The sequence below is a fragment of the Glycine max genome, chromosome 16 (assembly GCF_000004515.6).
Source record: "Glycine max cultivar Williams 82 chromosome 16, Glycine_max_v4.0, whole genome shotgun sequence".
Taxonomy (NCBI): Eukaryota; Viridiplantae; Streptophyta; class Magnoliopsida; order Fabales; family Fabaceae; genus Glycine; species Glycine max.
In genome coordinates, this window is record NC_038252.2 from 37653089 (window position 1) to 37706297 (window position 53209).

Genomic DNA, 53209 nt, shown 5'->3' on the forward strand with positions numbered 1-53209 from the left:
AAATTACCAAAATCTCCAAAAACCAAACCCCAAACAAAAAAAAAAATCCCTAAGAGAAAAAACAACATGCGATCTGAAACCCAAGCAAAGCTTAGACACCAGAAACACCAAAGAGAAAACAAAACAGAAATCGTAAAAATCTAAACTAAAAACAGATCACACCAACACCCACCACGCACTCCACAGACACTAGATCTAGGCAAGTGAAACACGAAAAGGAAAAATTCTGAAGAGCACCCACTAAACGAAACGGAAAAATAAACAGGCTCATCAAACAAAACACTGAGAAAACCGGGAGAGGAAAAAAAAAGCATGAGCATCAAAAACCCTTAAAAAGGCAGAGCAAAACAGAGGAAAACAGAGCATGAACATCGATTTATACCTCAGGGAGAAAGAGAAACGTATTGCAGCTGCTGCAACGGTGGACAGTGGAGGGAAGAAGGGAAGAAGAAAGAGAGTGTCTGTAAGAGAGAGAAAAGAAGAGTGGATTTTCTCTGAGAGAGAATGAGAGAGAGAGAGAGAAAGAGGAAAACACATGAAAGCTGGGAATTGGACATGTTATAAAGATGGGGTAGGTCTTTGAAAATGACCACTCCGTCCCTACAAGTTCCCTTGGGTCTTCTCTCTGTGGATGTCTCTGCATGTTTGGATTTCAGTTGCAAACAGACTTTTCCAGCAAAACAATTCTTCTTCTTCCTTTTCTAAAATGAGTTTTCTAAATTCGTATTCAAAATCAAACATAGATTTATTCGATTTTGTTTCTCCTTCTCCACCAACCAGTTACTCCTTCCTTCTCCTCAAGGACTCCTTTTATTTTGTTTATTGCTAAAAATGGATTTTATAACAACTTATCACCCCTTCAATCATTTAAGTTCAACTCTAAACTCTTATTATCTTTTTCTTGGTTTTTTAACAAAATTTGTTTATAGATTCTTAATCATCATTCAAATAAATTCTATTTATTTTCATAAAATTAAAATAATGTGAATAAAATTTTTAAAAAATACCTTTCAATATTTTTTGTTTAATTTGTTGAGATGCTTTCATTTTAATATAAATAAACTAAAATTGGATGAGGAAATATTAACTGCCACAAGAAAGTGAATAAGGTAGTGAAAATCTTTACTCTCTTATTCAATTTCTTCTTTTTTTTAATATACTCTTCTTTAATTCAAACATGAATAAGGTGGATTAAATTTCAAAATATTTTACCTTAATTTATTTAACTTTTGCTATATTAACTTGTTTTACTTTTATGATATTGAAATCTTTAGGTTTTAATATAAATTAAAATTCAATAAGCAAGTTTTACTATATATTTCATTTCTACACTTATATTAAATTTAATTTTTAATATAAATTATTTTCATAAATCTAAAATATTTGATTAATGAATTAATCAGCCATGGTTGTTAAATTACATTTATATATGCCGCAAAAAAATACATTTATATACGATTTGGCGTCATTCCTCCCTCGTAATTTTACTCTACCACTAAAACAATAATTATAAATTTACTTAATAGGTAGATTAAAATATTAATATATATAATTAATGTATTACGTTTATATATGGTTTGGGGCGTCATTCCTCCCTCATAATAGATATAATTATACTCTATTAAATAAATTATAATTATTGCTTTAAAAATAATACGTTAATATATTATTATATATTATTTATTAAAAATATAATATATTTTTCAAAATGTAATAAATGCAACACATTCATAAAATATATTTTTAAATATAGCATTTAACGAATAATGTATGTTATATTTATTAAATAACACAAATATCATATGTCTTAGATGTAATATATATTTTGTTAGTACCGTAATAATTTTCGTATAAGAAGAAATAAATTATTTAAAATAATTAGTTTTTTTGTTTTATCTCATAATTGTTATTTTATTTTTTTAATATACCATAAATTTATGTTTGATAAATTATTTTAGCTAATTTTGAATATTTTTTATCAACTAAAAAATTTATTTGATTGTTCGATAAATAATTTTTTAAAGTAACTTATAATATTTTTTAAAACGTTCCTTCAAGTTATATTTTTTAAAAAAAAAAGTTATCTTATAACTTATAACTTTTTGTCTTTTTTGAAACAATTGTTTTAAAATTATTTATTAGATTTTCTTTTTTTAAATAAATCAAGATTTCTATTTTTATTTATTTTCTTTTTCACTCATTCACACATTTAAACTATTATCCCTATTGCCCACTAACATTTCTTCTCAAACATTCTTTCTCACTCCCATTTTGCTTTCTCCCGATAATTTTTATGAATTAATTTTTTATTCTTTATTATATGTATGAAATTGATATTTAAAAACAAGTTTATACTAGACAATTTATTTTAACAAGGGTTTAAAATTAATTAGAAAAACTAAAATTATAATACTTCAAGATATATATTTATCCATCAAATAAATTTTAAATTTATATAAATATGTCCACTTTTATCATTTTATATTTTCAGGCACTTTAATTTACGATTTTATCACATACTTACCATTTAGGACCAGTTTGTTTAAATTTAAAACAACTAATTTTAAAATAAGCATTTTTAAAAATATATTTTTTAATAAGTAGATTGGATTTGCTTTTAAAAAAACAGAAAACTATTTCTTTTTACCATAGGTCATTTAAACAAACAAGCTAAGAAAACATAAAACTACATATTTTTTTAAAATAAGTATTTTTAACAACTAAATTTAAACAAACTGACCTAATAAGCTAGCTTAAAAAGTTTTCAATTATTAGCTTACACCTAGCTTAAAAGTTTCCAATTAGTTTCCAATTAGTTTAAAATATATATATAACCTCTCTCACTTTAGAGTAACTTAATCCTATTGTAGTCTCAACAATAAATTTTTACTTTGTCCAATTTCAACCTATTTTATCGTCTTGACATTAGACTTTGGTCATTGAAAAAACCAAAAAGAAAAGAAAAGAAAAGAAAAAAGAAGGAGAGGGGCTACACCTAAAAAGAGCATAGTGGGGGTGTGATGTGAGTAAGTGTGGGTGATGGATCAATGTGACGCTGACAACTAACGGTTACAAAATCCAATGGTGCCTGTGCTTTCACACTTTGACCCAATTGACCAAACTTGGGGCCTTTGAGAGACAGATACATCTTACTATTAAACTATTAAAATATTTTTGTTTATTTCTCATTAGTCAGATTTGCATACTAATGAAAACATATTAAAAAATGTGGCATCAAACATTTTTAAAAAATAAACACTAGCAAATGCTTTTAAAGTATTAATTAAATAAATAAATACAAAATGCATCTAATAAATTTTTTAGTATATATCTTAAATATTTTTTACCTACGATAATTTTATTTAAGTCGAATAAAATTATTATAACAATAAAATGTATATTCAAAACTCAAACTTAAAATTTATGGTTAAACTTTAAAAAATTGTCACATAAACTGATTCACAATACTTAAGAGATTATTATTTATAAGATTGACATAGTGATAAAAAAAATGAAAAGAAAAAAAGATTATAGATTCATATCTTTATTATAAAAATCTATTGATCAATAAAATAAAACTATTCCATAATCCACTTGCTTAATTATATCAAAGAATATAATTTAACTGGTTGAATATAATATGCGATTTGTTATAAATTCTCATAGATAAAAAATGTTCAATTATAAAAAAAAAAATTATACAGATAATATTATTGTTAGAGTTATATAAAATGATCACACACGTTGATGGTAAAAAAAAACATTTAATGCCTACAAAAAAAAAGTAAATAAACATTTAATAGTAACTTTATGATATGAAAGTTGCAATATAATTATTTAATGTAGTTTAACTAACCATATTTAAGAATAAGCTTTGAGAAATAATGGTTGAGGCAAGAGGTGTGGTAAAAAATGGGAAGTGGGTGGGTCCCAAAAGTAGGGTAGAAGTGAGTGGATGAACGTATATTCATGTTTGGCTTTGGCATTGCCAGCCTTTCAGTTGGTCCTTTTATCTTCCTCGAAACCCACACCCAACTCATTCATTTTCATCTACCTCACCTCACTATCACTATATCTTCCTTTCCTACATTTTTTTTCTTTTTTCTTAAGATGATATCTCTCATATTTTTGCTTAAGATTTTATGTATGCCAACTTAATAATACATTGTTTGTTAATGATTTTATAATGTCCATTTGATAAATACTAATAAAAATTATTTCCTTTCACTATTAACATATGTTTCACTCTAAAATTGATAATGTAAAAAAGATAATCTAAAATCGGTAAATGAAATTAATTTAAAGATATAACTTAACTGTATTTAATAAATTCAAAACTATTTTTTTTATCAAACATATTTATTTTATATTACTTAAATTAAAATTATATATCTAACATATTTATTTTAAAATATATAAGTAAATTAAAATTATATAAAAAAGATGTGACAGTTGAAACACAATAAAATCCAGAGATGGAGTTGAAATTAAAAAAATTAAACTTACATCTTTTAAATCTGAACCTATCCTGCTTTTTGTGAGGCAAGAACAAGAATGAAAAAGTCTCTCACCATCTCCTCATCATGCCCAATTGAATCAGGTAGGATGAATTAAGTGCATGTTTGGAAAAATAAGTTTGAAAAAAACAATCCAAATATGTCACCAAAATAAATTTATTCTCCAAACTGAGGTTGGGAGTTCCCAAATAGAAAACCAAACATAACCTAACCTAAGTTCTCTCTCTCTCTCTCCCCTACGCCACTTGCCTTTTTAGTTCCAACCAGGATCCATCATCTCTCCATCTCATTCCCCCTCTTTTATGGCATCACTTAATTTTCTTTTTCACTCTTTACTTTATTGTTTATATAAAGGTTATTTTGTTAATTTGTTTTTCTCCAATAAATTTTAGCATGCCAAATGTTACCTGGCCTCATGGGTCCATTTGGTTCCAAAATAAGCAAAGAAAACCCAGAAAAGTTTAAATGTATATAAATAGCTGGAAGAAGCAAACCTAATCCTTAAATTGAAGAACATTAATTCTTGATTCATTTTGTCTAGCTCTTTCATTCACTTTGCACATAAATTTTTAGACAGATCAAATTTATTTGTAGATATAGTCAGTGTTGTTGAATCGGCTATTTGATTCCTTTTGCTGCGATTGTCCTATAGCATATTTAAATTTTAAAAAACAGTACGCGTTTATTTTTATTTGTTTTATAATATAATATTTTGGAAAGTAAAGAAGGTTGAGTGGAAAGTAAGAATATTTTATAAATTACCATTTTAGCCTGTCTGTTGCATAGAAATAAATACTCATTTTATACAACTAAAGTTCATAATTTATAATAAATAAATATTTATAAATATATAAATTATATTTTAAATTTATGACGAATAATTTATATTGTGATATATTGATATTTTTAAAATATATATATTTAAATTCAAGTTAGAAATAAATTAAAAATGTTGAAAATAATAAACTGAAAGAGCTAGTAAGTTAAATTAAATCATTTAGTAATTCGGTTGATATTAAAAGTAATATATCATATTCAAGTAAGTAACATATTTGAATTTTTAAATATATATATTGAAAGTGATTGATGTATGATATTTAGTTATAACTTGTTAAATCATTTAGTTATTAAAAGCATAAAAGGATATAATATATGTGTGGTAGAGTAGGAGAGTGTAGTTTATCACTTTTTTTATATATGAAACTTATCATTCCATGAGAAATGGGAGGAAGGTTCTAAAATTTGGTATGAGTTTTAAATTTCAAATTTTCATTTCAATTTTCATTTCTCTCCACCCAAAAGATTCCGAAAAATCAAGAGAGAACATGTAAGTGAGAAATTATATAAAATGTTTATCAATAACTACAATAAATTTTCGTAGTCTTCTAAAACTTTTGGCTAAACTATAATTTCTGTTTTCTTTAATTTAAACTTTAGATACGTGGTTTTAGTCATTCATATTTTTTGTTTGCAATTTCATTTTCTGCATTTTAAAATATTTACAATTTTAATCTAATTCTCAATTTTGTATACATTTATTTTTTAATTGTTTAATGTAAATTTTCACCCTATCACAATACTTACAAAAATTATAGAATTTTTAAAATATGTGGACTAAAATGTGAAAATAATAATAAAAGGATCAAAATAGTAGATCCGGGATTAAAAAATACCAAAATTATAATTTGAGAAAAATAAATTATAGTGTTTACACTGGGTTACAAAGAATGTTCATTTCAAGTAATTGAAAGTAAACATGTGCATAAAGTCTATATATCCTTGTGAACTCTGAACGATATAGAAGCACTACAAGAAATAGTATTGGTAAAGACTTTATTAGACGAATGACTAATAGCATGTATCAATTGTTCTTTCTCATTCAATGAAGTAGCCAATCAATCTTGTATTTGCATACTTGTTGTGCAAATGTTAGTTTCAATATAACAATATTTTGTTATGTCGTGTTTATTATATATCGTTAAAATATTGGATTATGTCGTCTTAGACCTAACAATGCGAGTATCCTTTTATCGTTAAAACATTTTCCCTACATATTAATGTACGTATCTCAATTACTCTACAATGCTTATCAAAATAAAAATATATGATCGATATACTCTGTAAATAATTCCAAAAGGAACACAATCAATCAACTTCATAACTAATTATTGCAAAACTTGAATTCTAAGCTATCATCACTAGTTGCTTTTGGACAAACACAGAATCCAGTTCATCCTTGAACAAATCTAGATACATTTTGAGATCAAATTTCCCCCTCTGCCATTTTACTTTCATTTTCTTAATTTCTTCATAATTTACCAAATATTAGTGGAAAACATGACATTCTGAATTACGCCAATGGGACAAGGCCACTGAGGAGCTTATCAACGAGTCTTTGTCAGCACTAAAAGAAACACAAACGATACAAGCATTATTAATTAGTACTCTTTGAATGAAATATATATTTGAGCTCCTCCTTCAATTTATTGGTTGATCCTCAACTTGATTGATTGGGTGGTCCAATCAGTCTCACAATTCCTAGAAGAATTCCCTTATGTGTACCCAACAGAAATTGTTAGCCAAAACTTCTAGATTATACAACAAAGCACCATGGAGAGAGAAATCAAGCACACAAGATTAAAAAAAAAAAAAAGTATACTAAGAAATCCCAAGAGCAATAAGTCATCATGCCTTAAGATTTCTCATATCTCATGATTGCTATTTGCCATCTAACTAGGAAGATATCTATGATCTATCAGAATATAATTTGGACAGATACACTAATTGAAATTGTTGAGTACGGGTCATCCAACCTAAAATATTCGAATAAAATATCTCTAGGTTCCCAAGAGTCAAATTTTGGAGATGCATATATAAGTAAAAGACTCCAGTACTTAAGTCAATGTTTGCATGATATAAATAGAAGGTAAAAACTAAATATAAATACCTTAAGCTTTATTTGTCCTATTTATATGTTCTCGATTCGGTTATCTTGATGTTCTTATGTGAGGTGACGTGAGAAATGTCTATCTAAGCAAGTTCAGTAAAAATTTAACAGATTTTAGGTTATGGTTTATTGCTTCATATTTGTAATGAGGTTTATTCTTAGCTGGAAGCCTGTAATTAAGGTTCTCAATATATATGTTTTAGAACTTTGTTATAAATTTTCAGTTAATGCATCAGCGGTTTGATTTAATTTGTCAGGTTGGCTCAGATTTTAAAAAATTACTCTAAAAAAACACTAATTAATTAATATAAAGACTTAAATATATTTTTTAATCTTTACGTTTGGGGTATTTTTTATTTTTCATATTTAATTTTTTCCCTTAATTTCAAAAATTATTTTTTTAGTTCCTTCTAATGAATTTTGATGGTTTGAATGTATAATTTATGGTAATTTTTTTTATCATAAGAGAGACTAAAATAATATATTTTTTTTAAATTAAGATACTAAAATAAACAAATTTAAATTTGGAAAAAGTAACAACCTAAATTTGAGAGATAAAAGCATACCCAACTCTTAATAATATTATACTTTTGGAGGAACTACTGTTAGGAGATATTTGTTGAGTTTTTTTCAATATGCATCTCTTGGAGGCCAGTGTGAATGTTTAATACTTGCACAGGTATCAATTTCACAAAATTGTAAGAACATCTCCTTATCTTGAAAAAGAAAAAAGAGAGAGTTGTTAGTGCTAGAATCGTTATGGTTTAGTCTTAAAGTGCTAGTACTCTTCACTCTAATTTGGTACCCAATTACAAAAGTGTTCCTCTCCAATCCTTTTATTTGGAGATGCTACGCAGGAAATAAATTCTCTTCTCTGAACTACTTGTCTCCATCTTCCTTTCTAGGCCCACTTTTCTACATTGACAATTCAACATGAATATACCCTTTGTCCCATTTGGCACCCTGATAGGGAAAAACATGTCGATGAATAATTATATATATAAGTTACAACAACCCTAATGAGAAATTTAGAATGGGAGAATAAAATTGATAAGCTAGCTAGATTTTTGCCTTATATATTATTCTAAATTCGTTCACATTAGGCGATTTTTGTTTTCTTTGGTATAACTCTGCGAATTTACCTCCTAAGTGGACGAACAAGAATATTTGGCAAGTGACGAGTGAGCAGGACTTGAGCACCAAAATAGCATTTGGTAATTATTTTTTCTCTGTGCCATATACGCATTCTATATATTTTGTGATCATATTATTTTGTTTGATGCAAATTATTGATTAATTGTTTTGAAAAATAATTTTAGACAAAATTATTCATGCAATATCATCCACAATCAATTTACGAATCATTACTCATACAGTTTAACATGATAATTAATTATATATACACAAGCAACGTCATTTATTGTCCCATACTAAAATAATCAACCATAAAATTTATGACTTGCATGAAAATATGTATTATATAATAACAAAAGAAATTGTGTAGAAAATGATATTATGATTTTTTTTCCCCAACAATTCACAAAGGAAATAAATAATGGTGTTAGATGGATTTATTTACTTACATAATAGCTCAAATTAAAAACTTATCTGTGTGTGAAGGGGACAAAAATAAATGCTCAATCTACCAACCGTAAGTAATCTCTAATCTTTATATTCTATATGTCACGAACCTACCTCTGGTCATCACCACTTCTAGCTGCTGCGGTGACAAAATGCGAATAGTTTCTTTTTCAATTAATAAGTGCATGGTTGGTTATCCCTTGCTGATAAAAAAAAAATTGCAAAAGTATTTCATCTTTTTGTGTGTGTGTGCTCAGTTTTTGGTGGTCTATTAGATTTGATATCAAAATTTATGCAAATTAAACAAGATGACTGTAAACCAAATATGTTTTAAATTACTTCAATTCATTTTATATTCTATTTTATAATATTTTTCAACTGTGTCGACATATATATAATATAAAATATGCAAGATAACGATAATTAATGAATTGAAATAAATGGTCTTGGTTTATTAGGACAAATGTCCCATGTTGAGCTTGTTCTGTGACCTAAAGAAGCCCCCATCCTTATCATCCCACTTAAGCATATTAATTTAACGGGAAGTAACAGTGAATGAGAACGAATGGAGGAAAATTATCCCATTTGTGAGAGTAGTCTAGTTGAGTTGTAAGCACACCAATGGCTGTGAATCAAGATGGCACCCACACACGCACTCTTTGTGTTGGTACCATTTATCTCTTTATCAAGATGGCACCTAATGGTGCTAATTCTACTTCTAAAAGGTGGACTGGTACCATTTCAAAAAGTGGTATTGGGGCCAAATCATGTAACCTAGTGATGTGTGTCTATTTATATATTATATATATCATTCAGGTGATAAGACTCATTTATTATGAAAATAAGAAAAATAAATATATATGAATAGATTTTATCTCTTTTTCCTTCCTTTTCCCTTCATTCTTTTTCAATTGACTACTAAGTCAATTTTATTGATGAGTTTGTTTAAATTTATTTATTAACACAAGTATTTATTTTAATAAAATAAATAACTTTATGTTCTTTTAATATATTTGTTTAAATTGTTTCTGCTTAAAAAAATAATTTTATCTTATTTTAAGAAGCAAATCCTACATGTTTTTTTTTAAAATATTTATTTTAAAGTTTTTTTTTCAAACAAACTCACTTATATCTCCTAATAAGAGAGTATAGTTGCTTGACCTTTTCTTGAATTTGTAGTTAATTAGTGATACTTTTTTTAATAGATTGTTAAATGGATGATAGTTTTTTGGTAGATAAAATTTAGGAGGAGGGAAGGTACTCCAACCCAAGGTAGGGGGAGCCTTCTCGTTAAAAAAAAAAAATGCTTACAAAAGAACATATATTTACCTCATTCTAAGGAGATGAAAGAGAGAATCCAACATGTGATCTATCAAATCTAAAATTCTGTCTTACTTTACTCAACTAACTTCTTCGGATTGATAGTTTCTTAATTTATTAAAATGTCATGTCATTTCTTACTATATTAGAATGTCAAACATTAACTAACATCTAGGATCTTAATATATGATAAACTCTCTTTTAATTTAAGTCTTTATCAAAAATGAAAAATAAAAATTAAAAACTTCATAGAACAATTAATAAGCGAATTTAGAAATGGTACAAGCCTCACAATTTTCATGTTCATACTAAATTAAAAATGGACACTTAAACTTTAATTTTAATATCGTGTAATGTCCTTTGGATCTTTATAATATATGTGAAACATCGTATTGAATTGTTAAACCACTTTCTCCTAAAATGCTATTGAGACTATAGTAAGTGAGATATAATAACACTTAATCAACAAACTTTAGCATAAATTACTTGAAAATACAAGACCTTTTCTCTACCTTTAAGGTTGTGGAAAGTACATTATTTAAAGGATATGAGAGGTTTTGTACTACAATTTAAAAGTAGTTTCCCAGAAGAAATCAGAAGCAACTTAATTATTTAGATGAACTATTTTTTATCCAACCATGCCATTATATTTCCCCCCATCATTTACTTCCATAATAAATCAGGAAATATTCACCGATCAATAAACACAGAAGCATACTCTGTCCATTTTAATTACATTCATATTTGAATATTCTTTTCTGTTATGTATATTTATACTCAATTATTTTCAAAGGGAGACAAAAGAACTTGAACGATATAATATCTGGTAATGCCGGATACAATATATGCCATGTAGTCTCCCTGTAACAAAAGAAGGCTAATCACTCGTTGATACATCAAGGTTAATTATAAATATTTGATGAATGATCATCAATGGTTTCCAATCACAAAATTAAACACAAGTGCGCTATGTGTTGGTTGGAGTTTTTGGAGGGGTATATGTAAGACTTGGAAATACACCCACGAGCACCTGTCTTGGAGGATTGGAAAAAGAAGAAATGTCCTTTTTTTTGAAAGATTAATGGATACCTAATGCTGGCATAATTATAGCTAGAACTTGTCAATAATGATGTGCTAGGACTTAATATTTACTCCATGCAGGCTGATTTGCCCATTTTAGACAAGTTTTATCATAAATATTTGCAAAAGAAGAAAATAGGAAGGACAAATGAATAATTTCTTTTTTCAAGCTAAAAATAACTTATATGTAGATTAAAATCAGTTTTTAGCGAAACTAAATTATTTTAACTTATTGAATTGTTCCAAACAAAACCTTTATATTTTTAGCTTTGCTGGGGGATTTTTCCCAAATTGTATTCGGTCGTGGCTTTTGAGTTTGTTTTAGTCCCTTCTCTGAAAAAAATAGATGTTTTACTTTAAGTTGGAATATTTCTTTATAAAACATAAGTTTGCAAATCGTTTGCAAACTTTTGAGTTTTTTTTAGTTAGGTAGACATAACTTGATATTAGAGTATTATCGGCCGGTTATGATTTAGAATCGTTTGCAAATCTTTAGTGTTGCAAACATCATACTTTAGCTGCTCAGCCTTGGACATGTAGAGTTCTTTTAAGGTGTCCCATATCTATATATTAATTAGGAATAGCTTCTTGTAAGACTTAAATATTCCTTTTTCTTTTAGGCCAACTATTAACAATTCTAACTTCATATATTATTTAAGAATTAATTCATGTATGTTTGATTTTCTTTGATGTCGTTAAAATTTTGATTGTTAGACAATTCTTCTTGAAGATGATCCTGATGATAGTTCCAATATATTCTTATAAGGAGGTAAAACAAAACTGAATTTATTTAATTACTAATTGGTAATTATTACCATTTTATAGCTCTACGCTTGTAACCTACCCTGAAGCAAACAAGCAGTGGTTGGCTTCTCAAGCAACGAAAATTGCGAGTGCCTTACCAATAGATTGGTTCTTTAGTGGATTAAGACCTTGGATTATACCCATACCATTGATATAATGCTTCATCTCCATTGGCGAGCAAAAAGATTAGCCATGCTTAATGACCTGGTCCATATCATATTCTCTTCTCTCTCTTTTTTAACACATCAAAGGTTCTCTTCTAATCATTAATATATTTTATAGGAAAAATACAAATTTCTCACCATTATATATATTCCTTGATAAATATTCAGGTCAATACTGATCAATGGCCTAAAATTCCAAGTAAAATACCACACCAACGTTATCTAATGTGCATAATGTGAGTGGTTAGGTGACCATAGTATTTGTAACCCTATTATTTTATTGTTCAATGCCACTTGATAAGCCAATAAGGTCATGTCACGTTATCAATTGTCCGCACCTATTTAATATGCATATCTTAGCCATTTAAAGTCCAGTGTGCCTTCTGAGCTAGGGGTACTCTCTTACTTTTTTCTTCTTTCTCATGACACTGATTTTAACCACAACAAAGGACAGTGGTGAAGTGAACCATCAGATTCAGATCCCTCAAATCTTTGTAAGGAGTCTGAAGGAAACAGTAGCAGAAATGGCACAAGAAAGCATAGACCAACCCTCCCAAACATGACCTTAAATAAATCAGGAACCTCAATGTTGCCTTCTAGCAAGTCCCATTTACCCATTGGACAGACAGGGCCAGAAAATATATCCCTTTGAGGAAAAAAAATGATCCAAGGCTTTGATGTAGAAGATGCCTGTCACTCACCATATTATTACACTTTCACTAGTAGTAGTATCTCCATCATCCATAGGATGCGAAACAAGTTTATCAAACATAAATTAGAGGTTCAATTTCTGACTACATAAATAGAATAAAAAATATGAAGAGGAGAGTTTCTTCTTAATTGATATTTTAATTTCTCGAAGAATTAGTATCAGGATTTTTAACCGTTGGAATATCTTGTTATTAGAAAAAAGAAAAGTGGTATCTCATCTTATCAAGCCAGACATTTATATTTATTTGATTATTTTATATTAGATAGTGACTCAAAAACAGTGTGCGCAAAAATAATAATGCACCACTTGTTCCAAGCGTCCAATTATTTGCAATTAGAACAAACTTAAAGAGTTTATTATTGTGAAACCGCATTATTAAATTAATTCCAGCTATCATTGATTCGATTGCTTACAATTTCCCCTTAGAGTAGAGTGGTCCCTCTTTTTCTGTGTTGATAAAGTGCCATATGGAAAATCCAAAATCAAATGCAATTTCGGGTGTAGGTCGTTGGAACTTTGTTCTAATGCATAGATAATGATGTTATGCGATCGTGGTAGTTTTGTTGTAATCTTTTTGATGCTATAAGAAATTGCAGTGACTGATTCAAATTCAGTTACAATTTTTTTAAATATATTTTCCCGTTTTCTTGTGATTTTCTGTATAATTTAAAGATCAACATCAGAGCCTGACAGGGCCTTGGCATTATTGAAACAGCCATCTCTAGGGAATGCAACTGAACTTGCTTTCAATTCCATATCCAAACATAAATTTGCATAGATTGGTTCACTCTGAGCTGTATTTTTTCTGATCTGTGCTATGCATGAGCATGAATTCCAAGGTGAGGTTACTCTGAATATTTAGAGTGCAAAGTGCAATTTCAACTAGAGATTTAGAGAGAGAGAGAGTGAAAATATATAGACACCTGTATATATCAAACACTCCATTAACATTTTTTTTCTTCTTTTCTTATCATATCCATCGTATCACCTAAAATATAATATATATACAAAGTGATGAATAGTGTTTGGTGCATGTCCACCAAACTTCACCCTTCCAATTATTGATTTCATTTCAGTTTTATCACAAGTACATCGTACAAATTAATATTTCTCAGGCCAACTTTAAGGGAGTTCCTTCCAAAGTTGCTATTAAAGAAATTAAATTTCACGTGTAGTTATTTACAATCAATAATGCAAACGAGAAGATATAAGCCCCGGTAATGCTTTGTACTCTTTTTACATTTTTCCCATACCAGCATCAAAGTAGGCCCTGTGGAAAAAAATGCATAAGATTAGTCAGCGAAACATTTTTTGGTCTTTGATTGAAAATCTCACTGGTAAAGCTGACATTAGATCTATGTTTTTTTTTTATATATATATAGAAAAAAATTTGCTTTGGTTGAGAACAGTGATTATGTAAAACATTCTCTAAAATAGGGACCTAAATTGCTTGCAGTTAAATTTCTAGCAAATTGACCCTGCAGTCATGATCCAAAGGCTGAACTTTTTATTCTCCTTATATTATATATTATAAGGGTTGGAAAATTAAATTAGGGATAGATTAGAGATTCAACTTCCCTTCTTTCTTTGAATGTAAGCAATTCACTATCCAAGGTGACTCTAGATTTGAACCCTTAACAGGTAAAATTATGGTTTACTTCTATTGTAAAAACCACTTTTGGATAGTTATATCACGAACAAAGTCAAGGCAACGAAATTTTTTTTTTGGGGAATCCATATAGTGCAATGTTCCAAATTTAGTCAAATTAAGATTGAAGGAAAACTATTCAAGTAATTTAAATATGTGTTTGGATTACCTTATTTTAAAGCTGAATTTTTTTCAACAACTTCAATAAAAATAAAAAATAAAAAAATGTTTGTTACTATTTGTCTATCCCCCAACATGGACTCATAAGATGAATTTAGTGCAAATCCTACATCTTCACAAAGGGGGCCTTATATTACACAATGATCACTCTAGAATATTTGTGGATCAGTCAAATCTCCACTTGTCCTCTTAGTTAGCAACAAGAATCAAAAGAAGTCAGAAGTCAGAGTCCTTCTTCATAATCAAACATCAAGGAAAAGGCTGAGGTGGAAGGAGGTAGTCAGTTGGCTGCTTGCTTATCATGCCCCCCAACTTATATATAGTTCTCAAATGAAAAAAAAATAATGTACACCTTTAGCCATTGTATCTACAGGAGCAAGGTACATTTGTTTTTATTTATACCAGATCACTTAATTTTGACAGTGAAACAATTCTGTTAAGTCAAGTAGAATTATTGTAAGCAATAAAGTTTTCTTTTCTAATACAATTGCATAATTGGGTTTGAAACTCTAAATGTCTGGTTAAATTGTACCAATCTCATGTCATATGCCCGTTGATCCATGCACTAAGAGGTATGTATCATTTGGGGGTTTTTTTATTTTGAAAGAATTTACTCCCAAAAGGCCAAAAAAATCTATTAATTAATTACTGACTTTCTTTCATTTTTTCGGCATGAGAAAATATATATTTTTGGAATTATATGAGAGAATATTAATAATTAACAAGATCGCTTGGGCCTAAAGTAAGGACTTTAGAGGCCTTATCCTTGAGTTGTCCTTGTCTAGTTGTCTATCATGAATTCATAATAATAATGATAAAGTGATCAATTGTCTTAATTTGTATCCTTCCACTCAGATACTATAAGAATGCTGTTACCACATGTGTTGCTCACAAACAAACAAAAAAAATAGTAGAAAAAGTAATAAAAAAGGAATTTTTTTATTTTCAAAATTACTATTTAAACAAAGTTGGCAAAACTAAATTTTATAAACCATTTCCATATTTATTTTCATTACGATTAAATCTTATTAAGGATATTGATAGAACCTACATAACTATCTCGTTTAATTGCAAGAAATTAAAAGATATAAGTACAAATAATAAGGGAAGAAACGTTTGAAAGTTACATTTACAAACCTCACATTTTTGGTAAAAAGATTTTCACTGGCTCGCGAGTCAAGTTGCTTGTAAAGTAGCAGTGTGTGATACAATATCTATCATTCTATCTTATATATTAATAAAACATAACAGTGATTACATTTAGACAATGTCTTGTCTAGTATTGGTTTGGTAGTTACAAAATTAAATATATAGATCAAATAAATATATTACTAAGATTAAAATTAAGTATGTAACAAAACTAGATTTGACACACAATCTTATGGTCTACCTGACTGGAGGGAATGTAACTGAGGTATCTTTTAAGGCAAATCATTCTATTCTAATAATATTTTGTCCCATGATATGTGTAGTTCAATTGATTGAATATTATAATAAATTATTGTAAATTTCTTGATATCTGAATTTGATTTCTAAGAATAAAAATATATATTTTAGATCTAGTAAAGTTTAAATCATTGTTATCTAAAACAAGAGTTTAAATCATGGTGGGTGAATAAGGCTCACTCACCATTTGTTCCTGAATGTATTTAATAATTATTGAAACATCCAGTTCTGCATTTATAATCTTGTTTACTAGCTAGAGTGGATCGTGTGGTAATTTTATGGTTTTAATTTAGTGGTCTTTGGGTTTGGTGCATAGGCTATATATAAAGTGTGACTTACACGGTGTGGTAAGAACTAAGAATGACTAGTAGTTCGAATTTTTTTAAATATACAATAGAGGTTTGATCTTTGATTATGTAATAGAAGATTGCTTGTAGGTAGAGGAGTTTTTAAAAAAATGAACAATCTACCCTGCCTTGTTTATTTTAACGGGTTAGCTATGCAAGAGAATAAGTTAATCATATGAGAAATTATTAAGTGGTTTTGTACTATCTATCTCGATCAATTTTTATATGACATATAATTAATTTTTTTAATTTATAAGAAAACAATTAATAATAATTAATTATGTGTCATATAAAAATTGATTGAAATTATATACTAAGTGAGTAAATGGTGTTTTAGAATCATCTATTAATTTTTCCTGAACCGTGAATACTTCTGTCAGAACTACAACTACAATAGTATTTTTATACGAAGCATGGTTTTGAAAGTAAAAACCACTCCAACATGTGCCAGAAGCCCATTCATTATCTTCTAAAATACTCACGCGTTCAGCCCACGAGGCACTGCAGCAAAGGCTATGAGGAAGAACATTTTCTAATCACAGTTCAAACCCATTAACTCAGGGTTGGGTGGGGGGAAGATTTTTGAGTTTGTAGTCCATTGAAAAGTGCCAAACACCAACTTTTTCAAAGATATTGTTTCATACAACTTTTTTAAATAAAAATGTTTTTTTTAAATAAAAATGTTTTTTTTAAATACCACTTTTTAAAGTTTTCCATGCATTTGTTTTAATTTTTCAAAATAATTAGAACTTGAAAAGAATAAAAAATTTGATTAAAATCACAAACCATTTTGAATAGCTTCTTATAAAAATTAGTTTTTTAAAATAATTTTATGATTGTAAACAAACATAAATTAGTTTCTGTTTTTTTAAATTCTCAAAAAATAATTATAAATCCAAATCATTTTTTCAATCTTAAACAAATGAACTCATTTGCTATATGTATAGGTTTAGTATGTTTGGATTATTGTTAATCCCTTCTAAAAGTACTTTCAGATTAAAATATATAAAACGTGAAACCGCAGTATGAAATCATGATAACTTTGAAGTTACTCTCTGGTGTGATGACACCATGATTTTTGAGTCCTTACCTTCAATTAAAACACACTAGTACAACATATTTGAGAAATCTATCTTGGATGTCAAACATAGGTTGCTAAAAGTAACAAAGGTGTTATTTTTGTTTCAAATGTACTTATGGAGAAAGCTCATTAATTTTCAAACATGTACATATTCTTTTTCAAAAGTATGTTTAGCACTCAAAAATAATTTTAAAATAGTTATCCAAAGCATGAACTATATCTTCTCTTACATGCCAAAACATTATTTTTTTAGGTTTGAAGCGACTACAGTGCATTGGCTCATTTTAATTTTGTTCTAAAATTCAAATTTCATTTTTGAAAAATAGATATAATGAGGACCAAATCCCATTCACTAAATCACAAAAGGATTTGATGATTGATGTTCTCAAAAGCTTAAATTGTTAGGTACGAATGAATTTCTTAGTTATTACATGTCCAATAGAAAGTAAGACATGCACTATTAAATTAAAGGAGAAAGAAAAGAGAGAAAAAGATGTGCCCTAAAAACCACTAGTTAAAGCCTATAATGCTGTAAGTTGTGAAACTTGAGCATGCAGTCACATGAATGGGATGGGTCCAAGATCCACGTGAGTGAGTATCTGAGTTTTTCCCAAGCTTAATATGCTAATAGTATTGCTCTCATTTGAATTTTTTTTTAAAGCAAATTATTTTATCTTGCTTAATGTTTTTTTGGATGAATTCCTAAAATATTATTGCTATAGGTAGTTGTTGAGTGTTGATCTTCACTCCCATGCACAATACATACCTGAAATGCGCTTCAAACAAGAATGATATAACTTCATTAGAAGGAAAATCGAGCCTTTGGGTTGGTAGTTGAATTAAGCAAAGTAATAATCGATTATTTCATAATGACAATTGAGTGAAATAACTCATTTTCTGGTTGGAGTAGGACCGGGAGTTGAATTAAAGCAACATGTCAACCTTCTGATGATCATTAAAAATGTTCCCACGTATGCATCGATCGGATTAAATATTACAAAAATTTTATATTTGCATAATTATAATAAGAGTTAATAGTCTTACCTTACGTTTGAATTTGGATTTTGATCAAAAAGGAAAAAACCTGCACATGGATCCGGACTATCTTTATTAAATTCATATCAAACATGCAATGTATTTAAGTGTCAATATGAGGTCAAGTATGCAGAAAATTAATCATTTGAAAACTAAACAGGTTTAAGGTTATTGGGATCAAAGGAAATAATTTTGGAATCTTGAATATCGTTCCTTGATCATTGAAAATTATGGGGAATCCATTCTAATATTTGATAAATCAAATATTTGTTAAACTACTTTCTCTTTGACCTTGTTCTTGAAGCTTAGAGAGCAAGTTCTTATTTGACATGACAACAAGCAATAATAACTAAAGTTTTGGATTTATATAGACCAACTAAACAAGTCTAAAGAATATGATCGAGTACATTCTTCTTTTGTAACATTGCAAAATCTGAAAAAGTTAAGATGTAATAAGAAAGACATAATAGGCTATAGCTAGAGATCTTGATCAAAGACAACATTAAAGCAATGAGAAAACACAAAAGAAGGGTTAGAATCACCCAAATAAAAAAGGGGACACTAGGAGTGACAAAAGTAAACTCCTAGAAGATATATGGGGATTATTGCTGAGTAATAATTACGTAGAAAGTTAGGTTATAAAGCAAAAGCTCACTGATTCAAGGTGAAAATTTAAAATAAAAAAACGCAGATGAAGGGTAAAAAAAAGAGAAAAGAAAAGAGGGAAGCAAAAGAAAAGTTACTGAAACAACTGAATGGATAAATAGTTCTGCCGCTTGACTTGATCTTCTACAATATTTTCCCTTTTACCATCAAATCTCATTTCAAAGAGTTCTTGTGGCCAGACTTTGTTATATTTCAAACCGGTTAAATTATCACTGTATAAATTCATAATCCATCACTGTAGTATGCAACATTGTTTTTACATTTTAGTGTTTGAAATAATATTATATTTTAATTCCTAGAAGAATAAATTATAAATTAATCTTGACTATTTTTCAAACTTATAATGAAGTCAAATTTTGTGGAATGGTCATTTCCGTAAATATATATATATATATATATATATATATATATATATATATATATATATATATATATATATATATATATATATATATATATATATTTGTCTGGAAAGGTATGAATTTTTGTTTAGCTAAAATATAATTTTTGTCTCTTTTATCTAACTGTAATTTTAATTTTTTTATTTAAAATAATAACATTTAATTATTCTTACTTTAATATAGTAACATTTAATCATCCATTTTTTGAAAATTTGTAATTTTGGTCTAATTTTGATTTTGACTACATTTATTTTTTTCTTTTATTTTAATTAATTTTTTTATATTACCTTTGAATTAATATTTAGGGCTAGAGTAAAATAAATAAAACATATATAAAATTAAAAATTAGACAAAAATTATTCATTTTTTAAAAGTTAGAGAATTAAATATCTTTATTTTAAATTGGGAGATCAAAATTCACAAAATAGACGATAAAAGTTGTACTTTAGCATTTCTTTCTATTATTCGGTTAATGCTTATTCATTCAAGGTTAAATCAAATGATGATATGATTAAAAAATGTTAAATTTTACTTTACTTGCTATTTTTAATTTTATTAAATGATGATTCATTTATAGAAAAAATTGTTTATCAAGTTTGTGTTTCTCATTTAGTTCTTTTAATTATGAACTTTTCTTTTTATTCCTTTAAATATTACGAGTTCCACATTTGATATCTTTCTAAATATTACAAGCTTTTCATTTGATCCTCCCATTTAAAAAAAAAACTAAATGAAAAAAAAATTATGACCTTAATTAGAGAAATCAAATAAGAAGAAAACAGAAAAATAAATTAAAAAGGAAACTCATAAAAAAATATAATGATTTTTTAAAAAACCGAAAACTTAATCAAGCCTCAATTTAATGATATTTAGATTCTATTTTATGATTATTAGTATAAACGAATCGTCATAGAAATCAACTGAAGACACTAATTTGTGACTATAAATAAAGTAATGTGGTTATTATAAATGAAAGGCTAAAATAAATAATATAGCTCTTTAAAATTAAATTAAATTAAAAATACACAGGCAATAAAAATACTTATAAGAGCGTGTTTGGATCTGTATTAATTTTAGTAAATCACATTGATCCTGAATCAATTCTAGAAGCGCACATCAAAACATGCAATAAGTTTAATAATATCCGGTTGATTTAGAAATTAGAGAAAAGGAAAGGAAATGCAGTAATTTCCCTTTTTATGTTCGTGTTACGTGAAAAAGGAAAACATTTGCGTACCGAATCACATTGTGGTCCTAAAAACATGTCTTTTGCTAAACATGGAAATTTATATCCTCAAATTCTACTTCCGATAGATTGGTGTGGATCACTTAATGTTTGGAATCTCTCGATCTGCCAAGTTTCATAAATGATCCCACGTGAATAAAGACTAAAGTGTACTCTACAGTTTACCATAAGAGGGTACCTTGTCATTATTATTAAATATTATGGGGTGGAGTTTTTTCTTTTTTAAACAATCTTTGCAATGGGGTTTAATTTGAAGTTGCATGTGGCTTGTGACCTCCATCAAAACAATAAAAAAAAAGGTATATATGAAGATTTATTGCTATAAAAAATGGGAAGAAGTAACTCCGCTGTCAAACAGGATCTGACCCATTCCACCGAACACAAATGATAAATAATATTAACAATTGGTTTCATAGTTAATAACTCAACTCATTTTACTGGAGTTGAATCCTATTCTTTATTTACATGTACAACATTACAATTAAGATATTGAGATTTGAAAGTGTTGGAAATCTTAGGTTGTAACGGTACCAACATTATCTTTGATGTGGTTGTATATTCTCAGGACATGTAACTGTTAATAAGTGTGGAAAAATAGTCATTACTAGATATTCTTCTGAGACAGCCAAACAGGTTCTAGATACTTCGATGTGCCGCATGACTTATGTAGAGTTTCTATTCCTCTCCCTACACAGTACACACTTTCAAGGTAAATTTTATGACTAAGATTAATTTACACAATCCTAATTACTGCATTCAATGATTCAAAATTATTTCTATTATAATCAATTTTACTTAACTTCTAAACAAATGGACCCTACCAGTAGCTAGAGTGTGGTATTAGTAGACAGATAAATGATAATCATGCCATGTAAGTGTATAATTAAGAATTCGATCATTAAATTTGCGTGTATGAAAAAAATATTTATTGGAAGAAGTTAACCACTTAAATATAGATATCTGTATTCCAACAAATTAGTATCTAACTCAAAGTTGCAAGATACTTGAAGTAAAAAACAATAAATGAACCCTTAACATCTAGCATATATAGCATCCCGGAAGTTTAAGCTCAAACAAAATTTCATTTCATAGAACAAAGAAGCATGTTAAATGTTAAAAGAGAAAGATACATGCATCAGCATACGGATCATCTACGGAAAACTAACAATTTCAATAAACTGCAGCTTTTAATTAGCATCATAGATATCAAAATTAATTTAATTGTTTCAATCATTATCACACAACTGTCTTAAGGCTTATTATTCAATAATTAAATAAACAATGACCAAGACAGAGGGTCATATACTAAGCTAGTTAGCTTAGTAGTATTATTTAAATTGCTACATTATTTAAATTATATATCAACTTATCTTCTGCTTCTAAAAAGTGTGCTGTGTCTGCTTGTATTAGTGATTGGCTGACCAAGATACATTAATTAATTAGTATATATTTGAACTCTAAAGATCCCTCCCTCTATAGGCCAATGACTAGCCTTCTTTTGTCTCAAAACATTCTCACGAAAGAAAGAAAAAGGGCCATCAATTAAAGTATATATATATTAAGGAAAGCAATGGATTATGGAGGATTTGTAGGATTTAAATGGAAGTACCTACATACAAGGAAGTATATATTATCAGTGATAGGGAAAAGGCTTGTATCAAACGTTATGCCAGAATCTGTAAAATCTGTAAAAGAAAGAGAGAGAAAAAAACTCAAAGATAAGGAACTTTGGTTCCTTTAGGTCTATTTATAAGCAATGATGGTTGTGATGAGTGAAAACACTTTCTTTAGAAGAAGCTGCAATAAGAAAAGAAAGAAGGGAAGAAGAGAAAAAAAAATGTCACCGGTTGGATTACCACCTGGCTTTAGGTTCCATCCAACCGATGAAGAGCTTGTCAACTATTATCTCAAGAGGAAGATCAATGGCCAAGAAATTGAACTTGATATCATTCCTGAAGTTGATCTCTACAAATGTGAACCATGGGAATTAGCAGGTTTTCTTCTTCCCTTTAACAACCCTTCAATTCTTCCAAATACTTTGTTTCTCATATTTGTCATTCATCCATTTATTTACCTATATTGGCTTGCACATTCACATTTTTTTCTCTCACATAGAAACACATTCAAACAGAATAATTTTCATTTTCCAATATCATGCTAGAAATTGTGTTTTCCATTTATGGAGTTATAATATATTAAGTGCCACATTAGGATAGGTAATCTATATGGAAAAACTCTAGCCCCCCAAAATGGGACCAAACTAGCTACATCTTTGGTGGACCATGTATGTGCTTTATTTACTATTTTCGTTTTCATCATATATATTACTATTATTTTGATGTACTATATATATTAACTACATTATTTTCAATTAGGCAAAGTTGTTTGACTAATTGGCAGATTTTGGTGGAACATTTTTTTGATTGTTTAATTTTGCATGGTTAGAGAAATCATTTTTGCCAAGTAGAGACCCAGAGTGGTATTTTTTCGGCCCCCGGGATAGGAAATACCCGAATGGGTATAGGACAAATAGAGCAACTCGGGCAGGTTACTGGAAGTCCACTGGGAAAGACAGAAGAGTTTCATGCCAAAGCAGACCTATTGGCATGAAGAAGACTTTGGTGTACTATAGAGGTAGAGCTCCTCAAGGGATCAGAACTGACTGGGTAATGCATGAGTATCGCCTTGATGACAAAGAGTGTGAGGACACCACTGGATTACAGGTATATATTTTCTACCAATATTAATATATCAACAATGATACATGGACATCTCAACAATATAAACACTTCTCATATTTTTCCATTTCTTTCTTCCTGCCACGTCGTATCACTTATCATAGTATCATCTTCTGCTTTTTTATTTTTTTTTCCTCACATGATGTAAACTAGCATCTGGTGTCCACAAAACATTATTCCAAATAGATATATGATAGCACTATAGTAAAGCTCTTAATGCCTACTTACACAATCAAAAGTGATTAGAAGAAGACCAAAAGAACAGTGTGGAGAGATAAACAGTCACCCTGTGGCAATTATTTACTCTTGTAATTCATTAATTGTCATCAATTTTCATAATCAAGTGATGTCAGTCTAGTTGAGTTTAAAAAATGCATTGCCAATCATGCAACTTGTGTAGTTACTTTGTCATGTCATGTTGTACATATTCACAAGGCAATCAAAACTCCTTTTATTATGAAATCAATAGTTATCCACTTCAAATTCTTTTGGATTCTAACTTACTGCAATCAATGGAGTGAAATAAGCTAAGAACTAGAGATGATTTTGAGGCCTTGGAGAATGAGTATGGCGATCGAATTAGTTAATGACACCTTCCAAATTAGCTTTTACAAGTCACATCTTAGAAAAGTAAATGTTTTTGCTGTATTTAAAACTAGCCTCTGGTGCCCACCTGACCCTTTACCTACTTTCAGAACTCTATTTTGTTTTTGTGTAATATGCACACTTTTTTTCACATATTTGAACCAAAAAGCATGAAGTTCGATGCTTAAGGGAGTGACAAAAGCATTTTTCATTGATTATTTTCAGCCCCTCTTTTACACAAAGACAAGAAGGAGAAAAAAAAGATAGATAAGCTTTAGTTCCATATTCCCATGATGATCAAATCAGAGTCACACTAGAAACACAGTGAGAATAAAACTTGAAACTGTAGAAATAAATGAAGTACATGAGACATTATACATCTTTGGAGAGTAGAAGAACGTGAAAATTGCATGGCGTGCATGGAAAGCCTTAACTTTTGTAGGAGCTTTATTCCTTCTCTCTCTCATGTTGCTTTATGCTTGTTTATAGTAGGTACTCTATAAACGTATGACTGACATATTCTTTACTTGTGTTACTCTAATACCTCTAAAATGACAAAGTTCTACTGCACCTTGTTCTTTCTTTATTTTAATGCATGTAAAATATAATATAATGCAATGTAATGAGACAAAAGTACCATCCTCCTTATGATTCATATCCCTTCTTGATTAAAATTCTTTAGTTATTGGTGTCTTTGTCAATTGTCATTATTATCTGTTCAACCTTCCTATTCCTGATTTATAGAATTATTAGATTCTAAAAGCCATCAAGGCTTGTGCATCTCATAAAGCAGCTATAATTCTCCCATCACTTTCATTTTGTGTCGGTCACTTTATACTTTATTCCTAAACACCAAAACATACCAATAGGTACCATACTATATCCCAGAAATTTTACAAATAATTAAAAAAAAAAGGAGAGGGATGGTACCAGTCAATTGTACCAACCAAATATTCGTTACAAGTAAATGTCTAAGCCAGGATGTGTGCCAATCAGGACATGGCGATTATAGCATGGGATTTAGCAATGAAATTAACATAATAATATGTTCCACCCTTTTAGTAACCTAAAAGTGTCCACTTGATTAGGATATAGTAGCAGCAGTATTATATATTCTTAATAAGAAACATGGACAAAACATTTAGCAGTCTTTGAATATTTATGTCACGAGCTTGTTCAGATATTGCCTTTTATGGTTTTAACTATACCACATTGTGTAGATCCGTTTAGGCCTCAATTTTTTACTACACTGCTTTAATTGATCATTTCAAATGTAGGCTAAAAGACCAAAAGCAATTGCTAGCTAGGAAAATCCTATACTGTCGTCATTCTCTGTGTTACTTTAGGCTGCATTAGTTTATATTAACCCAAAAGAGAAAAGTGTCACCAACAAAAGTCCAAATGAAGTTCCTTTCACACTAGTTAAACTATCTTGCAGGATACTTATGCATTGTGCCGTGTGTTCAAGAAAAATGGAATCTGTTCTGATATTGAAGAGCAAGGACAATGTAGTATATCACTAATTGAGAGCTCCCAAACCATTACTAATGAGTGTGAAACCATGTCTCCTGACATACCAGGGGCATCATCATCATGCTTGGAAGAGGAGGACAAAGATGATTCTTGGATGCAGTTCATTACAGAAGATGCATGGTATTCTTCTAATGCAGCTATGGTTGGTGGTGAAGAAGTATCACATGTTACATTTACAAACTAATATTTTCAAGACCAAATGGCAGGCCAAATTGGTGGTGGATAACTTGGGAGCTGGATATGAATATAAATATATACATTTCATCATATAATAAAATATTTATACCTTTGCCATATAACTGTTATTAAGAGATTTAACTTTTGTTTTTCTGATTATTATTATACTTAATTGGTGAGGATGGTTTGGTTTGTTTTGGTTTGGTGGGCTTGTTAATTAGGGTCATATTATGGCATTGATTTTATACATTTTTGTACTAACCTCTATCTCGAGGTGATCTGGGTGTTATTTGTGGAATAAGTATAAATCACAACTCAAGTGTTAATTAGTTTCATCATGTTAATTTTTCATTGGGAGAAGGAATTTTAGCACTGAAGAAAGGCAGTGAAATGTATAATTAACTATGTTAAGCTTGTTTACCAAAATTTTAGACAGTGTTTTGTCAAGTAATTTTGAAACCGATTGATCTCTAAATGCTACAATTTACATGGACAAAACTAGCATTAAGAAAATTTTAATCCAATGAAATTTTTAGATGATCAGTCAGACTACTCAAACATGCTTTTTAAATTACATACTAAATGAACAACTACGTTGATATCCAATACATAGTTAACAGAATTGCATAATAGCGTAACTAATAGAACTATCAAAACCTTTCACAGAGCTTTGCAATGAGCAGCATACAGAACATCATGTGTAAATGTAAACTCCGTCTTGTCCCCATGACAAGCAAAAATCTAACCACATCATCCATTCAAATTCATTAGCTATTAAAACGAAAGATCTGGCACTTTCAAGCTCTGGTACTTTATACACAACAGAATCAGTGCTCCTAAAAGTAAAAATAAATGTACAGCAAACATGACTAATCAATGAGAAAACAGTGAACTTTGTTGGCATAAGCTGTAATAAATGACTAATTTGGTGAAGATGTAACAAATATTTTGTTTTGATTTTCCACTAATTATGGCACTTTGATCACCTCATTCTTTTTCTTTTGCATCAGAGCTGAGTTTCATGGTTTAATTTTCTGTACACATTGTATGAACAGATTCTTATATTTTATATTCAGAGTTAAAGAATATAATAAGATGGTATACAATTTCAAGAAATTAATTATATAGATTTTTGCTAAATGCAATTTCAAGATCACAAAATGTATAAACATGTAAAACAAGTTTTGAACCACCAAGTTAATAATAGAATGAACTGGAAACATCATGTTTGGGTTCCATCAGTAAGATTCTCTTATAATATCCTGCAAGCAATTCTATACTTTCTTAATTGACTACTCTTTTAGAAATTCAAGATATCTATCCTCAAAAAATTAAAATTTATTTATCAATCTGATTTTAAATTAAATCATTTTCCAATGAGAAACTATTAGTTCAAAGCAATGAATATTGTACTTAAAACAAAATAGGCTGTGATTATGTGATAGGAAAGGAACTGAATTTCCTGTCGACAGTGATCTGTTACAAAGGTAATAAACAGAAATTTTGGATGGAAAAAAAAAATCAAAGGAAAACTTCTCTGCATTGTGGCAATAACCACCAGAAAAAATTATTACCAACCTATCTCATTTCCCCTTTTCCCTTGTATCCCACACAACCTTTAACTTAGCCACAATGCTTTCCACACTTGTTGCCATGTATACAGTTTGTCATAGCTTACATAAATCCCTTGCTTTTCCCTTACCCATATAGAACTGCCTAACAATAACACAACAGAATTGTGTTGATAATCCTTTTACTGTCACAGAGTTAATTCCATGAAACAGATTTGTTGACAGATTTCAGGAGGAAATACAAATCATCTATAGGTATTTAAAGGTTTAATTATTTATTTAGTTCTTGTAATTATAGGAACTTCCTTTTTAGTTTGTATACTTTAAAACATCATTTTTTACTCTCTACACATCTTTTTTTAATTCCTTTCAGTACCCGTATCATTTTAATCTCTTTTAGTTCCTTCAAGTTCTAAAATGGTTTGAAATGATATATACATGTACTAAATAAAAAATTACTAAATAAAAAAGTAATTATTGATTACAAATTGAATAAATTTCCTATAAGGTTATTCTAAAATGAAATCAAATGTCTGAATATATATATCCATCATGATCCACGTTGTCGTCATCATGATGATCATCGTTGTTATCATCGTTGTCATTATCACTATTGTCGACATGGTGGTGTTAAACACCATGACCGTTGTTTCCATTATGATCATAGTTATCAGCCATGATAATGATAACAATGAAAGTAATGACGGCGACAACAATAACAATCATGGTAGTGATGACAGATATAACAACAGATGTAACAACTATCATGACAATGTGACTACAACGACATGATGGTGGTGGTAATCATGATCACGATGGTAATGATGACAAGTAACAACAATTGAATTCTTTCATAAATTTCATTTTATTTTGTATTCAAACACACACACACACGACACATAAACTAACTTATTTGTTCATTTGTAAGCAATTGTTATTTTAAATTCAGTAACATATTAAAAATATTCATATTTTGATAAGTGATATCAAATGTTTTAAAGTAGGAAAAATCTAAATGCATATTATAATTTTAAAATCTTAATGTTCTTTACTCAATACACTTTTATTCATGCATTTAGTTATCAAAATTAAATTTTTTATTTGAATAATCAAATAAAAACAAAAATCATGCATATTATACGACTAACAAGATATTTTACATAAACAATTAATATTTATAAATCTTACTTTTAATACTAAAAAATATACAGTACTAAATACATACAAAATTCAAATGGTATGTGTTAACACCTAATATTATCCCAACTTTCTTCTCCTTTATTTTATTTATTCAGTATTTATTATATTTTTTAATTTCATTATAAAAGAAAAATCATTAAAAATGGTTTTATTCTTTTCATCACATAACCCATATTTAATTTCAAATCTCATAAGTCCACCTCCTAATCAAGATCTAACTCACCCAAGACCCATCCACATCTCAAGATCCAACTTGAATCACCTTGACATGAAACCTTAGTAACTACATATCTTTATGAATAGGCCATCAACTTCACACCTCATCTTTATCCAACGGGTTCAAACTCGTCTTAGTTCTTCCAATCTCAATTAACTACAGATTTTATGTGCGGCTCCACAAAGAAAGAAAGAAAGAAAGAGAGCCTTCATCTCTTGACTGCACAAGTCTCAACTTGATGATCGCAACAGCATTTTTTCAAAAATAGAACAAGGAAGAGAAGAGGAAGATTTTAGACGCAGTGTTTAGTCAAATAATTTCGAAACCAATTGATTTCTAATGCTACAATGTTACATGGACAAGACTTAACATTATCCAAATAAATATCTAGATGATTGGAGGGACTATTCAAACATTATTTTGCATTACATAATAGAATAAATAACTACTACATGGATACCCAAAAAATAGTTAAGAGAGTTGCATAATACACTAATTGATAGAACTATCTAACATTTCACACGACACATCTTGTATACTCCTTCATCTCCCCATGTCAAGTGCAAATATCGGATCACACCTTCCATTTTTCAAATTCATCCGCTGTTAACATAAAAGAGCTCGCATTTCGATGTCCACCACCTCCAAATTCCTAACGGAAGAGAAAAAGATATTAGGTACAAGTATAACTAACAAGAGTCACATTGAAGATACAATAAGCACAATTTGATAAAGGAACAACCTGAGAGATAGGCGTGGTATCTTCATTCTCCACACTCCTCAGACTTATTTTTAGCCTTTGATCATTTTCAAGCTCTGGTACATTATAAACAACAGCACCAATACCCCTACAAGTAAAAATAAATGCAGAAATCATTGAGAAAACATTAAATTCTGTTTGTGTAAGCTGTAATGGATGATTTGCTGAAGATATTACAGATATTTTGTTTTGGTTCTCCACTAATTGAGGGACTCCAATCATCTTAGCCTATTTCTTTTGTATGTCGGTTATAAGTTCCATGGTTTAATTTTCTACACACATTGTATAACTAGCTTCTTGTATTCAGAGTTTAAGAACACAGTCAGATGGTATACAATTTCAAGAAATTGATTATGTAGATTCTTGGTCAATGCATTTGCAAGATCACAAGATATATAAACATGTAAAACAAGCTTTAAACCACTGAGTGAATAATAGAATGGACTGAAAATTCATGTTTAAGTTCCATCAAGAGTCCCTTATAAATCCTACAAGTAAATCTATACTGTCTTAATTATCTGCTCCTTTAGAAATTCTGAATATATTCGTGGGCCTTTGGAATCTATTTATCAAGCTGATTTCAACTAAATCATCCCCCAATGCGAAACTATAAGTTCAAACCAATGAATGTTGTACCTAAAACAAATTAGGCAGTGATTATGTGATAGGAACTGATTTTACTATGGATTAATAGAGAAAATATTCAAAGAACAAATCATCTTATTACAATCGTAATATGCACTACGCTGAAAGTATAGAAATTGAGAATGAAAATAAACAAATCACAATGTTTGCCTCTAACTACCCAAATGATTGCCTACCCCAAAACTACATGCAGCCTCTAACTTTACCACAATGCTTACAGCACTTGCTTCCACCTATGCAAGTTTGTCATAGCCTACACAATTCCCTCTTCTGCCCTTGCCCATATAGGAGTGCCTAACATTAAAACTACAGAATTGTGGATATTTGGAGTTTTTACTGCATATGCATATATTTCGATACTTTAATTTCTCTCCCCACCTCCACTCTCATCTTCATCTTCCTTTTATTCTCAGGACACCCTAATAATAAAGGAAAGAGTTCCATAAGATCTCATGTTTTCATCCTGTGGAAAGCCCACATTCAGAATTTGAAAATCCTTTCACTGTTACAGAGTTAATTCCAAGGACGAAAAACATACCTAGTCATATAAATTAATTACTGAACTCAATCAAATTAACACTTTGCCCTCGTCATTGGAGGTGTCACAATGGCTAGTGATATGACTAAAATAGTGTATATGCATATGTAAGGGGCAATCCTCACCCTTCATCCTAACATTTGGATTTGAACCTAACTCAACCTCAAAAGTTTACTCATAGGATGAGGGTTGTCCCTTAGATACACTATTTTGGTCATATCATTAATCAATGCAGAATCCCAACACTCACTTCAAAATGCTTTTCAATAAATTTTTTTAGGGAGAAAAGGGAAAAGATAAAAAGCTTTAAATTTCTACTGCACAACCTCTGCAATACTAAAACTAGGATATATCACTAAATAAGGGATTTTCCAAGAACTCAGTTGGAGAGTAATAGCAATATAACTTAACTAACAGTGACAAGAAAATAAAACGAACAAACCTCAAATTCATTTTCTGGCTTTTAGTAGCTAATTGATGTCCCAATTCACTTCTCAACTCTGAAAGAGCAGTATCCGCATTGACAGCCTACAAATACAAATAGTTGAAAATAACAAGATTTTCATTTGTTCTCTCCTTCTAACCAAGATAAGGTTTCACAAAACACAACAAAGACTCAACATATGTATTAGAAATTAGCGGATACATGTGTAACCAAAATTGCAGATTGATGGTTTCAAGAAATTTGACTGCAAAAGCAAGGCATAAAAGGAAGGAGGAGAGGAAATACAGGGAAGAACAATCAAACATACCAGGCAATAACCAAATTCAGCATTCCCAAGGGCAATTTCATATGACTTTCTGAGACAATCATCGATTAGTTTTTGCTTGTCCGATAAGCTCACCGTGCCTGTACTAATAATATTATCCAAGTCTAGTGAAAGCAACTGCCACAATTCACAAGATTGTCAATTATTTCAAGTTTTCAACTATATGCACAAGGGAAAACAATGTAAGCTCATCTCATTATCTTGGTGGAACCTATCCTGCATTCACTTATCCCAGCCACATTTTAAGTGTAAAAGCAAAGAACTATCTCTCCTACTGAGGCAGGGGAAATTTATGCCAACTACTGTACATAAAGTAGAATCATCATAGACAAATTTAAAGCAGAAAACAAGGGAGCAAAACATCTTCAAGCAACTTATCATTTATAAATGTGCATGTTCAATTAGACACCAGTAACACAAACTCAAATAATATTAATAATGATAATAACAAGAGTTTAATTTTGATACACTGTTAGCATAAGATTTTGACACTCTCAACCAATTTATCATAAACATGAGTTTTAATGAAATTATTACAAAAGTAAAATATTTAAAATTATATGACAATCCATGATTGAATGAAAAAGTAAAAAACCTTCACATTGCTAGAGTATTCCAATCAAATTCTAATATAAAGCAGAAAGGTTGGAAAAACACTGTAAGGCAAAGAGAGCATGCAATTACCTGATCAAACAAGGAAGGGTTTTTCCTGGCATCAAATTCAATATCCAAATCCTTCAAACCGCTTCTAAAAGCTTTGCTGTTCGGGAGTCTCCACCTCCAAAGGTCCCCATCTTCAATATACAGAAAAAGTTTCCTGACACGCTCGAATTCTTCGAGAATTGAGGGGTGCTTAACCGCAACATCAGGACTAAAAATCTTATCTTTGAAGTAATCAAAAGCAATAGTAGCCCCACTCCTCTCCATGTCAATAACCTTAACCACATTCTCACCAAGTGAAGCCTCATTGCCTAGCCTCTCAAGAGCAGTTTTGTGATGGTCCAAAACAATCACCCTACACCCCCCAAGAATACAACACAAACAAAGATAACTCAATCCTATAATACTTCCAAGAAAAATAAAAAGTTTCAAAAATGCATCTTGGAATAGGAAAACAGAAGTAATGAAAGCAAGCACCTTGGAACTTTGGTGGAGATTTCCTGAACAAAACCATCGGGCCCCACAAAATCTAAGAGATAAAGATCACCAATTTCATTCAGAGGAAGATCTTCAGCACTGAAAATTGCAACCCAAAAGAAGAAGAAAAAATACATATATGAATCAAAAACCATAGCAATAGAACATATAGCATAGCAATGATTGCAACCAGAATGAAGGGTACAAAAAGAAGATGCTGAATGAAGCAAAAACCTGAGGGGGTTGAAGACAGTGTTGGGAAAGAAAAGAGGAGAGAATGATGAAGTGGCCTTAAAGTAAAGGTGTGCAGCAAGGGCAGCAAAAGCACCATCAGGGCAAGGGTAGTGATAAAGTATAGCAGGTGAACAATGATTGTTGTTATTGTTATTACCCTTCTTCTTCATAATCATGTTAATGGCATTGGAGATGTTGTTGTTGTTGTGCAGTTTGGCTTGTGACAGCAACATGGTACTAGTTCTGTTCTGTTGGATTATGACATGATTCATTCATGAGTCATGGTTATTAACATTTACTGGGACGGCACAAATTCCTAGGCTTTGTTTGGGAAGAGGATCTTGTGCAGTTTGGGAGTAACTGCACAAGGTGAAGTTTCTCTATCCAGTATCCAATGGTTCTTGTTTAATTTTAGTTTTTGAAATTTTGTGAATAATAAAATTGGGGTATTTTTTATGGCTAGGATTGTGTGCAATGGGTAGTATATATATTTACGCAAGTTGTGATCAGATAGAATCGGTTAGGTATTCAGAGACGGCACTTAAAAATAACAAAGAGATAAGGACAGTTATTTATGATTTAATAAATTACTTGTTCATGTCAAAAAATAAATAAATTACTTTGTTTTTTACAGGAAAATAAATTACATATTAGATAATAATTAGATAAATCTAAATAATAAAATAAAAAAAATTGAATTAGTCAAATCTATTTAAAATATATCTTATGTGACTTAATCTCAAATCATATATTTTTATACTTAGATAATGATATATAATTTTATTCTCCTAAAATTTTATAGAGAATATCTCTTAAAAAATATCTTATGCTTTTTCTGTACAACAGAATCATCTTTATCTTATTAAAAAAATTATCCTCTTATATATAGGATGATTATCCTTACTCTTATATTACGTGTTATTACAGTCACTATAGAACGATTGTTTCTAGTTATGAATATAGGTAAGATTACACTTCACAACAAGATGAAAGATGAGTTTTTTGAATAATTATCTCTTCTTATTCGTTGAAAAATAAATTACTAAAAAGTTTAGTATAGATTCAATTATATAGGAGTTTCATGATATGCAAAAAAAGACGTTTCATGATTTTGTAGATAATTCGTATCATTAATATTTTGAAACATTATATTTTTATATAACAATTTGTGTGTATATATTTTTGTAGAACATTTTATGTTTACGTAATCGTCCCCTAACGCTGAATGTCAGCGTGGTCCCTAAGTATGATCGAATTGATAAAAATATGTATCTCTTGTGATGTCTTTCATAAAAATTAATAACACTTCACAAAAGTATGTATTCTTTCATAAAAATATTTGTGATGTCTTTTTGAAAAGTTGTATCTCTTGCTAAAAGGGATAAGACATATATCTCTTGAAATAGTTGTATCTCTTATCTAAAGATTTATGTTAAAAAAAAAAAAAACCTGTTATCTTTTTTTCCGGTGTAATAGAAGGAAAAACAATATGCAAGAACAACGGTAAATATAAAGTAAGGTACAAAATCAAAGACCCTAATTTGGCCCCATCAAAGAGGATAAACCATAGCTAGGCAAGTGATTAACAACTTGATTACCTTCTCTCATAACATAACATCAAGTAAAGAAATCTTACCTAAAGGCATAAGATGAGTTATAAATAACTTTTTTTAAAAATCAAATTAACTAATCTCACCTGGAATAGTTTAGTAGTCAGTCCATTAATTTCAAAAATCATCTCTTATCATAACGATTAAGGATCATTCAAACAAACCTAAGATGAGTGAAAATTATGCATAAAACTAGTTTGAATTTATATTTGTTTTTAATCCAAAAAAACATTTTTTTATTAAAGAAAAATAATTAAATAAATATATATTACGCATAAATATAAATTATTTTATTACTCATTATTAACTTTTTTATCTTATAAGTAGTCATTTATAAGAATTTTCAATTTTTATATCTTAATTTTTTTATTTTTTTGTGAAAACTTAAAATATAATAATAATAATAATAATAATAATAATAATAATAATAATGATGAATTTAAATCCTACAGGTTCAACCACATTTTAGAATATTAAATCCCTTTTAAAAATATTGTTGATAAACGTCATAAACTCAGCAGTCAGCACGTAATGAGCCCTCCAAATTTCTGGTTCTGGGTGTAAAGCAAAAACCCGGTCCGGTCCGGTCCGGTCCGGTCGAGTCCAGCCCATATAAACTTGAACGTTTGTTTGACAGTGCCGAGGAAACATTTGCAATGGCTAACAACGTCGTTGTTGTTCTTAAGGTAGCTCCTGTTTCTCTGCCTCCATTTCCCATAACAAACAATGCTCTCACTTTCAAGAGCCAAAGACACACACTTCATCTGAATTGCTTCCAAACCAAAAACAGAACAACCTCATTCCCTTCTTCCTCGTCAATCCTCAGAAACAAAGCTAGTTGCTCTGTGTTGGCGTGTCTCCCTCCTGAATCCTCAACCTCATCTTCCACTGCTAAACCCTCTTTTCCTTCTCCTCAAACTAAGCTTTATGTCAGTGGTTAGCTACTCTTACTCTTCTGTTGTTGTTACCCTTTTCGTTTTTCTTATCCGAATTTGCCTACGATTGAGAAAGGTTTCAGCTTTTTTTTCTTTTTCCTCTTGTGGGTCTCGTCCCAGTTGGGTGCCGGTGTTGATAATAGTTTTGTTTGCTATTACAAATGGGAAATTGAGATTAAAAAAAAAGGGTTTTCATTTACTTTTAGAATGAGGGCTAGTTTGATTGTGGAGGATGGTTTCGTTATTTCTTTGAAAAAGATGGTTTTACATGGGAGAAAAAGGAAGGGATAATGTTATGGTTTTGGTATGAAGAATGTTTGTCTCTAGTGATTGAAATGGCGGTGCCATGTTTAACTGGTAACTGAGGTTAGGAGGAAAGGGATAATGTTATGGTTTTGGTATGAAGAAGAGTAGTGAAAGGCTAGTATTTTTGTTAGGATTGTTGTGGATTTGATTTTGAGCATAATTCAGTTGTGGGAATTTTGCACTGCTAAATGTTTTTTTATGCTGAAGAATTTAATGTAATGGTGGGAAGGTGACCGGTATCTCTAGATTCTGTTAGGTGTTTAACATCATATCATCTCTTAATTTTTTTCAACTCATAAGGATTCAGAAAGAGAAATAATGTTATGAGAGAATTTATATGAAATTTGAGATTCTACAAGATTACGATCATATTTTTTTTGTTTCAACTGTTAACCTCTTTGGGTCGGTGTTAAGTTATCATTATTTATTTTCTTAATGCATTTACTGTCTAGCAAAAATGTATTTTTTCATTGAGCAACCAACTTCATAAAATAAGGCATTTTCAAAACCTTTCATTGCGAATGATGTAAATTTCATCAGTAATGAACCTTGATGTCACTCATACACCACCTGTGATTGCTTTTGATTCAATTGCCATTTGCCATATTTTGCTACAGTCTACAGATTGTATTCATTATTTTATTGTGAATATATTTTTAGGACGAATCCTTGCAATTTGTTGTGAATATCTTTGGTATTTGATATTTGATTGTGTATATGTATATTTCTGAATAATAACTTTATAAATGTTATTTCTTGTTTTTTCAGGGCTATCATTTCGTACCACTGAAGAGAGTTTGCGAAATGCATTTAAGAATTTTGGTCAACTTGTGGAAGGTAGGAATGGAAAATACTGATGTTTTCCTCTTTGTCAATTATGCTATTTGACTACAATTTAGGGTTCAGTATCTGTTAGCCATGTGCCAGTTCTAATCAATTACACTCTATACTTATTTGCTTAACTTATAACAGTCAAGCTGGTGATGGATAGAATTGCTAATAGACCAAGAGGGTTTGCTTTTCTTCGTTATGCAACTGAAGAAGAGTCGCAGAAGGCTATTGAGGGAATGCATGGAAAGGTATGATTTTGGTTGTTTCCTACGGTGTTATTTTGAAATCTCAGATGCATAAATGGAAGTTTATCTTATCCAGGAGAGTAATTTGGAGAGTTCGAGTTTTTTGCAACTTCCTTTGGTTTGCTAACTTTAAGTAATTTAGAGAGTAATTTGTAGCATTTGCTAAGTGCTAACAAGGCATCCTCTGCTTAACTTTCCTATTTGTAATTACATTTCAACATGCATATATGCACTACACAAAGTGCACATAATCACCTATGGATAGTATTCTAAATTCTAATAAGCTGACTCCTGTATGCACAAAAACACAGGATAATACACAAGCAAATAAAAGCACTTATTTTACAGATAGAGTTTATACGAAATCGTTGCATTGAATTTTATATCGTTAGCATGCCATTAGGTTGATTGACACTGTTGGAATTGTACTTGGTTTCTATATATTTCTTCATTGACTAAATTTTATAATGGGCAATGGCTATCCCAAGGCTTACCTTGGTTACAAGGGTGGATTTTTAAGATTTTTAAAGGGAATGAATAAGAATATAATTATGGTTTCATTTTGTATGTTGAAAACTAATCAAGAAACTAAATTGAACTTTCTAAACGACTCAAAATATGTTGAAGAATTATTCATGAAATTGAGTGAGATGAATCCAATATTTCTAAAGCATCTCTTATTGTTCAATTGTGAAACGGTAAAATTTGATGCAGTCAATACTCAAGATACTATTCACTGTGAACTGTCAAAGGATCACTAGATGTCTAGAAGACAATTTATTTTAATCCCTTAAACGTGATCTGGAACTATTTGCTCCCTATGACTGAGGGTTTAAATTGTTTTAATGTCTTTTATGTTGCAAGGCTTAAAATTTGAATGTCTATTCTTTATAGAATCAGATGTAGAAAGTTTTTTTATTGGGAAGTGTAACAATAACAATGCACTTCACTGTGATTTTCAATGCAATCCCAACTTAACTTTCTACTTGTTGAATCCTTTTTTTTCTTTCCCTGATTGCTATCTTTAATTTACTAAAGAAAGTCTTGCTTTGCTGGAATACTGACAAGAAAGAAACCACTTTTTCAGTTCTTGGATGGAAGGGTCATATTTGTGGAAGTTGCCAAACCGAGATCAGAGTTAGCGCCAAGGAAACAGGAAGACACTAGATTGTAATGAAGATCCAATCAAAGGATACAGTAGCCATATGTTCATCTTGGATTCTTGGTGTGCAATAGGAAGAATCATTGCAGCATTGTACTTGACATTTTATAAAAGACCCCTACTTGATTAAAGTTTTTTGCCTCCCTTATTTTCCACCCCACTGACACTCTTAGGATTCAGCAATGAAAACTCTTTTAAGCACCACGGCCATTTCTGCAATATATTGCCAAATTTATGCCATTTGTGCATAATGTACTCGTTGACAATGTTACAAATGTCAATGGCGTTTCTTGAAGTAGTTGTTATCAGAAATCAGAATTTTGTTGCTGACTTGCCTTAAATTGATTACTAATGAATTTTAATCTTAAATGTATACCGTATGATGAAGTTATAGGACAAGTTGCTTGTGTTTGAAGTATTGTCTTAACACTTGACCAAAATACAGTACTGAATTAAGAGATATAACTTTCTTCTATCAAATTTTTTATGATCAATTTTTTTATGATGAAATGTTAATTGTTAGTATTATTAGTTTGTTTTTGTTAGCGAAAGAATTTGAATTTGCAGCCATTCATTCCTTTCCTTGTCCCTTTGTCACTAGATCAAATTTATATCTCCTATCAAATCATTATTGGGAAACATTGTATAGAAGTGAATTGCGTAACTATTGAGACCAAACATTGAGCAAAAAATGCTTAAGATTCCACTCCCATAATCAGCTTAAAGGATAGGGAACAAGCACAATTGCACAAACACTGAAAATTCAACAATGAAGAAACAATGTTTAAAATCTATTATTAAAAATATGATACAGAAAGAAAATCCAGATATACAAATTGGTAAGGTAGTCATCACCACATGGCACTCTTTAAGCTTTAATTCATTGACATCATTTGTTTTCCAGAGCCAATTGTTATGACATATATGATGTCTAGTGACATGCTGTGCTTGTCCTCGCTTCCCTAGAACACCCCCATCACTGATGCAATCATACAACTAAAAAGACACACAGAAGCCAAGAGTAGAAATAAAACAGTAATGACAGACTTGCTGCTATATGTCTCTATTTGGTTAAAGTAACTGTAACATGATACGAGCCAGAACAAACAATGCCACAAGCCCCCGCTTGAATTATTGGACATGAAGTGTTTTCAGGAGAAAGAAAGAAAATATGGGAAAAAAGAATTGGAAATCAGATGCTTGTCAATTAGACAATTAGATCACAACTACCTAAATCAGGTCCTTATTTCTCAGTTTTTTCTCTGATTAACACCATGATTATGAATCATGTAAAAATGGAATGTAAGGCTATGAGCACACACGAGCTCGTTGCCCCTCCCTCTCTTCCATATCAACAATTAAAGAATTTCCATCTCTTTCAGATAAACATCTTTTATATGGTACAAACCCCCTTGCACGCTTCTGGGGTGCAGCTCCTTCCTTGTGATATTTTTGACACTTAGAATCAACAGCATCTGAGTTCTTGCCTTGGTTTTCCATGTCACAAACTGATTCAGTGTTGGAACCAGTGCAACAACTCTCCTCCTCTCTTGTTCTTACTTTCAAAGAGGGCCTAAGAGGCAAGGGATTTAGGACCTGATTGCATGGCCTCAGGTAGAAAGGTGGAAGGCCTTGGTACAAACTCCACTGCGGAAAAGATGCATCAGGTGCACATTCACTGAAGCATAGGTTCTCCTTTGGGGGCTCTATGCTGGTTGTATTAGCTCCATCAGCATCAGGTGTTATAATCCAGTTACCACTAACCACACCAAGTGATAATTGTGTATCTACTTGCTTGGATTCTCCTGATTGGCCAAGCTTCTCATTCTCAACATCATCTACTTCATCAGACTTCACAGTTATTGGCTTACCATCATCATCATCTATGTTCAGTGACTTCTGATTACCTACCATAGAGACCGTTCTTCCAAAAAGCTTAATACTAGTGGTTTGTGGCATATTGGCAGCATCTTCTATGAAAGTGTCCTTGGAACTAAACTCAGGCTTCTGCAGTAACACATAGAATTTGAAAATCAGAAAAACCTTAACCACAATAGAGTTCTATTATCAATTTATTTCAGAAGCTAAATCATAGAGTATCATGAAGCTTATCATACCATGCACATGTTTGGGTTAGAAACAGTGGATAAAGGAAGTGAAGCTGGTGATGCTTTCTCTTCCTCCTCGGATGCTTTGGATGTCATGCAATCATTTTCCTTTTCAGCAGGTGATAAGCTGACTGAGTGAATATCAGTGGTGCAAGAGTTTGGTGAAAGGCATCTGTTAGTCTGCTCTGAAAATTGAGACCCAAATGCTTCCGAACCAACCGTAGATAGCACCGAGGTTGGAGATGGGGTGTCTTTCTCTGCAACTAACAGGTTTGTAGATGGAGATATTTCTGTTTCATTTGGTATGCAGTGTCCTTTGAAAGAGTTAACTGATTTACGGGGATATGGATGCAGGGGTTTCCTCTTAGGCCGAGGAGGAGGTATGTTAATTGGTTGTATAGAACTCTCAGCGCTGCCCTCAGATTCCCTCACAACCTGAAACCAAGTAAAGTGAGTGATGTGTGAGAACACAGAAGTGAACAAACTCTCTAACTTTAATGCTATTAAATTGAAAATGATCAAAATCCTTTCGAGTTATTTATAGTAGGTAAAGGTCTGTGGAACAATCAAAATCCAATTCTATGTTAATGGCCTCCATGTTACCGGTGAAAATAATCTACTGAAATTTAAAATAAAAAATAATAATAACCTTAGAGAAAAACTTTTGAGCATGGCTTCGAATCTGAACAGCATTTTTGGTACCTATATGCTCTGCATGAAGAGAAAATGAGTTTCATCTGACTTGAATGCAAATGAAAAAGTCATTTGTTTCAGATGAATAAATCAGGCCAAAAAGTTTACCTTCAATTTGGCGCCAGCCACGACCATACAATTTCAAAGCTTCAAGGAACTTTTGATGCTCTTCCTCAGTCCACTTCTCCCTTTGTTTAGTAATGGTATATGGTTTCCTCACCTGGTGGGAATTGAAAGAAGTTTCAGGAATCAAAAATAAAAGTGCAACATAAAGGTAGTTTTTCAGCCATATTTCTCCATGAAAAGGGAAAGAATATTTTAATTTGTGAAGTAAAGCAACCTTGGGAGTTTGGTTGTTTCCAACAGAAGGTATATGAGCAACATTTTCGGATTGCTTTTCACCATTGGAATGGATGTTACTAGCTGAGCCAAATATGGTTGATCTTGTGCTTTCTATTTGGTCCTACATTCAATAGAGCAGATGAATTCATAACTTTCCTCCAATGAAAAAATGGAAATAAAAGAAAAAGAGAATGATAATTTCATCATGAAAGAAAATGATGCTCACTAGAATATATTTCAGTTCCTTTTAAGAAATAAAGTCACTGGATGAATTCATATTGAAATTCTCTTTTTTCCTATTAAAAGAGGAGAAAAGTCTCCAGAAGAGTGAACGTAAGATGATTGAGACCTGCTTCCAACCAAGCAGCAGCATATTATATAGAGTCTACAAGAGTTTAGTTGTCATCTCTTTCAAATACACAAGCTAACCAATGCAACTACACTCAACCCAAAGCAAATATACATTTATATTCTATAGGAAGAACACTATCAATAATGTCATATATGAAAAATAATCAGCTGATGCTGACATGGTTCCTTCTACGTAATCCCCATCCAAAGCTACTAAGGGGGAAAGGATGAGTTGAAGTTCTCTACCACGTTGCATGGATATGGGTATGACTTCAGTACCCGACAGGCTGACATGTAAGGTTTTAAATTTAGATTCGAAACTGTGATTGCAGCTACATTGACCACATTTATCTACGATTTTTCATGACGTCAAGGTTCTCTGGATGCGATAACGTTCAAATATTAAAAGTACAGGTCCATTAATACACTTTTTAAATCACATAAACCAACAAATAGAATAAAAGATTTGTAAACTGTTGTGAAACATTCACAAGGACAAATGAATTTGATCGAATAGAGAAACAGAAACAGACAAACGGATCAAAATGCGGGGGGGAATCTTATCCTTCGTTTAGAAAAAATGATCTAGTTAGTACATAAGACAAACCTAACCATAACCCAAACTACACCTACATTAATTAGAGTCATATCCATGTCATGAATCCATTGTTCTTTTAACAAGTACCCAATTACCAAATCATGTAGCCATGCTTCATAAGTCCCCTATATATTTAGAAGCCACTGATGAAATTCATCTACCTTTTCCCTCATAAGAATAAAATCTCAAAGAAGTACTAGAATTTTGAATTATGATGACAAGATCAAACATTGAATTAAGCAGTAATCTTAAATTAGAAACCAATAAACTGGAAATTGGAAAAGAAAAGCACTTTAAAGTTTACACAATCATAATGGTGTAGCAACTTAGATGCTGATAAAGCTACCACTTAAACACCATTTCAATTAATTCTTTTAAGAGATTAAGGATTGAACAAATCTAAGAATCTTCCAATCCATTTTTCATACGACATCCAACATGAGCCACAACTTCAACACAAATAAAAGAAAACAGAAACAACCCCAACCTCAGTTCCATGTTTCTAATCATTAAACTCTCCAATAAGTGCAAAAATAAGAAAAAAAAATTCAAAGGGTGTTCTAAAAAAAAGTGGCAGCTTGGAGTGTTCCTGATTATACCTGCATCTCCATTGGAGCAAAATGAGAATCGGCTCTGCCTCAGAAAACACCCAAACCTCCACAGAGACTAACCCCAGCAGCCAACAACAACAACAGCTGTCAGCAATCAAACCACACCAAAAAAAAAAAAAGTGAATTTTTTTTGCCAAATAAAAAAATCACATAACATTGCTCATAATCCCTATACAAGATACTTTAAAATAACCACCTCAAATTATTTCTTTAAATAGAACTTCAACAACCAATGCACAAATCAGATCAATCATTTATTAATGTAAAAAAACATATGAAGAACTGAATCCAAACTATGTTTGTTCTTGTTCCAAAAAAAAAAACACACGCACAAAATAGAGAACAATGAATACCTTTGAATTTCAGACACCCCCGATTTGTGAATTATCGATTCAACAGTAAAAACGCGAAATTTCTCGGAAAAGAAGAATTTTCCGAGAAAATGAAGGCAACTGGAAGAGAACAACTGAAGAAGGTGTGAGCAGAGAAGAGGGGTGGGGGGAGAAGGAGAGAGATTATAAATTAGGAAAATAAAAATAAAAAATTAGAAAAGGGGAAAAAAGGAGAGAGTGACACGTCAGATAAGGAAAACATTTTGGAAGAAAAAATAAATGGAAAAGAAAATTCCTTGGAGGATTCGAGAAGGCACAAAGGTTTTGTGGCTGAGAAGGGTCCGGGCCCAAAGACACGTGGCGAGTGCTTGTGATGTCTGGTATTTAATTTTTTATTTTTTGGTTGCGAAAAAGAAAAAAAAAACATTTGGTGGAAAATGTGGTGCTGCAGATTTGATTGTGGAAGGCGTGAGTGCTGAGAAGATAATTGAGAAGATTTTTATTATATTAAGATATTTTTTTTTGCTTGTTTTTTAGTGTGCCTTTTTTGACTTATTGCCATTTTGGATTATTTTTCTCCCACGCGCCTTTCTAGCATGTGAATCTCAGTCTTAGACCTAGCTAGGGTTTCATAGTATAATAATAATAATAATAATTAAAAAGTTAACTAAGAATTTTGACGAATTTTATCTATGGCATTAGATACTTAAGTGTTAAAAAATTTAGAATTATGAAAATGACTCTTACAAATTGTTAGTACTTTTGAATCTAAAAAAAATCAGTTTTTACAATGTTTGTAAAAATATTTAGTAAATAAATAATAATAATAATAATAATAAATATAGCAATTGACAAGAAGCCTTATTATTGATATAGAAGACTTTTATGGTTTGTTACTTTGTTTGATTTAGGAAAAAATAGAAGAAGAAAAAAAGAAAGAAGAAGGGAAGGAAAAAGAGTAAAAAGTAAGATGATTTTTAAATTGTTCAATAAGAAAGAAAATTAACTAATAATTAGAAGTAGATTAAAAACTGTTATTAAAAATTTATATATCTATGCCATCATGTAGACACTTAAAGACTAAAATTGTTATTATGAAATGACTTTTTCAAACAATTACTTTTTCAAAAAATCAGCTTTTACGATGTTCGTAAAATTGTTTAGTAAATAAATAAATAAGAATAAATATAGTACTAGTAATTGACAAGAACTTCCATTAATTTGGCATAGGAAAGTTTTAAATAAAGTAGTTCATATTCAGAGTTTTAAAGGACTGTATATTAAAAGAAGATAATGTTTTTAATGACACCAGTTAATATTTAACACGTCAATTATGTGAGTCATAAGTCTATTCATGCTTGTCTTAATAGGAATTATTAATCATAGTTTTCTTTCAACTAGTTCAGATCAAAGGCTAATTATTTTATGTTACAGTCACTAGCACTAATAAATTAATAGCGTTTACTTTAGCATAAGGGGAAGAGTGCAGGGCATATATCAAAATCCAACAAATTAAAATAACACACTTCAGGTGATCCAGCAAAATCTAAGGCGAGTGTTGAAGAGTACTTGTCAAACACGATGCATTTTTCTTTCTAGTTCTGGGAGATAAATGTCAAATTTCGAGGCCACACATGAAATGTGACAAATGTATCTGTGAGATAAATTGCTGCTATGTAATAAATATTTCGAAAATCTGCAGACACTTTAAAGATATCGGAAATATATACTCACATTTTATCTTATCACGGTATATTAGGTGAATAAATAGATATAAATTCAATATTATATATAATTGATATATTAAGTAATAAATTAATAAAAGAAATCGTAAAAAGTTAGATTCACGTGAGGTAAAAAAAAATTATGAATATGATTTTTTTTAGGATGAATTTGATATTCAAGCATATATATAAAAATTAATACGCACACAAATTGACTTCAAATAATCAGTAAAACATTAAAATGTCGAAATATATATAATTAAATGGAAGTCAAACATATCATCTTATGCCTTCTTAACCAGTTAACATTTTTAACTAGGTATTGGACTGATATGTCCTTCCAATTCGTTAGTCTTATGGCTGCTTCTCCCTTACCTCTTTTTTTATCCCATAATGTTTAGAAATGGTGGCTGAGCTCAAGTTCAGTAAAGTTCATTCTATATCTGATCATAAAAGTAGGTAGTTTGATTCGATAGGCTTAAAATGGAGGAATTAATGTAAGGCTATACAAGTCAATTTGAGAATAATTTAAAGACTTTGATTATTTTGTCAAAAGATAATTAACTATCTTATTACAAGGAAGATAATTACTTTATCTCATATATTTTATCAAAGAAAATGATGAGTTTAAAAACTCTACATTATAGATACAACCTCTTCCCCTTGCCTTTTGAGACTAGGATCCAATTAAATGGTCCATTCAATATAAATCTAGCTAAATCAAAGGCTTGTGAGAAGCATGTGTTGCCCAGTTCAGGCCGAATCAAACATTAACATTGTCTACATATAGCTAGTTCATATTCTACTACTTGTACTCATCATTCTTTTGGTGTCTTGTTTTGATGAACTCACTGTTTTGTTTGAGTGTCCCAACGATTGCTCGAGGATAAATAAATTTTTAAGTTTGAAATTGTTTGATGCGTTATATTAATTTTTAGTTTTTTTTAGTCTCATTCTAGATAGGATTTTCTGCTTTATTTGTCAATTAGGACTTAGTATTTGCATTTTCATGTCTTTTTTCACCTTTTGTTGAACTTGTTATATTTTTTGTATTTTTGTGTTTCAAAAGAGGATTTTACCATGACTTGAGGTGTCTCAAGAGTGATTAGATGCATTACGTACGGATCTTGTGGGTTGAAATTTGGAGCTTTGGAGGTCTTATGAAGGCAAAAAAAAAAAAGCTTGTTGGAAACTTGGCACAGCTGTTAAAGTGATTGGCACATCTAGGCAAGTTTCAAATTTGCTAATTTCTGACATTACAAAAGTTGCATACCCATGTAAGAAATCCACACACCAATGCAACAACCCCTGCGTGGAAAAACTCTAATTTTTCATTTTCTTTTCTTTTGGGCTCAAAGCTTTTTTGGCCCACTAGACCTTGACCTAGGGTTTAGAACTTGGTTTTTGATACAACTTAGAGGAGAACAGGTTGGTGCTCCTTCAATATGAACTCAAAATAACTTAAGGATAATTAATTTATTCATTGTCATAGTGTGAATCCCTAACTGGAAAGTCTTCACAATTTGAATTTCTATCACTTTCAATTTTAATTGTTTGTTCTATTTTCTATTGTACTCCTAAACTTTTAATTTACTCAACTCTATTACCATTTTATTTTTTTAATTTACTCAACTCTATCATATGGCAACAATAAGATTTAAACTTATAACATTGTACAAACTACTCAATTAAACATCATTGGGACAACTTTTTTTGAGATTATCGTTGGCACAATCTAGTGATGTAATATAACAGTGTAATTTGATATTTGCTAATATTTTCTTTATCAATATATTTTCTAATATATATGTGTGCCCGCTAAATTCATTTTATTTAATGAAATATAGAAATATTTTTTATAGAAAATTATTGAGTTAATATATTTAACTAGAACTTTTAATTTTAAATTTTGCATTGATAATTGTGTTGACTTTTAATATTAAGTTTTAGTATACAAGTTATTAAATAAATATTTAATTTTAATTTAAAATAATGAGTGAATAGGCATTTTGGTCCCTGACTTTTGACCCATTTTGCAAATTAGTCTCTATCTTTTTTAAATGTAAAAAATAGTTCTTATCTTTGTATAAGTTTTGCAAAATAGTCTTTATCATTAAATTTGAAAGTAACGTCGTTAGTGAGATGCATTATTGACAATTTTAACTTGCTTCTTCTTTCTCAAATTAAGGTTTCTAAAAAAAATAGAACCCAAATGGAGTCAACAGTGCTACAAAACAGATGAAACTTGTAATAATAAAGGTGTGATGAAACTTGTGACAGATCTTATATTTATAGTAAATTGACCATATTTAACAATGATTCTTTTACCTAATGCTCCATTTGTTGGAATCGAATCATCTATCAAGTTGCCAGTTGGCTGCGATTACGAAAATTATGGGCAATTGCAACAGATGGTTGTGATGAGGATTTTGGTCTCCAAAACCACAATCAAGGTTTTAAATGACGGTCCACGACCATGATTTTGTCCACAATGTCAAGGGTTTTGGGGGTGTTTGCAACCATAACATGACCTCAATTGTGGCTGTATTTGATGTGGCGAAATCGCAACCCTAAATGCAATTTAAAACCTTGACCGCAATGTTGCAGCTGTAATTGTGGTTTTGAAACTCTAGTACTATTGAGGTTTAAATTGCAGTAGTGGTTTTGTGTTACAGTTATTGTCATTGGCTACTATGGCCAATGCAGTCCTCATCTACGACAATTTAAAACCTTGGGTGCATAATTGAATGAGTGTTTTATTTTGATTCATTGAAATTTAATTTTTTTTTCATGTGAGAAGGAGACTTGCTTTCTCCAAAGCTAATTAAAGGGGTCAATTCAATCTTATAGTGTATTGTTTCTCAATTGCAGAATGAAGCAGAGTTCACCGGCTACAAAGCATAAGATATTACTTTGGACGGTAGAAGAAGAAAAAGTTCTCAAGGTATAAGTTTCATAAAATATCATATTTTCCTAGAACATACTGAATTATTTATATCAAGCTCTAACAATGTCAAATGGGTTAAAACTTAAAACAAAAGTTTTGATTTCAAACTTAAAACAATGTCAAATGAGTTAAAACTAACAGTGGAAATTGGATTTTAACGGTAAGGACTTAAATTATTTTTTACATTTAAAAAAGATAAAGACTAATTTATAAAATGAGTCAAAAATCAAAAATCAAAATACATATTCACTCTTAAAATAATCCTAAAAACATCTAAAATATTGCACCTGATACTTTTAAAGTATTTTATAGATAAGAATAGAAGTTTGAGAATTTAAGAAGAGAACTTGATGGCTCACATAATTATGTCAGGGCTACGTATAAGTTCAAGTTGTTTAATTAAATTACATAGACAAGTATAATAAACAACTCTCTCTCTCTCTCTTGTAATTTTTACACACAGCTTGGCCCTACTTGTTGGGAAATGAAACTAGGTGTAACTTTATTAAAGATTGTACATGAATATGTCACAATGATCTTAGTATTTGCAAGATGTGGATGGAATCTCTCCGATTGCCAGAATCATAATTAAATATCACCTTTCATCTGTGAACTTTTAAGAAGAAATCATATATGTACATCACAGGTAATTTATAGTAATATTCTTGAATGCCTAGGTCAAAAATAAAAATCTCAACAATTCAAATTATATTATACTATTTATGAATTAATTAATTATTAATGTTTGCATAAACTAAATTTAATTGTTATTTATTAATAAGCTTTGCTAAAAAATCATATATATTTATATTTTAGTTTCTTTATATACTAACATTTGGAGTATTTTTTTTCTTGTTATAATGACTTTCTTTTTCACTTAATGAATATATACGCTGTTTTTATTACAAAAACTATGTTTAAACAAGTGTTACTCTGTAAAACAATAAACACAGTAGAAATCACAATGTGCGATGGAAAATTTAGTTTATTCATTCATTATTAATGTGAATTCGGATACAACTTTTTTTAAAAAAAATTATAGAGGGAGAGAAATATCCTTATTTTAAAATAAAACTAATACAATTCACAATCTAGTTAAAACAACTCTTTATTTGATTATTAACTATAAAAATCACAATGTGTGTGGAAAAGTGAAATTTAGAAAGACTCGTCAACATATGAAAATAATATGAATTATCGTTAAAAAGAGATGTTGATATTTAATATATGATCTTATGTCGAATAAAATTAATTAGTTTCAAAGAAAGAAACACCTACAAAACATAAAAGATAATTGTAAATATTATAGTATAAAATGGTTGAAAATTCTGTATTGTAAAGTAATATTGTGACAGCTGGAGCTGGTGCAGCAATTGTTTGTAACTTACACAGTTACGTGAAGAAAGAAGGGAGGAAAAATCCAGACACAGTAACCCCCATCAACCACCAAGATGAAACAGTGGTACCAACAACACTTATTTTTAAATGCAGAAATACACTTTGATATAATTTTTAAGTGTTTGAGCTTAATTCACGCATGCTATAAAATCTTTTCACAATATTAACAAAAAGGATTATTAATTATATTTTTAAACGTATAGGAATAAATTTCACTTTCATTTTGTGATGTATACATGTTTAACTTATACTAATTTTCATATTTAATTGATACTTTTAAGAAAATTAAAAAAATCAAGTATAAAAATATTTAAATTTATATTTAAAAATAGTATTAAAGTTCATTTAAAAACCATTTTAAATCTCTTTTATATATCCTAACGCGTTTGTTTCAAACTAAAATTTGAAATATAAAAACTAGAAACTTGCAATCACCTCAAATGAGGCCTGAATCAATTCTCTTGAGTTATTCTATGTCATTGCATTATTTATTTTTTAAAAATTAACTACAAAATTATTTTTTAAAATGTTTAATTTGATACATGATTTTTGGTAAAAGTTTCATTTTTGTTGTTGTTGTTGTCTGTGTAAACATTTCTTATGCAAGTCGATAGTGTTTGGAATCTTCAAACAAAACACATGCACATTATCTGTGAGAGAAAGATAACAAGGGTAGGGTTTGAAACAAATTTGTTAGGGTTTGAAGGCAAAGTTATATCAGAGAGACAATGAACATTACGGCACGGAAAAGGAGATGCATCCCATTAGGCTAGGGGTTGTGTAAGATGGGCACACCAATATAGACAAACAAACACATATATACATGAAGGAAAACGAAATCAAAGAGATGTATAATTAAAGGGAAAACGCAAACTGAAGCCATTCTTGTACAAGTGAGACATTAATGTTGTCAAGTTCTACATCGGTTTGAAAATACATTTTCCAAGGCGTTTTAGAACCAGAGAACAAGAGTTTAAATTGTAACAGAAACAAAAATATGAATGCGTTATTGAAATATAAAAAAAAAATTATGAATTTTCTTAGATTGGTTAGGCTAAGAATCAATCTTGATTGGTTCTTAATACAGTCGAGCCAAAAATCTTTCTTCAAAATTTTAAAAGTTGAAAAGATGAGTCTCAACATTTTAGATCAATTGCAAGAGAAACAGATTCGATCCAGAAAGTATTTCTTGTATAATTCACTTATAAGGTCTTGTTAAGAATTTCAAAACTTGCAAAAGATGTTATATTTTAGATTGATTGATAAAGAATGGATTGAAAAATACTTTTTACATTAGTTTTCTTCTGTACAACTAATTTATATTTTTTTTTTAAGAAAATAATTAAAAATTACAAAAGGTATCCAGATTTTAGATAAGTGGATAAAGAACATATCTAAAATATTTTCTATATCAGCTCTCAATATAGTTTATATAGAAAGTGTTTTCTAAATTATTTCTGAAATAAGTGATGTAGAATGCTCATTCCAATATATATAATAAAGCACCACTGCAAAACATATCGCATCAATCTTTACCGATGATTTTTTTTTTTTGTATTTGTATTTTACTAATAAAAATCCTGCCTAGGGTAGCTTTGCTATTCTTAGCCGGTCCCAAGCCCGGATAAAAGGAGAGGGTTGTGTTAGGCTTTCGACAGCTAACGTTAAACTTTGTCGAATCTCTATGATATGGATCAATTACGTAATAATGTGAATGCTAGGTCGTTGCCCGGAAGCAACGCGCTGTATGGCTCGAGTACAGTGTCAAAAGAGCAAGGGCCGCTGCATCGCCGCCCGGATGTAGTGAAAAGTAAGCAAGGGTTCCCACATTTTCGTGAACGGGTGTGGGTAAAGAAGCTAGTTCATGACAGGAGGATTCGCTTTGGTACATGGAATATAGGCACACTTACTGGAAAATCTATGGAAATAGTGGATGTTATGGTGAGGAGGAAGATCAATTTTATGTGCCTACAAGAAACTAAGTGGACAGGTGAAAAAGCGAAAGAATTAGACAACTCGGGATTTAAGCTGTGGTATACGGGAAAAATCAGATCAAGAAATGGGGTAGGGATTATTGTGGACAAGGAGTGGAAGAAGGATGTCGTGGATGTAAGAAGAGTAGGAGATCGTATCATAGTCTTAAAATTGGTAGTGGGACAGGACACCTTTAATGTTATTAGTGGGTACGCACCTCAGGTTGGGTTAGCAGAACACTTTAAGGTAAAATTTTGGGAGGATCTAGAAGGGGTACTTCAGGATATACCCCAAGGAGAGAAAGTTTTCCTAGGAGGGGATCTCAATGGACATGTAGGTAGCGTGGCTAGAGGTTTTGAGGGGGTGCATGGGGGTTTTGGCCTAGGGGAGATGAATGGGGAGGGTAAATCCATCTTGGAGTTTTCGGAGGCTTTGGATCTTTCTATAGCCAATACATGGTTTAAGAAAAGAGAGGAACATCTTATCACTTACAAAAGTGGAGGGACATGTTCTCAGATAGATTTCTTCCTTATCAGGAAGTCTGATAGGAAGTATTGCTTGAACTGTAAAGTTATCCCGGGAGAGAGCTTGACTATCCAACATAGAGTTTTGGTTATGGATGTAAGAATTAGAGATAGGGCAAAGAGAAGAAGTCCTCTGGTAGCACCAAGGATCAAATGGTGGCACTTGAAGGGGGAGAAACAAGGAATCTTCCAACAAAAGATATGGGAGGGTTGGTGTGGACAATCACAAGGAAGTGCAAATGATATGTGGAACAAGATGTCCCAAGAGATTATTAAAGTGGCTAAAGAGACGTTGGGTGAATCTAGAGGTTTTGGACCTAGGGGTAAAGAATCGTGGTGGTGGAATGAAAATGTTCAGAGCAAAGTTAGAGTAAAAAAGGAGTGTTTCAAGGAGTGGTCTAGGTGTAGAAATTCTGAAACTTGGGATAAGTATAAGATAGCTAGACATGAAACCAAAAAGGCGGTGAGTGAGGCAAGAGCCCAAGCTTTTGACGGACTATACCAAGCTCTAGGAACCAGGGACGGAGAAAGATCTATATATAGGCTTGCTAAGGGTAGAGAGAGGAAGACTAGAGATTTGGATCAAGTAAAGTGTGTTAAGGATGAAGAAGGCAAAGTCTTAGTGCATGAAAAAGATATCAAGGAAAGGTGGAAGGTATTTCCACAACTTATTTAATGATGGATATGGATATGATTCTAGCAGTCTAGACACAAGAGAAGAGGACCGGAACTATAAGTACTATCGTCGGATTCAAAAACAGGAAGTAAAGGAAGCGTTGAAAAGAATGAGTAATGGTAAGGCGGTGGGGCCAGACAACATACCTATTGAAGTGTGGAAAACTCTTGGAGATAGAGGTCTTGAGTGGCTCACCGAACTCTTTAACGAAATTATGAGGTCAAAACGCATGCCGGAGGAATGGAGGAGAAGCACGTTAGTGCCAATCTATAAGAACAAGGGGGATATACAAAATTGTGCAAATTATAGGGGAATCAAGCTCATGAGTCATACCATGAAATTATGGGAAAGAGTGATCGAACGGAGATTAAGAAAGGAGACTCAAGTTACTGAGAATCAATTTGGTTTCATGCCGGGAAGGTCGACCATGGGAGGCGATTTATTTATTACGGCGAGTGATGGAGCAATATCGCATGGCCCACAGACTTGCACTTGATTTTTTATTGACTTGGAGAAAGCGTATGATAGAGTGCCTAGAGAAGATTTTGTGGAAAGCTCTAGA

At 30.6% G+C, this 53209-nt stretch overlaps 5 protein-coding genes across 9 annotated transcripts in view; 2 read left to right on the forward strand and 3 right to left on the reverse strand.

Annotated features, from left to right (window-relative positions):
• LOC100778754 (argonaute 1) overlaps positions 1 to 540 on the reverse strand; it is a 7062-nt gene extending 6522 nt beyond the window's left edge. The window contains exon 1 of the mRNA NM_001353328.1: positions 383 to 540. The gene's annotated coding sequence lies outside the window, so the exon portion shown is untranslated. The remainder of the gene's footprint in view (positions 1 to 382) is intronic.
• Positions 541 to 22815: 22275 nt separating this feature from the next.
• LOC100784495 (NAC domain-containing protein 86) lies at positions 22816 to 26537 on the forward strand. 2 transcript variants are annotated; one of them, XM_041010668.1, is made up of 3 exons: positions 22816 to 23169; positions 23621 to 23898; positions 26079 to 26537. In XM_041010668.1, the coding sequence occupies exons 1-3, from the start codon at positions 22932 to 22934 to the stop codon at positions 26301 to 26303; spliced, it is 741 nt and encodes a 246-aa protein (XP_040866602.1). In that variant the 5' UTR covers positions 22816 to 22931; the 3' UTR covers positions 26304 to 26537. The 2 variants fall into 2 exon arrangements, with proteins under 2 accessions (XP_040866602.1, XP_003549188.2); XM_003549140.5 differs by having other exon boundaries at positions 22824 to 23169; positions 25937 to 26537.
• A 3064-nt stretch (positions 26538 to 29601) lies between these two features.
• LOC100779281 (uncharacterized) lies at positions 29602 to 33730 on the reverse strand. The gene is made up of 7 exons (XM_003548264.5): positions 33281 to 33730; positions 33047 to 33145; positions 32594 to 32924; positions 31892 to 32026; positions 31582 to 31667; positions 29939 to 30044; positions 29602 to 29848 (listed from the first exon to the last, which is right to left on the reverse strand). Exons 1-7 carry the CDS (start codon positions 33550 to 33552, stop codon positions 29771 to 29773), a joined length of 1107 nt encoding a protein of 368 aa, XP_003548312.1. The 5' UTR covers positions 33553 to 33730; the 3' UTR covers positions 29602 to 29770.
• A 1801-nt stretch (positions 33731 to 35531) lies between these two features.
• LOC100305561 (RNA recognition motif-containing protein) lies at positions 35532 to 38662 on the forward strand. The gene is made up of 4 exons (NM_001250179.2): positions 35532 to 35826; positions 36900 to 36968; positions 37104 to 37210; positions 38295 to 38662. Exons 1-4 carry the CDS (start codon positions 35547 to 35549, stop codon positions 38379 to 38381), a joined length of 543 nt encoding a protein of 180 aa, NP_001237108.1. The 5' UTR covers positions 35532 to 35546; the 3' UTR covers positions 38382 to 38662.
• A 477-nt stretch (positions 38663 to 39139) lies between these two features.
• LOC778089 (protein REVEILLE 7) lies at positions 39140 to 43611 on the reverse strand. 4 transcript variants are annotated; one of them, XM_003548266.4, is made up of 7 exons: positions 43426 to 43611; positions 43061 to 43156; positions 41511 to 41633; positions 41279 to 41390; positions 41127 to 41188; positions 40487 to 40912; positions 39140 to 40376 (listed from the first exon to the last, which is right to left on the reverse strand). In XM_003548266.4, the coding sequence occupies exons 2-7, from the start codon at positions 43070 to 43072 to the stop codon at positions 39678 to 39680; spliced, it is 1434 nt and encodes a 477-aa protein (XP_003548314.1). In that variant the 5' UTR covers positions 43073 to 43156; positions 43426 to 43611; the 3' UTR covers positions 39140 to 39677. The 4 variants fall into 4 exon arrangements, with proteins under 4 accessions (XP_003548314.1, XP_014624432.1, XP_040866604.1 ...); XM_014768946.3 differs by having other exon boundaries at positions 43061 to 43127; positions 43426 to 43583; XM_041010670.1 differs by having other exon boundaries at positions 41279 to 41633; positions 43061 to 43127; positions 43426 to 43586.
• Between the last annotated feature and the right edge of the window lie 9598 nt (positions 43612 to 53209).

What these genes read in the sequence shown, in the direction of transcription:
- LOC778089 (XM_041010670.1), bottom strand. An exon ending in TGGCTGGCGCCAAATTGAAG is followed by an intron (nt 41,189 to 41,278) that starts GTAAACTTTTTG and finishes CTCTTCATGCAG; the next exon opens with AGCATATAGGTACCAAAAAT. An exon ending in CTCAAAAGTTTTTCTCTAAG is followed by an intron (nt 40,913 to 41,126) that starts GTTATTATTATT and finishes ACTTGGTTTCAG; the next exon opens with GTTGTGAGGGAATCTGAGGG.
- LOC100779281 (XM_003548264.5), bottom strand. Translation starts at nt 33,552, where the DNA reads ATGAATCATGTCATAATCCAACAGAACAGAACTAGTACCATGTTGCTG. An exon ending in ATCTCCACCAAAGTTCCAAG is followed by an intron (nt 32,925 to 33,046) that starts GTGCTTGCTTTC and finishes TGGGGGGTGTAG; the next exon opens with GGTGATTGTTTTGGACCATC. An exon ending in AGCCAGAAAATGAATTTGAG is followed by an intron (nt 30,045 to 31,581) that starts GTTTGTTCGTTT and finishes TTTTACTTGTAG; the next exon opens with GGGTATTGGTGCTGTTGTTT.
- LOC100784495 (XM_003549140.5), top strand. Translation starts at nt 22,932, where the DNA reads ATGATGGTTGTGATGAGTGAAAACACTTTCTTTAGAAGAAGCTGCAAT. An exon ending in TGAACCATGGGAATTAGCAG is followed by an intron (nt 23,170 to 23,620) that starts GTTTTCTTCTTC and finishes TTGCATGGTTAG; the next exon opens with AGAAATCATTTTTGCCAAGT. An exon ending in AGGACACCACTGGATTACAG is followed by an intron (nt 23,899 to 25,936) that starts GTATATATTTTC and finishes ACTATCTTGCAG; the next exon opens with GATACTTATGCATTGTGCCG.
- LOC100305561 (NM_001250179.2), top strand. Translation starts at nt 35,547, where the DNA reads ATGGCTAACAACGTCGTTGTTGTTCTTAAGGTAGCTCCTGTTTCTCTG. An exon ending in TTTTGGTCAACTTGTGGAAG is followed by an intron (nt 36,969 to 37,103) that starts GTAGGAATGGAA and finishes AACTTATAACAG; the next exon opens with TCAAGCTGGTGATGGATAGA. An exon ending in TTGAGGGAATGCATGGAAAG is followed by an intron (nt 37,211 to 38,294) that starts GTATGATTTTGG and finishes CCACTTTTTCAG; the next exon opens with TTCTTGGATGGAAGGGTCAT.